The following is a 72089-nucleotide window of genomic DNA, read 5'->3' on the forward strand; positions in this document are numbered from 1 at the left end:
TTTGTACCACCGTACAGCCAATGTGCCTTTTGTGAGTATATATATATATATATATATACATAAGCTTTAAAAGTCCACAGCAAAATATTAGATGCGGGCGATTCCAATTCAAAATTAAAGGCTTTTTTTTTCCTAAAATAATCCAATAGAAACACTTGACACAGATTCGATTTTGAACAATCGTTCAACGTTAACACAGCCATGAACATTTTGTCATTTGCAATAAAAAAAAAACCCATTAAATTGTGTATAATAAAAATGAGGTGATGTGGTATAGTTGCCGTATAGTCGGCCATAAAAGGCTCCGACATGCAAAATTTGAAACATTTCTAACAAGAAAACTAACGGACTAATTTATAACAAAACAATCTACAAAAAACAAATATAACAGTAAAAAATACAACGACAACCACTGACCTACATGCTCCTGATTTGGGGTAGGCATATAAGGAATGTGGCGGGATTTAACATGTTTTTGAGTGTACAACCCTCCCCTAACCTGAGACAGTTGTATAACAGCACAACATAAGAACAGGCTAAAAATCAGTTGCAATTGGCTTAACTCAAATGATAGGTAATAGCACAAAACATAAAAACAATTGACACAAAGCACCAAAATAAGAGTACAGCAGTTGCTCAAAGCCAATTACAACTAATGAGTAAATCATGTTCTCCCAGACTAAAGTATCAGTCAGTATACACCACGAATTTACTGAAAAGACGTCATAAACAGTCTTAGAAATGCACGACCTTGTGCAATGCCAAAATATTAGAACAGTATCGCTTGTATAAGCAAAATCCTTTTTCAGTAAAATGTATTTATACTTGCAGTTTACAAATTTGAAAATAAAATTTGTCTAACAAAAATATAAGAATACTAATTTTATAGTGAAAAAGCTAGGTTCTTACTTCTTACCCCCATGAGAGCGCTAGCCCGATTCTTTTTGAGTTAAATCCTATTTACCCAAATATATTATGGTAAATGCAACTTGATATATTTCAATAATTTAGGGAATCTTTTAGAAATTTGAAATTATTTTATAATAAATAATACACACGGGCATTCTGGCGTTATTTATAATTGCAAGTCAGATTCAAAATTCTGGTGGCATTTGGCCTGGAAAGCTGGAACTGGAACAGACAGTATCGAAAATAAAAAGTATATATAAATGTACGTTATGCTATTATTGTGCATTTTTTAGATTGTAATATAAGAATTTTAGTCAATGAAAATAGAAGTAAGTGTTGCATTTTAATAGTTCTCGAAATATTATCTAGAAACTTTAAAATCTCAAAAAGCTTTAACTTATAATTTATTTTTAAGAATGGGTTACTTAGTAGAGAATTCATAAGAAGAGGGGATTCGGAAACGATAATCAACGAGCGACAAGCAAACAAATTTTAAGGTTACCCAACACAGTTGAAAATTTTAGCAATTATAGTTTTTGAGTGCATTTGTTATCAATTCCTCTGTGTTCTGTATTGTCAACAACATTTGTTAATTAGTAAACATGAGTCACTTCTTCGCATGAAATGTAATCTACTCACTCATCTTTTTAATTCTTTAATTCAGTGAACCGTGGAGAGTAGTGTTACATTACAGATTAGTCACAACAGAACTTCAATTCTTGAAAAATAATCCAGGGCTTCTTCAATAGATGACGTAACAACAATGGTTTAATTACATGTAATTGAATGTGGCACTTTTTGGGATTCTTCATAAAACCTAATAAGTATTGAAATACATTCATAAATTGTTACTGTATATAATGGACTGGAATCTGATGTACAGTAGTTGTCGTCTGTTTATGTAGTTCATACGTGTTTCTCGTTTCTCGTTTTTATATAGATTAGAGACCGTTGGTTTTCCCGTTTGGATGGTTTTACACTAGTAATTATTGGGGCCCTTTATAGCTTGCTGTTCGGTGTGAGCAAATGCTCCGTGTTGAAGGCCGTACCTTGACCTATAATGGTTTACTTTTATAAATTGTTACTTGGATGGAGAGTTGTCTCATTGGCACTCATACCACATCTTCCTATATCTATTGAATATGACCTAAAGTAATAATAGACGGGAAACATAATGCATTGAACTAACTACATTGTTCTGGGAAATTACCAATGGCATCTTTTGCTGCCAAAGAGCTACCTGAAAATGTAAAACCATAATTGCAATTTATATTGTTGGCTACTGGATATCTTGTCTTGATAGTTAATTTGGATATGTTACAGTGAATTTGTATAATCAGGGATTATGTAGAAACCCTAAAATTTTCAGGGATTATGTATAATCACTGGTTAGTTTAGGGATTATATATAATCACTAAAATTTTCAGGGATTATGTATAATCACTAGAAAAAACGTCAGGGATTATACAGAATAACTGAAATGATATTAAAATATATAACATATTGAAATATATTAAAAGTTAACCGTAATATATCAAAATAATAACCTTAATATGTTAAAACGTTAGGCATAATATATTAATATGATAGACACAAAAATACTGAAATGTTATACACAATATAATTAGATGATAAGCACAATATAATTAAATGATAAGCAAAATATATATAGAATAATTGTTTTTTTTTGGTTTTTTTTAATACTGACTTTATCAGTAATAATATCAAGCGAGCCCTTTTTGACACTGACTTTATCAGTATTAATAATATCAAGCAAGCCCACAAGGGCGGGTTGATGAAGTCAGTGTGAAAATATTAAATGGCATAATGATTATTCTTTTTATCTGATTGTTTTAGCAATTGTTTTTAGGTTGAGAATATGAAATAAAATGAAATTGTCATTAAAACTATTTTTATGCGTACAATCGTTTTGATAAATGTTCGTCCATTGTATGAATGAAGTCAAATGTTATGCACAATATTTTAAAAATAAACATTTTATTTTCAAACTAAATTTGGATGGCATCGACTATTACACATGTGCCCTGCTTTTCTACAGGCATATCTATCAAATTCACATCTGTTTTTACCACAATATCAACATTTAAAAACAACCTTGTCCTCCATATTGAATCAGATTTTATGGCACGTCTCAGAGAAATAGAGTTTTCAGCACAAACATCTGAAGGTACCAATGAAGGGAAATCAGCAACCTAAAACTGATTTCTTGTATTAAAGATCCGAGAAGGATTCCATGCTATATGGCAAGGAGATATCCTTCTACAGTCTTTTCGTGAATAATGACCTTTATGTTTTTTGGGATCTCCCTTTCCTGGAACCACTAGTGGAATTGGTATGATCATGGAAGTAATATTGAAAGGAATAACAACAACGCCAGTTAAATATTACTTCCATGGTATGAGATATGCATATGTTGCATTTTGTTTTTCCTCTGCAATTTGCATTAACTTTTGAGCATACGTTTTCTTCAACCCAAGCAACATCTGTGCCTGTGCCGAGCTTATTTGTTAGTGACATAATGAGGTTCAACACTTGAATAAAATGTAAAGGGAAAAACTCATCACTTAAGATTCACATAGTAGATCAGGAATGAAAACTGTTTACTTGAACTTTCAAGGAATAAGAAAAGAAAATGATAATTTGTCTATGTTAATTTGTTTCATCATCTTTGGAGCTTTTAATTATTGATAATCCTTGAAATCATATTAGGGAATTTGTAGAATAATAATTAAAATTATCAGTGATTATATAAAATCACTAGTCATTTTCGGGGAATCTATATAATCACTAGTGATTTTAGTGATTCTACATAATCCCTGAAAATTCAGGGATTCTACATAATCCCTGATTATACAAATTCACTGTAACAGATATACGTTTCAGTATGTTATAAGTCAATTCTTTTTTTTGTTTTTTTTTTTGTTTTGTTTTGTTTTTTTTTATTTTCACTGATTGTTATTCAGAAGACAATTGTTTAGAAATTGTTTAATCATACATTTTCCAGCATGGAGTTTTTAAATGATGATAAAACATATGAACAAAATATTGGTATTGTATTGTATTGTGTATCAGAATTGGTGAAATTATTCATAAAGGCACTACTATATAGCCATTTTGTATTACGGCAACATTTAGAAACCGCCTAGCATTTACCCTTCTAATCGGATAATATAAACAAGATCACGAAGACCAAAATCAGTGAAGTATGTTCTTAAAAAAACCAATACGTGAAGTCTAGAAAGTAGAATATGTGAGATTACCAACACTGCAGTGTATGTAGAAAAGAATGTTTTGGGATACATAAAAATAACAGACGACAAATCAGGGCTTTCTATTTTGTCTCAACTGGATGAAAGGGAGGCGAGACGTTGGTATGAGTTTTCGATGGCGGCGTTAATTTCTACATCTAGTTTTATAGTTAAACGGCTGTATTAAGATTTTTTACACAAAATTTGCTAAAGTGGTCGTGTGTATCCTGTACCTGTCAGTCGGTCACATATCACCTGCCCTTATCCTTAATTATGAGGTACAGTGAGCACATGTCTGATTTATTGGCCAATTCCTTCCTTACTATTTATAGTAAGGACAACAGTATTTTGGTGTTAAAGTTTCCTTTTACATAAAAATATGACATTTGATAATTGACCCTTGACCTTAAATTCACAGACCTGTCTTTAGGTTTTGTGCTGATACTCGTTCATAAGTAGAACAACAGTACAGAAGTGGACCATGGTACAACGGTGGAGGTAGCCATGACCTCTAGTATGCATCGTACTACAGATACCCTAGACATGTATGCTTAAACTCATACAGTATATAAATATATGAAAGGCCCCGGTATGACAAAATGTGAAAAAACAATGACTGTTTTATGTATGTTCTTTTATGAGCCTTTTATTAGCCTTTTGATCGAGATACAAGGAAGACGGTTGAGATCTAAAAACATCTAGTTATATCCTGCCACTTGTTAAGTTCTTGTGCCAATAAAGGAACCTGTGGATACCTTTTGTCACATCTTAGTGATTGTTTGTCATTTTGGGGGATTTTTTATTATGGCAGCTCATTTACAGTCTCTGTTTAATTTAATTTTTAGACCCTAGGCGATTTAGCACTTGAAATATTGAATAGATTCACGTCTACGATTGAATATCTTTTGCTGTTTGTTTTTATGTGTGTGTTGTTGGATTTGTTGTCTCATTGACATCACAATCACTTGTCTTACCTCAGCTAGTACACAATGTCCAGCAATTAAAGCCAACCTGTGTGAATTTCTCCAATTACTTCACAGCTACTGAGTGTGCACATACAGTAAGGTGTGCGCGGGGAAAATTGCATCATCGTATATAATACTGATGCTTTCCGAGTTAAATTATGACTAGTTTATTAACATTAGAACAACCCTGGGGATTTCAGTTTCACGAATATATTCCAAATGGCCCATTGACTATATATTAACTAGCTAGTGTCGAAGCATGGACACGATGAAGGTTCTCACAGCAAAACCTGGTGAAGAGAACCGAGAGAAATAGCTATCACGTTGAAAAAAGGAAATAAATAAATACTGTATTTGAAATCTAGTTCAATAAATGGCAAGTTTATGAATTTGTCCGAATTTTTGACATTTTTCTATCGTTCATGTATTCTGTATGAATTAAGATAAATAATGGCATGGTTAACTGAGACATTGCTTTTGAAGAAAGAAGACAGTAAAAACACATTAATTTTAATTAAAAAAATCATACTGACAATTCTTAATCATAACACAGAGCATGTTAGTTAAGTTGCTGATATATATATATATATATAGATACTGGAGAAATTAATTAAAAGTGCAAAGAAAGAAATGATTGTTAGGTTATTTTGTCAAACAGAAAAATTGTAATCGTTCCGTAGCATGTTTGGTTTACATCTCAGACATTGCATACCACATCCACGGGAACTGACCTTGGTTGTTATTAAATGTTCTTCTTCTGTAATAGCCTGGTAAAAAACAATAGGAAATAGTTGTATAACGGATATATTTGCTATCGACTGAGTTTACTTCCTCAAGAAAAAGATTGTTCTTTCTGAGATATTCATTTCAGATAGTCTTGTGGATTAAAATGGTCTATAAAATAAAAGTTAAGCTTGACATATACAATGTAGGTGAAAGCGTAAAAATAAGGGGAAATAATATGAACAAATATTTCATACTTTATCATTAAACTAAACGCATATTCTAATACGACGCTCTTCATTTGATTTGTTAACAAAGCCACGCTCTAATTCCAATAAAACACGTGCACGTGCGTAAATTTTCAATTATAATTGCAACATCATTTGTATTTTGAATGGCACCCGAGATCAAAATTCTATTTCTATAGTTGTTGCTTGATAAAAAAATTAAAAAACTATTTTACGTGTAGGTGGACATGTCTTGATAATTTGTTATTGTGAACCGTTTTTTTTCTATATTTCTTAAAAAAAACGTTAGTCGCTGTAAATGATTTATACTTACTCCCAGTTGGATATGTAGGGTATGTAGGGTATGCGATGTTTGGCATGCTTGTTCCTGAAAATGATAAAAAAATAATTGAAATCTTATCTTATAACACATGGATAGGTTTAGTTTTAGATCAGTTTTTCACAACTGTATTACTAATATCTGTGAATATTTATCTACATAGATAAAAGATACAGAACAAATCGCCTCATTGTATTTATGTTGTTTGGGTTTTTTAAGTGTGTATTGTTATGTTTTTTTATATGTGTTTGGGTATTTTTCTTTGCCTGAGCAGGGTTCTGTGTTTTCTTTTCTTTTCTTGTATTATTGAAAAATATTTCAGATTTTAATTTAGTGTTGTTTTTTAATTTGATTTTGTGTTAAAGGTCTCCTTTCGCTGTATTTTTGGGCTTTTTGTTCTAGCGTACTGTACTTTTAAAAAGTTCAGAATGCTGACTTCTAAACTCAATATACTCGGTATTTATTTAACAATATGAATATGCAAAATGTATGATAGGTACTCACTGACTCTCCTTGTATATACGTATCCTGAAATAAAAACATGTTATGAATTATGAAGGTAATTTATTGGTCCTAAACAACTTTTACAATCATAAAGTGGTCAGTCAAAATGTATCTACATTTTATTTCAAATATTTGAGGAAGTATAGTTCTACCTGCTGAGAATTAATAAAAATTCAATGAGAAATTATTCTGACAATTTTGAAGAGAGTTTAGAACTTATCCTAACTGTATTAGGAAGAATGATGGCGTATGCACATTTCCCGGCATGCAATAAGATAAGCACAAAGTTAATAATTCAAGAGTTCTTAGAGTTCAACTGCAAGTTTGAAAGAAACATAATGAGTGTTGAAATATATATAAACCGATAGTTTCAAGCAAATCATTTAGGATAGCAGCTAATATTTGAGCCTGTTTTCCTAGCAAGGTATTTACTAGTCCAATTATAATATACTTAATATCTATGATGAGTTTATATACATCCATGAGAGCGTTAGTCCGATTCAGTTTGGGTTGATCTTATTTACACCATGATATCATGGTGAATGCTAATTGATAGATTTTTATAATCAAAGGAATCTTTCAGCAATTTGACATTTTATGATAACGCATAATACGTGCAGGATATCCAATTACATTTCATGGCATCATGGTGTAAATTGTAATTGCATGCAGAGTCAAATTCAAGATTCTAGGGAATTTGTATTCGGAAATTGTTATACCTGGGGGCAATTGGCCTGGGAAGTTGGAGCTGGAAAAAACATTATCTAAAAATAGAAACATACTAATATTGTGCATTCTGTATATTGTAATGGTATACATGAAAAGTTTTGCTGACTGCCGATAAAAATGCACCACTGTCAACAGTAGTTAAAGTAAGTTTTACGTTAAATGAAAATGTTTGTGATACAATTGAAATGTATTAATGAATTGTGTTTAAACATTTATGAATCTTTATACAATCTACGCAATTTTTAATGTAAGTACCAACACTTTTGCTGTCGTTCAAATTTCATATAGTTGTGTTTAACTGATCAAATATTCCAATCGTAAAATCATCAGGCTTCATACCATTTAGATAAAATTCGTTTTTTCTTGCATTGAATATATGCTAGCACAAAGTTAATAATTCTACAGAGAATTTTGGAATCTCCGAGGTAAACTATAGAAATTCTGACCCGTGTGAATATATAAAGGCACCAATTGTATTATTGCACCAGATGCGCATTTTGAACATTAATATTGCTGCCGTGTTGCTCGAGGACAAACTAGATGAAAATCCAAAACCTAATACAAACGCTGAAGAGCTGATAAAACCAAAAGATAACTTCAATATGTTCTGCATTTTCCGAACAAGGAACAAGCCATCAAAGTTGTATCCTCTTGACTTAGGTTTGTGACATTCATTTGTTCATGATGCCGCTCATGGAAGTGAACATTCATATTGCTTAACAATATCATTTGATAAATAAATGAACTTTAAAAAACTAAAGAAGTTATCATTTCTATTGATGAAACGTTTTTAACATAAATATAAATTCCTCATCTGATACTTATGTTTAGAATTTAATATAACTAACAATGAAAATTTGCTTCCTTTCATAAGAAGAATCACTGTAACCTTTTCAAATAACAAATTCCTACATGCAAATCACAAATCTTTACCTACGTTAATAGAATAATTCCAGTCCTAACTGTTATCGCAAGAAAGTGAATCCTTGATATAGATTTTATAGATATAAGAAGATGTGGTATGAGTGCCAATGAGACAACTCTTCATCCAAGTCAAAATTTATAAAATTAAACCATTATAGGTCAAAGTACGGTCTTCAACACGGAGCCTTGGCTCACACCGAACAGCAAGCTATAAAGGGCCCTAAAAATTACAAGTGTAAAACCATTCAAACGGGAAAACCAACGGTCTAATCTATATAAAAACGAGAAACGAGAAACACTTATGAACCACATCAACAAACGACAACTACTGAACATCAGATTCCTGACTTAGGACAGGTGCAAATAAAATTGAGAATGGAAATGGGGAATGTGTCAAAGAGACAACAACCCGACCATAGAGCAGACAACAGCCGAAGGCCACCAATGGGTCTTCAATGCAGCGAGAAAGTCCCGCAACCGGAGGCGTCCTTCAGCTGGCCCCAAAAACAAATATGTATACTAGTTCAGTGATAATGAACGTCATACTAAACTCCAAATTATACACAAGAAACTAAAATTAAAAATGATACAAGACTAACAAAGGCCAGAGGCTCCTGACTTGGGACAGGCGCAAAAATGCGGCGGGGTTAAACATGTTTTGTGAGATTTCAAACCTCCCCCTATACCTCTAGCCAATGTAGAATAAAGAAACACATAGCAATACGCACAGATTTAAACAATTGCAGCGGGTTTAAACGTTTTAATGGTATCAAACCTTCACCTTTTTCTGAAACAATAGTGTAACATCACAACATAGAAACCCACACTATAAAATATCAACTGAAATGTCTTAACTCAATCAAAAGACATATTAACACCAGTGAACATACACTGAACAAATAAATTTGATCTATGATACAATGTAAATACAAAATAAATAAACTAAGGGAAGAATAATAAAAGTAACACGTTATACTGCTATGAAATGTTAACTAATTTAAGAAAAACAATATGCTCGAACAAAAATATCAGCCATTTGCAATTACTTTAAACACAGGTAAATGAAAATAATTTTGTTGTTAGGTATACGTGTACAGTTCAAATAGAGAAAGAAAATATTTTTACAAAATAAATAATTTTGATGTTCATAGTACGAAGTGAAAATTTATAGTAATACCAAACACTTATCAAAGCTGGTATATAGACCAGATATAACCCCGATTAACATTAAATAACAAAAAAGCATTACAATTAGTATCAACAGGTTTATAATTATATATGATATTAAATTCTTTTTTACAGCAAAAATGTTAATGCAGACGCTTCCAATTTGACATTAAAGGTTAAGTTTTTCCATAAAAAGGAATCCAATAGACACATTTGACATAGATAAACCCCAAATATGCAATTTCATTAATAACATTACATTTTGTATTTTTGATTGTTACAGCAAAATCTTGTAACTTTTCAGTACATTGTGTTTATGTATGCAGTTTACCCATTTGAAAACAAAATTTCTCAAAAAAAAACTATAAAATTATTTATTCTGTAGTGAAAAGGCTATGATGTCACTGAGGTGCAGCAGTCATGAGCAGCTGCGAAGGTAAATCGAAAGGAAGTCATACAAATAGGAAGCTTTATAATACAAGAGTTTTACTGCAAGTTTGATAGAAGTGTAATGAGTGTTGTTCAGTCTTTTGTTTTCTATGTTGTGTTTTGTATACTTAGAGTGCATTTCTTTCTAACCAAAATTTTGTAAACGTTGTGTGGCGTTTGTTGTTGCTTTCTAAACGCTACAAAAGTAGAAACAAATACATCGTTAAATCAGTGTTTACTGACCCTGTTTGAAAAGTTTATGTAAACTTTGCAAACGTATGTTAGAAACAAATGATCAAAACATGTGCGCGCTTAGCCGTTTGCATCGTTTGTGTTAGAAAGAAAAGCACTCCAAGTCTATGGTTTGTCTGTTGATCGTTTTTCGTTTTTTACCATGGCGTTGTCAGTTTGTTTTCGACTTATGAGTTTGAATTCACTTTTGATGTATTTCGCCTCTCTTTTTGAAATGCATATTAAACCGATAGTTCCGAGCAAATCAATTAGGAGAGCAGCTAATCTTTGAAACTGTTCTCCTAGTAAGAGAAGTAACTAGTTCCAAGTATAATATACACCCATGAGGGCGTGAGCACGATTCGGTTTGGATTAATCTTATTTGCACCATGATATTATGGTAAATGCAAATTGATTTATTTCAATAATTTAGGGAATCAGCAATTTAACATTATTTAATGGTAAATCATAATAAATGCAGGATACCCATTTACATTTAATGGCATCATGGCGTAAATTATAATTGCAGTCAGATTCAAGATTCTAGGAAATTTGTATCTGAAAATGATTATATACCTGGTGACATTTGGCCTGGAAAGCTTGAACTAGAGTAGACAGTATCTAAAAATAAAAAGAATATGTAAATGTACGTTTTACTATTATTTTGCATTTTTTAGATTGAAATGGTATGAATAAAATTTTTTTTTTGAAAGACTTGTCTTAGATATAATGTTTTCCTGACTGCCGATAAAAACGCACCTCTGTCAATAGAATTAAAGGATGTTTTATGTTAAATGAAAATGTTTGTAATATAATTGCAATGTATAAATAAATCATGTTTAACAATAATTAATCATTTTACAGAATGTAAAATTTTAGGTTAGGTACCAACATTTCTGTTTTCAAGAAATTACGGTTTGTAAAGTTGTGTTTTAAAAATTGTTTTCGGGTCAAATCATACATTTCAATCGAACATTGATGATTATTCATACGATTTTTAATAGAATTCGTTTTATTGAAGAATTTTGTGTTAAATTTGATATAAGTTAAAGGTATATTCATCAGTTGTTTCAATAATATGTGTACACTTGCATTTTTGGCCAAAGATTCAAGGTTCTCATTGGTACATTTCAGTGCTGGAGATAATCAAATACAAATTAAATACATGTAATTGTATAAACCACTTTGTAGAATTTTAGTCAAGGAAACTAAAAATAAGTGTTGCAATGTAATAGTTCCCGAACTATTTTTTTAAAACTTTAAATAGTCAGAAAATTTTAGCTAATGGCTTATTTAAAAAAAAATTTACTGTATTGAATGTGGCAAAGTTTTGTCATCTTACATATAACCCAATAAATGTTGTGAAACATTCACAAATTGTTAATGGATACAATGGCCTGAAATATGACCTAAAGTAATAAAAGACGGGAAACATAATGCATTTAACATACTACTTAGTCCTGGGAATTGACCAATGGTATCTTTTGCTGCTAAAGGGTTACCTGAAAATGTAAAATTATAGTAACTGCTGTAATTTATCTTGTTTGCTACTGGATATCTTGTCCTACTTATCAACTTATTTCATTTATAAAAGTTCGATTTGTATAATTTCATATCTCATTATCGTCTCCTCCTTTCATAATTATAGATTATGGATAGCTTTTTAAACGAGAGAGTATTTCTCGGTTGCAATGTCGAGTAGGATGATATGCAAGATTATCACAAAATAATCAAATAGCGATAACTGATATTTATCAGTCAGTGACTTTATATCAATTTAGGCAGAAAGGTTACACAACTACTACATTTTGGACAATTTTCTTATAGTTTTGTAAAATGACATTTTGTGCATGGATGGAACTGTATAAACAAGTGCATACAACATGTATAGGCATCAAATGTCGTCACGACATGTGCATAAATGCGCGTAAGTGTTTATGAAAGAGGGACGAAAGATACCAGAGGGACAGTCAAACTCATAGATCGAAAACAAACTGACAACGCCATGGCCAAAAATAAAAAGACAAACAGACAAATAATAGTACAGATGACACAACATAGAAAACTAAAGACTAATCAACACGAACCCCACCAAAAACTGGGGGTCATCTCAGGTGCTCCGGAAGGGTAAGCAGATCCTGCTCCACATGTGGCACCCGTCGTGTTGCTTATGTTATTACAAATCCGGTAAATAGTCTAATTCGGTAAGTCACATTCGTGAAAAGGGAAGGGTATTGTAGTTACGACATAAGGAACATATCCGATATCATCTGTGAAACGGTTATTCCATAACGGTCAACCAACTCGTGATGGCGTCCGTAAAATTTACGAAGGGATGATTTCAACTTCACCATTTGGAACTCTTGGTTTAATAGCTTCCTTGTGAGCAGCAATCCTCTATCAAGGAAATCATGATAGGAAATACAAGCCCGGGAATATCGTATCAATTGGGAGATATATACTCCGTATGCAGCCGCTGCTGGAATGTTGCTACATAGAAATGGAAAGTTCACAATTGGGAAGCTGAAATCATCTCTTTTGTCGTAAAGTTTTGTTTTCAACCGACCCTCATTGTCAATTTCTAGATGTAAGTCAAAATATGAGGCAGACTTAACTGTAACTGTAGTATCCTTTATCTCTAGTTCGATTGGGTATATTCGTTCAACATAGTCACCAAATTTTGTATTATTTAGTGAGAGATGAAAGGGACCGAGAATGTATATGCAATATATTTCATACGCCACAATAAGGCAGTTGAAATAGCAGTCAAATAATCTTCAATTTAGTTACAACACAGGAAAGACTATTTTAAATATCTAGTCACACGTTTACGGAACTAGACATTGAAAAAAAATGCTATTTTCCAGAAGGAGATATCTCAATGTAAATCAATATTCATATAATTAAACATGATAATTTAAGAAGTGCAAATATTGCTGGCACGCTTATAAGACACAATGAAAATACCTTGTCCAGGTGGGCTCATTAGAGCATTCATACGTGCAGCATCCAGGCCCGGTACTATAGCTGTCAGCACTCCATTCATAAAGCATAAGCCTAACAGTGCCCAAAGAAAATATTGTGCATACATTTTGTTCCTGAAAAGAAGATAATCATCAATAACTTCATTTCTTTACGACCAAAATAAATAGAATTAAGGGTAGGTTATTTTTTTTTTTTATTGTTTATTATCATATATTTGTATTCTCATTTTGATCTGTATTTCGACGTTGTTCGACATGTATTTGGAGAAGGATTTATTTTTATCCCGTTTACTTAAAGTAGAAGGGTGTTTACATTAAGTCCGATCTACTCAAAACATAAAATTTAATAATAAACAACACTGTGCTGACATTGAACGAAATCTTATGCATCAGAATTATGTGAAGCCTTTGCAGTTATCGCTTGGTGGCGGCAAAAGGGGAAAAACTATATTTCAGAATTTATTTGTTACCATTATGCTTTCTCGGCACTGGTTGGTCAATCACTATTTTTGACTACGGATAAAGAGTTGTGACAAAATTACTTATAAAATAATTCGATTTACAGGACTTGACCGTTAAATCGTTTATCAGAGGAAAGCAAGACTTGCGACAGTTCATACACATGTCAATGTAACGCGCATGTCTTAATTCGATTACACGGCATATCAATTTTAACAGCTATAGCACTCCTCATAATATTCTGAATGCATGATCTGCTAGGAAGTAACTGAATATATCTAAGGTCAGATTGTTGAGTTTATTGTATGCATAAATAATGTAAACACATCCATCCCTCCTCTTTTAGTTTATCGATACTGCTGTTTTATGTTTTATTTTCCAGATTTCTGTGTCCCTAACCTCATTATAGAACTCCTGTCACGGCTTCTGGATTTACAACTTTTCGCCAGTCTATAAACACAATTTACCACAGTACGACGTCCATCGGACGAGTGATAACGGATTAACAGTCATAGTGTTCCGATAAATAATGTTATGACAGTCTTTTAGAAGAGTTCATTACTAGGGAGAACATTATAGGCTGCACCAGTACTGATGAACTTGATGTATTACTATATTATTGTTTAATTTAGAACATTAATTCATGTAATCTTCATTTACACCTCAAACGTAGTTTCTCATGTTGATTGACATCTGTTGCCAGGGTTCAATTCAGCACCCCATTATTTCAAAATTTCATTTCATTTTAGTTTTAACTTGAATTTAGAATTTTATTTATCTATTTTATTTTAATGGTTTGATTTGCATCTTGAATTTACCAAATTAGCTTACATTTACATGACGCATTAAAGTATTCTCCAATTTCGTACATACACGGTCATTAACTTAAACATGTTAGCCTATATGGTCATGACAAACATAAAATATGTAAAAATATGGGATTAAGAATGTTAATTGTTTTTTATTTATTTTTTTTTTTTTGTGTGTTTCCGTGCGACAAACTTTTGTCTATAAATCCTATGCTTTACATATAAATGGATATCAATGCCTCCCGTACACCACTGATTGGACTTTAAGAACATAATTTTCCATAAGAAATAATACCAGTTGTCTCCCTTTTAAGACAGGTTTTGACGTGTTTCAATACATGTGTACGCTAACTTTTCATCGGATAACAGTGTTAAAAGAACCAGTGTCACCGTTTGTCCAAGCAAATACTGCATTTTTTCTTTGTAAATAAATTTAGTTTTGTTGTTTTCTTTGAACATATAGCAAAAATGACGACTATAAAGATAGAAATACGAAGACCTATGGGATATGTTTTGTAAAGAGTCCCGATGTTCCAGTTGTAATAATAACCAAGTGAGGTTTACCAATTTAAAGATCCTTTTAATAAATTCATTGTTACAGTGACTGCCGTTTATTTTTTTTCCCATAAAATATACCTCAATATTCTTTATACCCGTACTCATCCATATGACAAACAAGGGGACTTTTCTTTTCCCTTTTTAAGAAGTTTTGTTCAATGATGTTCCTTCCTTTTATGTAGTTAGATGGTTTTTTGCAGAAGTGCCGTTGATTTAATTGAAAGTGTTGCTTTTATTTCTACAAAAAAAACTTTTAAATCGGTACAATAACTTTACGTACTTTTTTCAGTTAAAATAGACATTGATTATGGGATTGCAAATGTATGATTCCTTATGAACCAATATTTCCCCTCAGTTGTATATAGTTATGTTGTAATCAAAGCTGACAACTTAAAAATTGTCCCTTGGATGATTCTGTTTGTTATTTAGGTTTAACACAATATTATCAACAACTACAAGGCAAGGATTGCAATGTGTGCCTAGTGCAAGGAGTGCACTTTACGACTGATTTCGTTACCTGTCAGCATTATTTTACACGTTAATATCACTTAAATTCTCCCTTGCCATGCTCGTCCGAATTTAAAACATTTCTTTACTAAAATCCTTGGTATAATTAATAAAACAAAACTCTAGGTATAGGTTTAGTTGCTCGCAGTAACTTTTCTCTTTTCTAGCAAACAATGTTTAATAACATTATAAACCAATATATTATAACAACAATATTCAAAATACAAAATACATTTAAATGGACTGAAATCAAACTTGATATTGTTATCATACATTAATATGCAACAATAAACGGCAAGCACCTTTCAAGGAAGTGACAACCAAAAAATTTCTTTACATAATATAACGGAACCTCTAACTTTAAACCGCCAAAGTATTTCACGTGCAAATATATTTATATCCCATACAAGAACCCGTTATACAACTAATCTCACTAACCAGTTTTGAACATAGAAATAGTATAACTATAAGGCAGGGAAAAACCCCAAGTCTCAACGAAAAGAAATCTAAATTGCTTTAATAATATGTCTTTCCCTATCTTGCCTTATGGATATAATAAGTGCTTGTTTAGGTTGGGTTTTTTATTGTACGTTTTTGTCCACGCTCATTATGCGTCCTCTGATCAAACTAATAAGGTGATCATCACTAATATGTAGGTAAACAAGTGACGTGCTTTGTGCTTATCTAAACTTTTGAATCTCATCAATAGTAATTGCTGTTTTTGAAAATATATTGATGTGGATAATTTTGTCACTTCTGATGAGTTAATGAACAAGCGAATGTGAAGACAGATATAAAAAAAATGTTACACTCTTTATTCCTGTAATATTCCCTTCACTGTATTCCAAATTCTACATGCTACCAAATCGTGGTTCCGGGCTGATTCTTAAACTTTCTTTCTCAGTCTCTAATTTTTTATGTTGTGTTTTGTGTACTGTTGTTTGTCTTTTTGTCTTTTTCTTGTCCCTTTGGTATCTTTCTCCTCTCTTTTAAGTCCAATACGCTTCACCTTCAACGCACTTATCGTATAATAAACATTGGATTTAGCCCAATTAATTCAATAAAAGTGAGGATCTGCACATTGTATTTATGATGGCTCAGTCGAGCCTAAAGCGTCATTGAGATTAATAACATTCAGATTTGTATTTTGACAAATGGTTTCAAATATAAAACAATAACTGCTGATGCTTCAAACCGTGTTGTAAATATATTTGACTTTACCAAGTCAGGAATATGACAGTTGTTATTCATTCGTTTGATGTTTTTGAGCTTTTGATTTTACCATTTGATTAGGGACTTTCCTTTTTAAATTTTCCTCGGAGTTCAGTATGTTTGTGATTTTACTTTTTGGTAAATTTAAATCCAAACCAAGAAACGTATGCACCAATACTTAACCTAATGTGCTTTTGAATTCGCAAGCTACATATTCCTTTTACCCAACTTCGATGTTCTACTTCTCTCTTAAATCATGATCTCTATAGAGTCAATATCATTTCTGATCCGTCTTGCCGCTGCGGTGTTAATCGTAAAGATTCGCTTCATTTCTTTTTTAATACATAATTTTAATCCGACATTATAAATAAGCTCATAGAAAAACTTAGCTGTATCCAAAATGACTGTCCATTTGTTTTAGAACTATTAAACTTGCCATTGAAAAATTGATTCATTATTCAACTTATCAAATATAGAAGTATCATTAAAAAAGAGGCGAAAGTCGAAAACAAACTGACAATGCCATGTCAAAAAATGAAAAAATATCAAATGACAAACAGTAATCAAAACACAAAATAGACATCTAAAGACTGAGAAACACGAAACCCACCAAAAACCGTGGGTGATATCAAATGCTCCGAAAGGGTACGCATATCCTGCTCAATTAGTGGTACCCGTCGTGTTGCTATGTAAGTACAAACCGGTCGATAAGTCTTATACGGTCGGTCGTCATCTATGAAACAAATATTCCATAACGGTCATTCAATTCGTGATTGGTATCTGAGCAAATGAAATATGTTCCAACTGAACTAAAATAGAACTTTCGCTGAAATGTTATTTTTAATCCTTCATTGGGAACGGTATAACAATAACAAAACGCAAAGAACAAGGAGCAAAACTAATAGAATAAGTAGACGCATAATATAAAAGATGTATAAAACAGATTGTCAAAATTAAAGAGAAAATATATGTCTTACCTTTACCTTAGCGCTGTAACTTTCAGAATGACGAAGAAGACATTATAACTGTAGATTCATTCCTTTGACGCCCACTAGTAACGTGGATAACCTAAAACCATGTGACACCCATGAAACATCTTCAGTAAGATTTTCAAGGGTCCTAAAGCTGTTTGTTTAATTCGCAGAAACATATAACATGATTAATATGAGTATTTCTCATCATCTGTTACAAGTTTGAATGGTTTGAGGCAGTCAACCTATAAACGAAAGTTTATGTAGAGTTTAGTATTATCTTGCAACCAACTTCAGTGTATTACGTTTCTATTTTGGAGAAAAAATTTCAATTGCTATACAAAGCCTTCAGTCGTATAAAGGTATACCGTGTACTGTTTCTTTTTGTATTTGATAACTATACATACCAAACACTGAAAAAAACTAACAATCACAGCAACTATTGTCTTTAGGACATTTTACTTTATTGATTATTGTAGGGCTCTTGCTCCTTCCAATAGATTTAATATTTCAAGATTTGTTTTCTATGTAGGATAATATAAATTCTTGAATGAAGTAATAAAACATGCAAAAAAGACGCAAATGTATAAATATGTGGATTAAAGGCAACAGTAGTTTACCGATGCTCTAAGAAGATACAAATCAAGGTTACAAAACTCTTAGATAAAATGTCACATACGGCAATAAGACATAACTGCTTTATCTACAGGTCAGACAACTATTTTGGTATTTAAATTCCAAGACCGCTAAAGCGTGTCGTTAATCATTTGAGACACAGACATAATATATCGATCAATTCGTGATGATGACCTTAAACCATGTAGTGTCGTTTTCAGTCTTTACCGTAAATTTGTTGGAACCGATTTTGTTTCAGATGCACAACCCTGTTAATTTGAAAAGTTATTTGATAAGTTAATCATCGGTCTGGCTCTTCACAAAGTATATAATTTTTTCATGATCTAAAAAAACAGAATTTGATTGGCAACACTTGTTTGATATACTTCAGTAACATATTCCTGAGCGCTTACTTTTACTGTAGAAAAAAAGGTAGTTAGAACGTTCAATAGTTCTATAGTGGGACATCTTGATTTTTGAGCACTTTCGGTATCCACTATAAAGACGAGATTTTCATCGCCCTCTGTATGTCAATACCAAAGGAGAGAATGACCGATTTGAGATTTTCTAAAATCTCCTCTTTCGAAAATGATGTAGGGGTAAATGTTGAATTCCCAGATTTGCTGTAAAACTCAAGTTCTTTAGTTAGACATTCCAAATAATGATTTTTGCATATTAAACAATGAGAGTTTGAGACTTTGTCTGTTGGAATATGAAATGTTGTGTGTAAATGTTTTTTACACAAATACTTATAATAGTTTTTTGCTAATTGGTACCAGGCATTGGGTAATCGTAATCAATAATCGTAATCAGCTGTAATCGATTACATTTTGCAATATTATAAAATGTAATCAGTAATCTTGTTATTTCGGATTACAAGTATTCGTAATCAAATCGATTACAATGTAAAAAAAAAACAGGTGTAATCATGATTATTTTTAGATTACTTTTAGATCACATTCATACGATTACTTGTTGATTACAAATTGTGTATATGACAAAATATCAAACTAGCATTCACTATGATTGATCATATCTTCTATAAAGTTTAGTATAACCAAGTTGGGCATATAGTATGAAAATTTGTGATTTATTTTGTTAACAGTTCACTAAATGAATTTTCCTTTCCAAATGTTACATTGTGAGATTGAGTCCTTCTGATACAATAATATGCTTTGAAATCATTTTATGTTTCCTGATGGTCAATGCTGATATGAACTAAATTTTAGTTTTACACTATATTTTGTTATAACTACAAGGAAATTCGATAACATAGAACATTGATTTGGGGATTTAATTCCAATTTTGACTTTGATGATCGACATAAATGAGCCCAATTAAATAATAATGGAGATTAGAACCAAATTATTTCGTTTTTTTTTTACAATTTGTAAATATTGTGTTTTCCATAAATATTTTAAGCTTCCTGACTACATTGTATATCAAGTATCCAAAATGAAAATAAACTACTTATAACTTTATTGATATTGCAATTAAGATAATTATTTTTTTATTCTCAAAGTCACCTATTATTTGTCTAAAACATGATGTAGTGATTTACACCTGTAAAACATATGTATGTGTCAATTATATCCCCGGAGACATTAAAACTACTTAATTAATTTTTCATTATTTGTTCAGGTCTTTTATGTTTTATTTTTTTTGTTAATTATAAAAATTTCTTTAATATCACAGTATACAATATGAACATTAGTACTAGTAATCCAAAGTAATCATGATTACTGTAAAGAAAAATATTCTAATGCAATCGATTACAATTGAATGTATGTGTTATTGAAATGTAATCGATTACATTAAATACCCAAAGTAATTGCAATTTGATCAATTACATTTTAAAGTAATCGACCACATCCCTGCTTGGTACTAACATGCATCATTGTAAGTTGTTTTAATAGTTCAAACCGATTCCATGCTTGTAGGCCACTCAAATTTTTTTGAATCAGTCCATGGCAGCATAAATCATATCCGTACTTGGCATAACCAAACTTAAAGCAAACCGTACTTCTATTGCTGTTATGCATTTAAAACAAGAGGGCTTAAGATACTAAGGGAAGATACTAAGGGGACATTCATAAGTTGAAGAGAAAATGACAACCGTATGGCAAAAGAAAAACGAAAAATATTACATAAAAACACAAACAAACATTTTAACATCACCGGGTACATCAACATATTTTTAAGATAATATTGGCGGAAATAATGTATACATAAAGCTTATCATTTGGAGGGACTGCACACCAATTTCAATAAACATACCAACCGAAAGATTAAAGTGTAGTAGTATGCCTACGGGAAGCTATCTCAAAAATGAATAAGCAATGACGGTAAACCTATAAGAGCATACATGGACACTTTTTATTGTCTCCGCACAGCATAAACGACAACCTATGGCAATTTAATGTCAAAGAAGGGATACGAAAAAAAATATTCTTTAAACACGCCTTACATTGGTTATTAATGTATATAGATTTAACGTCGATTATTTATGCAACAAAGCAGTGTGTATGTACTGTCACTTTAATATGACATTTCTTTTCTTACTTTGAAATTTTATGCACATGACTTTTAACGTAGGATAAAAATCCGAAGTTATGCTATCGGCCAATTCTTTTATACACTCAAAGACAGTTTTGCAACACTTCATCTGAGACTTATGAGTGTCAAACTTTGAGGGCTGATATCGTTGTAGAAAATGCTAAAAGTGATCTGAAATTAACAGCATTCCGGTTTCAAAGTCAGTTGTGAACGTTGTATGCATTTTTTCAACTAGACCGTGTGCAAAATGTTTTTTTATTTCTAATTGGGAATATTAACTTTGACCCCTTCCCTCAAAGTTTGTAAATAGTGTAGCTGTCTGAATTATGACCAACATAACTGTAGTACTTTTGAACAAATAAATGATTGAAGAATAAATAAACACAAACTTAACAGATAAATCGAGATTTTCTTTTACTTCATTTTCAGTCAGAAGTTGAGTTGCTTAACTACTTTTGAGTTGTTCACTTGGAACTCTATTTTACCTTTAACATGTCGTTATGGAAAAGATAAGGTTGAGATTGTTCCGATAAATTGTAATTAAAAACATTTTTACCTTTACCAAAGTCACAAACACGATAGTTCTGACAGTATTAATAACACTACCCTCATGTTAAAATAAATCTTGTTTTAGATTCTCAATGACAAATTATCAGAAATTATGAAATTCGTTTATTTTTGGAAATTCTTGTAAATGCCCTTAAATATCAACTATTACACTGAAAATAAATTATTTTTTTCAAATATCTAGAAAGAAGATTCACTTTCAAAAGTTATCTTAAATATTTGTATATCTTATCTGTAATACAATGCACGTAAAATATAACAAAAACACTAATTAGACAAATTTCACAAATACATGAGGTACCATTACTCATGTGTAACACCAGGTCATATTACATGTTATGAAAATTTTAAACTAGATTTACTTTCTTATTCCTTGAAATATTACACTGAAATAAAATGTTTAGCGAAGTTTTCCTTTTCGTTCATTTTATCATTGATTAGATTTTAAAGAAAAGCCGAATGAGCACAATACCTGGAGAGAACTAAACAAGAAGCATGATTACTGCAGTAAGGGACAAGTATATCAAAGAGCCTTACAGTTTCATGACAGTTACAACAAATAAAAAAACTACCAAGATCAGCTTTTAATTGAGAGACCAGACCACAAATATACTAGATCATAAACTTTTCAAGGTGACAAATTTTTTTTTTAAATTGTCTAATTTGTTGTACATCAGTCCTGAAATTTCCATTCTGTTCTTTTCTTCTTTTTTTTCCATATTCTGATCATCCACCATTGTCAACGTTAATTATTTTGCAGACAAGTGTGTTGGAATTATCACAAAACAAAAAGTGGTGCACCATATTTATAAAAAAATCTGAAACAGGGTTCAAATTGCTCTCAATGCCAAAAGATGCCATATTTTCACAGATTTGTCAACATTACTGAATAAAAGTTCAATAAACCAGCATAATTTACATATAGATATCACTTTCTGTCAAGAAAGATGGTCCAGACTTTACTTTCGGGAATTTGGGAATCAGCCTCTTAGGTCATAGACCATCACTATTTTTTCCTATTTGTTCATCATAATGTTTTGTCACATTAAAATAATCAGAATCTGCAGTTTCTGCAAAATATTTGGTGTGGGCATTTTTCTGTTCAATTCCCAACATATATCCAAAATTTAGTCAAAATGACACTGACGCTGTTTACAAATTAAGCCAGTATACATCCCTACTGCTAAGGACTAGACAAGCCAGTATACATCCCTACTGCTAAGGACTAGACAAGCCAGTATACATCCCTACTGCTAAGGACTAGACAAGCCAGCATACATCCCTACTGCTAAGGACTAGACAAGCCAGTATACATCCCTACTGCTAAGGACTAGACAATCCAGTATACATAATAAAATTGAGAATGGAAATGGGGAATGTGTCAAAGAGACAACAACCCGACCATAGAACAGACAACAGCAGAAGGTCACCAACAGGTCTTCAATGCAGCGAGAAATTCCCGCACCCGTAGGCGTCCTTCAGCTGGCCCCTAAACAAATATATATACTAGTTCAGTGATAATGAACGCCATACTAAACTCCAAATTGTACACAAGAAACTAAAATTAAAAATAATACAAGACTAACAAAGGCTAGAGGCTCCTGACTTGGGACAGGCGCAAAAATGCGGCGGGGTACCCTACATCCCGACTGCTAAGCCAGTATACATCCCTACTGCTAAGGACTAGACAAGCCAGTATATATCCCTACTGCTAAGGACTAGACAAGCCAGTATACATCCCTACATCCCGACTGCTAAGCCAGTATACATCCCTACTGCTAAGGACTAGACAAGAGATGTTCCTAAAACTGTAAATATTACATTTTTGTATTTGGCCTAATCATTCCTTCTATCTGCTGAATAATTAAAATAAAACACCCAAAAGTATATTTCAATTCTCTTCTTTCATTTCCGTCCCATGAAAAACTAAATGAGAAAGAGGAAAAAAGGAAGAAAAAATACACTGTATCTAGAGGGAACAATAACCGTGGTGGACAACGAAAATAGGTCATTAATTGTGGTCATAGTCTTGAGAAATGAAAAAAAAACTGATTCGCGCACACTTGCACATCTTTCACTTATGATGAATACCAAACTGGGAGAAGAGAGTCAGTCAGCTGTATGAAGAGCGATAACTCAAAACTTGATCCTAATATCTATACACTTGAAAAACATAATGTTCTATTAAATAATATAAACAAGTGAAACTGTGAGCTACTGCTCACTGATGACATCCCCGCCCAAATACTTGACGGTAAACAGAAAGTTGTTGAGTGACAAATCTGTAAACGCATCACACGGTATAGCTGACTTATATAAGTACTCAATTACAGAAGTGTGGATTGCATTGGAAATAATGAATTTACTATGAATCTTATACGATTTCCAACTGCAAAATGAAAGTTTAAGAATCAACAAGTGAAACTGTGAGCTACTTCTCACTGATGATACCCCCGCCCAAATACTTGACGGTAAACAGGAAGTTTTTGAGTGACGAATCTGAAAACGCATCACACGGTGACTTATATAAACCCAGAAACCAAATTTCAGAAATCCTTGTTATGTAGTTCCTGATAAAGATGCGACGAAAAATATTCATGGGACGGACGGACGGACTGACGGACGGATGGATGGACAGACGGACGGACGGACGGATGGATGGATGGATGGATGGACGGACAGACAGAGGTAAAACAGTATACCCCCACTATTTTAAAGCGGGGGTATAACTATGAGCATAAAAATAAAAGCAGATACATGATACATGTTACAACTATTTGACTCCTTTATTTAAGTGTCTTTGCTTTACAATAGAGTTACAGTAGTCACCCAAATTTAGGATATAAACAGCTGGTCTTCAATGGACATAATCCTTATTAATAAATGTATTTCACTTGATTTTTTTCAAGAAAGGGAATTTCGATCAAAAATATTCCTTAGAAATTTATGTTTCGTATGGATGTAAAAAAAGACAAGATAAAATGAACCCCATCCTCTCGCTACCGAGATAATGGAACATAATTTACAACGTTTTCTCTGATCTTGGTAAAATAATTTTCCATGTTCATCATTCTTCCTTTCTTATCGGCTTCTGTCACTGCGAAGTCTGGTTACTTTATCTTAATCTGTTAAGCATCGAGCGTTTATCTCGATTTTTTATAGTACGATTATTCAATCAAAGAGCTGAAAGCTCTGAGGAAAAATGACGCAATTGTCTCTAATATTGGGATATTTTTGATGCAAGTCTTGATTTTCACATAATTTATCTACTGAATCTTAAGAGACTTTTCAGTTCATGGTAGGTAGGCTGACTGACAATAGAATAGAAATGAATTGTTTTCAATGTCTAAGGCTTTTTTATTTGTTTGTCAAGATATATGTATATGTATATATATATATACAAGTCTAAATGGAAAACAACGTTCAAACCTATGATTGCGTTGGATAAAAACCGCAATTTTTATACGTGTGCATGCAAAACAAATTTCTTAGTAGAGGGGTCTAAATACAGCACAAACAACATTTTCCAAAAGACCAATAAAGTGAAAAAGTATATTTTAACAAAACGCATTTGACTAGCAGCTCGAACAATTGATGTTCTTAAACCCTGCTGACTGCCATTAGCGATTGCCAAATACACGGATCACAAGATGTAACAAAATGGATCTTATAATTAATTTATTACCAAACAGAAAACAATAAATTGGCGGAAAAGATGGTATACCGCACACATGAGGTGCAAAATTTTGTACACCATATCCAGATTTCGACAATTAATGTCTCTTCAGTGATGTTAGGAATCGAAACGGTATTTGGAAGGCCATATAATTTACCTCAATTTAGGATAGACTCTTTAATTTTGAAAGAGTCGAAATAGGTTGAACGGATTATATAAACCCGAAGGCAAATACAATACAAACCCAAACGAAAAATATAAACAAGTCTAAATTGAAAACAACGTTCAATCATATGATTGCGTTGGATAAAAACCGCTATTTTTATACGTGTGCATGCAAAACAAATTTCTTAGTAGAGGGGCTCAAATACAGCACAAACAACATTTTCTAAAAGACCAAAAAAGTGAAAAAGTATATTTTAACAAAACGCATTTGACTAGCAGGTCGAACAACTGATGTTCTTAAACCCTGCTGACTGCCATTGGCGATTGCCAAATATACGGATCACAAGATGTAACAAAATGGATCTTATAATTAATTTATTACCAAAAAGAAAACAATAAATTTGCGGAAAAGATGGTATACCGCAAACATGAGGTGCAAAATTTGGTACACCATATCCGGATTTCGACAATTAATGTCTCTTCAGTGATGTTAGGAATCGAAACGGTATTTGGAAGGCCATATAATTTACCTCAATTTAGGATAGACTCTTGAATTTTGAAAGAGTCGAAATAGGTTGAACGGATCATATAAACCCGAAGGCAAATATAATACAAGCCCAAACGAAAAAATAAAAACAAGTCTAAATTGAAAACAACGTTCAAACATATGATTGCGTTGGATAAAAACCGCTATTTTTATACGTGTGCATGCAAAACAAATTTCTTAGTAGAGGGGTCTAAATACAGCACAAACAACATTTTCCAAAAGACCAAAAAAGTGAAAAAGTATATTTCAACAAAACGCATTTGACTAGCAGGTCGAACAACTGATGTTCTTAAACCCTGCTGACTGGCATTGGCGATTGCCAAATATATATATATATATACAAGTCTAAATTGAAAACAACGTTGAAACCTATGTTTGCGTTGGATAAAAACCTCAATTTTTATACGAGTACATGCAAAACAAATTTCTTGGTAGAGGGGTCTAAATACTGCACAAACAGCATTTTCAAAAAGACCAAAAAGTGAAAAGAATATTTCAACAAAACGCATTTGACTAACAGGTCGAACAACTGATGTTCTTAAACCCTGCTGACTGCCATATATATATATATATATATATATATATATATATATATATATATGTGTGAAGTGAATATAAAAAAGAAGATGTGGTATGATTGCCAATGAGACAAATCTCCACAAGAGACCAAATGACACAGAAATTAACAACTAAAGGTCATCGTACGGCCTTCAACAATGAGCAAAGCCCATACCGCATAGTCAGCTATAAAAGGCCCCGAAATGACAAATGTAAAACAATTCAAACGAGAAAACTAACGGCTTAATTTACGTACAAAATAATGAACGAAAAACAAATATGTAACACATCAACAAACGACTACCACTGAATTACAGGCTCCTGACTTGGGACAGGCACATACATACAGAATGTGGCTGGGTTAAACATGTTGGCGGGATCCCAATCCTCCCCCCTAACCTGGGACAGTGGTGTAACATGACTATATTTATATACTGGTTGTTTCTTTTGTATAAAGAAATGGCTCAAGACTACCTGAACGATCTACAATATTCAAAGTTATATGTGAATTTGTTTCTTGCAATTTCATTATTCTTAGTCAATGATACATTAACAGACTATCCCCTTCTTTGTAGAATTATTTAACAAAATGATGATGAAGAGCCCGTAGTAAGCAAGCTCTGATACCCCACATAGTCCTTATTTAAGAGATAAGTTATAAATGACTTAGTGACATTGTTATTTCTGTTACTTAAAGGATGATCAAATTCTGTAGATTTGGACAATAGTATTGTTATACTAGCTTGACAATTACAAATATAGTGAAACCATTTATACAACCAAATTTCATTGTTGATATTTATATATATATAAACTGAAATCTTTAAATGACAACATAAATTATTGCAGAATTATCTTTTTTCAAATGATTTAATGTTTGTGAGTCATTTATTTCAAATAATTAACCCGTACTAAAATAAGGAGATGTGGTTAGATGATTGCCAATGAAATAACAGTCTGATAACTATCCACCAGAGTCTAAATAATGTGGCTGTTGGCAGTTATAAGTCACTTTACATCATTATAGCCTCATTATTTTAAAATGACCTAGCTAGACCTTTTTCTTAGGCAAGGTGTTTTATATAACTCTGAAAGCAATACAATCCAGTGTTCTCCCCAGGATTTTTTATAGCGCTGTGGTATTAGCGCCCGATTTAAGATTGATTCACCTTAAGTTTCATGTTTGTGACTTGGTGTTACATTTATTTATTACTACCATGTTAGTTTTATTTTATTGAATAGACAAAAACCTGGATTTTTTATACATGTGCCATGTGCATTAACTGAAATGCAAATAAGTGACATTTCAATTATTAATTAAACTTTAAAAATTAAAATGCCTAGATAACTTAAATAATTTGATATTATTACCACCCGTCCCCAAATGTAGCACAGTAGGTATATATTTTTTTCTCACTTTCGGTTGTTTGACTTTAATAAACTAGTTATATATCCTTTACAGCTTCATAATTTACTTACACATATTTAGGAAGGTTTACAATGACAAAATTGGAATTTCTGCATTAATTTTTATTTACATTTATCAAATTACAATTTTGCAATTACAATTGGTTTATCCTTTAATATCAAAGGAAGAAATGGAATAACTCTTTCCATAAGTACTGAAATGTTATTAAAGGCATGTTTAAAATATGCTAACATATTTTGATCATATTCCAAGATGAATATGATAGAAATCTTTTTTTTTAAAGAAGTTTTTTTTATTATTAAAGGTGGATTATCAATAAATAAATGTTTGTCAATTGAAACATTACAACCACCTTTAAAAGTTGTGTTTGGTTATTTTATGAATATGTGAATTATTGCCACCAGAAATATTTTACAAGATTTGACAATACTTGTTTTGCACTTTAAATTTTGCCCAATGAAATTGTCTCCCTTCACAACTTCCTGTTAACACATTTTGTTGTATCTCTAGGAATCATTAAATTCCATTCCTTATCCAAGTCATCCACAGTTAACATTGATTTTAAATTAATATTTAATTAATAGTTATTGAAAACTGGATGGCAAATCTGAATATTTTTTTTTTATTTTCAAGAAATTTTCGTATCCGATTTTGAAAATAGCAATGCAAGTAAATCGTAAAATACGGGCTTGTAATGAACACCTGGACAACGGGAATGCTTTGCTCAAAACAATACAGGTTCAAGGAATGCTTTTCTCAAAACAATACAGGTTCAATAGTTTAGTTGATAACTCGAAAAAAGTAAAGAAATAATCGTAATGTTTCAAAAAATGGACGAGACCACGTTGTCAGAGAAAGGGTAAAACCTTCCTTAAATACTTTTGGTATGATTCAATGAGCACTGCCTACTCCTTTCATAAAGTTTCTGCATCTTATAATTATTTTTAAAGTGAAGAAATCCAGAAAGCAATAAAGTCTTTTTAACAGAAAAACTTCTGCAATTATCGCCATTTTATTCTTTAATAGAACTGGCCCTTGCGATATTTGACCTATATTATATCTGCAGCAGTAACTTTGTAAACAAATCCATACGCACCGCGTAAATATAACCGTATCATTCTTAAAAACTTCTTAAATCTTAATAAAGACCATTATCTTTCGTATGATTTCAAGATGATTCCGATTATTATTTTTTGAATGGTTTCAAAGTTCAGCTGACAAGAAAGGTAAACATTCTTTCAAGAACTATTTTCTAGCGATAGCGATTTGTTATCATTGGTATGTAAAAAGTCCAAAACCATAACAATACGGATCTATTTATATTCTTAACGGATTGTAAAGTCATGCACATAAAAGCGAAAGCTCATATAAATATGAAAAAAATACCAAAGGGATAGCTCAAAATACCCTTTAATAACAATAAACATATGGAAAGGTTAAGAATGAAATTCTGTACAGGACATAGGTATGTAAATTACGGAACCGAGTTCGAAAGGCGGCTTGGAAGCGACCGGAAGCGATACAGTGAAATCTGGTCAATAGTATAGTAAAATTGACGCTTTGACAGCGTCATTTTCCAAAAATTGACTTGAATGTAAAATATGTTTTGAGTTAACAGTAATCATCTTGATTCGAAGAAATTTTAACCCTGTTCCAGTATTTTAGAAAGACTTGTGTTATGCGCCTTATTAGCAGCATTTTAATTTTGGTTTTTTTTACAAATTAGTAGGTCTAAATTAACCAGTGTACTACAACAAGGCGATGCCAGTACAATATATTTGAGTGATAATATATGAAGGAGTCCTTCTAACTAATGATAAACTCCAATATTTGTACAATGTTTTGTTATCCCAAGAATGTATTTTACAGAATTTCACATTTAGTTTTCCTGCTTCTTGTCTTTTTATTTCTTATAAATGACATATATGTTCTTTTAGGAGTCAGGTGTATAATACCCCTATGTCACATCCATATATAAAACAAGGGTTTTTATAGTATGATCAAAAGTTGCAGCAATATTTTTAAAGAACATGAGACTGACTTGATATTTTTTGTAAAAAATGAATCTAGCCTTAATTCCTTTGCCAAAATGATTTTGCTTAAGCTTCATAAAATCTACCAGTGTTGCTAAAAACTACACCCAAATATTTATATATTTAATACATGCTATATTACTGTGGTCAATGGTAATATTTCAATCATTAGACGACCATTCTTATTAAAAAAAAACTATTCCTTTTTTTATTCGTATTTATTGCAATACATATCTTGACAATATAATTATAAGGTGTGAAGCTGCTATTGGAGACTGGTCTTGAATTTGACAATAGAACTATGTTATCGGCATAGAACAAACATGGAAATGTCACAATGTGCACATATCCAGCTCAGAAGAAATTAGAATATTTGAAAGAGGCCTCTTCTTTCCATTACAATATCATCTGAATATAATATCGGCATGCACTGGATGAGTATTTGCCTTTTTGATAATTAAGATGATCTGATACACTAATGTTATAAAGATATTGATATGATTCTAATCTACATTATGTTATAATAGGATGATATAAAGAAGTGTTGTACCAATTCAGTTTTGCAGTGAGGTTTGAAATCCCTATCATTAATGAATTATTCATCAGCCATCAGATATTGCGTTTATCCGAGTAGGCAGTACTTCAGTGCTTTGATTTACTATAGTTTGCCATATTACTCATTTTTATTAAAGAAAGTTTGTTTTCGAAAATTTATTATCACTATAGAAAAAGAGATTTATTTTAAATAAACAATAATTTTTCCATCATAATGTGTGTGAATAAAAGATTAAAATTCTACAATACAATCACAATGTGAATTAAATATTTAAAAAATACTTTTGATAAGATCTTTTTCCAGAGTAATTGGGCATTAAATGGACAATTAATGTGTATAATTATATATATATATGGAATTTACACCTGAAAATATAGCCTTTGACATTATATTTACAGTTGATGATTAAATTCATATGTTCGTTCAAATTTAACAAAATAAATTAATACGTTTTATATACTTGAATGGCTACATTTTAATATAAAACACGGTTACAAAGAATTTCTTTTAAAAGAAACTCAATTATTTTTTCTCAAAATCTTCCGAAATGTCCTGCTATTGAATGATTGTCTTCCCGTTCTCTAATTCGCCGACAACTTTTCCGTATACAGTGACCTTAACCATGACACTATTTGTTAAAATTCTGACAATCCCACAGCGCAAGTGCGAAGGGAAAGTTAATGATTACAGAAAAAGTAAACCAACATTCGAGGAATATAGTATATTAAACAGAATCTGAAAGAAATCTTTAAAAAAACATGAACTCATTTATCAATTGTTATGACACAGTTTAAAAAAACAAATGGGAACGCATGGATTTTATTTTTCGAGAGCCCCATGCTTCGGTGTTGATTGTTTGTCAAGGTCACGTTTCGGTAACCTTAAGACAACAAAACCCAAAAGGTAATTACCAGCCAAACGTTCAGATCTACAACCTCCGAAAAAAATGATTGTTGTCGATTAAACATTATGGATTCGAAATACAAAAGTGTTCATATGACTAAGTTTAGTATAGGTGCAAGCATTGGTTCAATAATTTCGTTAACATAATATGCAAGCATTGGTTCAATAATTATCTTAGCATATGTGCATGCATTGGTTCAATTCTGACAATCCCACAGCGCAAGTGCGAAGGGAAGATAATGATGACATAAAAAGTAAACCAACATTAGAGGAATATAGTATAAACCGAATCTGAAAGAAATCTTTAAAAAACATGAACTCATTTATCAACTGTTATGACACAGTTTAAAAAAACAAATGGGAACGCATGGAAAATATATCAAAAATAACAACAAAACATAGCTATATCATCTCATTTATTTTTCGAGAGCCCCATGCTTCTGTGTTGATTGTTTGTCAAGGTCACGTTTCGGTAAACTTAGACAACAAAACCCAAAAGGTAATTACCAGCCAAACTTTCAGATCTACAACCTCCGAAAAAAATAATTGTTGTCGATTAAACATTATGTATTCGGAATACAAAAGTGTTCATATGACTAAGTTTAGTATAGGTGCAACCATTGGTTCAATAATTTCGTTAATATAATATGTGCATGCATTTGATAAATAATTTCCTAACATATATGCAAGCATTGGTTCAATAATTATCTTAGCATATGTGCATGCATTGGTTCAATAATTTCCTTTACATTTGTGTATGCATTGGTTCAATAATTTTCTAAACATTTGTGCATGCATTCGTTCAATAATTATCTTAGCATATATGCATGCATTGGTTCAAAATTTCCTCAAAATATGTGCATGCATTGCTTTAATGACTTCCTTAACATTATAATCACCACAAACTCGTTTCATATGACTTTAAGAACGTTTATATTGTGTGAAAATCGTAAAAATACAGACATATCATGACGACCAACAGTATCACCTCTGTCTGACATAAAATATACATTCCTCGATGACAATTAATCTACCATGAGCATGTTTTCCGGACAAAATTTGGTAATTAAATCTCGTCAATGATGTATTTGTGTAAAAAATATGGTCAAAGCTAAATAATTATAACTATTTTATCAAGGTGCAAATACTATGTAAGCAATTCATCACACATGACAGTTAACCAGAAGTGTTATTTTTACTAATGAGTCCGCACTCTGAAAACAGTTGATAGGTCATTATCAAAGGTTCATTATTTAACTGGACGACTTCAATTTGTAAAGGTAAGACGAAAGTTTCCATTTGATCATTAAATTCTGTTAACCTTTTCAACCTCACAACCTCACACTCATGTTAGTCATTAACGACATATAAAATTTAATAGATTGTTTACAACAAGGATGTCAGCTGTAACCAAATAATTAATAATTGTAAACACATTTATCAAAGTGCGGATTTTCAGAGATAAAAAAATAGTAAATAAACAAAACAAATGATTTTTTTTTTCTTTTATTCCTATGTATTAATTATATACTTGTATTAAAACAAAGGTTGCATTCCTTTTGCAAAGCTGACCATATTCGTTTTTGACCGGGGTTTTGACACTCTTTTTGAGTTATTTGTTTTCTTACGAACGTTTCATGTATATGTGGTTCTATTCTTTTGGAGTCGATCGCGCCTGGTTTCGGTTTCTAGGAACACGTGTCTTGCGCACTAAACTCACTATCATATTACGTTTATACCTAATCAGATAAGGCTTGTTTAACCTGGTTTTATTTGAATTGCGATATATATATATATATTACATATACACAATTAAGTCTAAATTGAAAACAACGTTCAAACCTATGACTGCGTTGGATAAAAACCGCAATTTTATACGTGTGCATGCAAAACAAATTTCTTAGTAGAGGGGTCTAAATACAGCACAAACAACATTTTCCAAAAGACCAAAAAAGTGAAAAAGTATATTTGAACAAAACGCATTTGACTAACAGGTCGAACAACTGATGTTCTTAAACCCTGCCGACTGCCATTGGCGATTGCCAGCATATACATATAGTTTGCACAATTTTACAGGAGTCCGCATATTATATACATTAAAGATTGAATAATTAATTATCTTCACGTTGGTTTACAATACCGTTCTTGAATTCATGTTGCTTATTATATATTAATGTACATATTTAACTTCATTATTATAATACGACACACATACACACGTAAATATACATGTAAATAAATTATTCTATAAAATATAACCCATCCGAGCTAGTTTATTACTATGTGCAATTTTAGTGACTTTTGTTCATGAATAAAATATAAGAATGCATTAAAACATAGACAAAGGATACTCATGTTCTATTGTGTTTAAAACAACAACACATCCGACTGGATACTGTGTGCATTATCGTTGGATATAACGCCTATTAAAGGTAAAAGTTTTTAGCACGTCTCTCTGTTTCACCGGTATGTGAAGAGTTTGTCCTTTCTTGGTTTATTGTTCTATATTTTCCATAACAGATTATTGTGTGTTCATAAATTACCTTTCAACTACTAGTAAACCAATGTAAACAGTCATTTTGATCTGAACATCTCTTAAATGACTGAACAATAAATTATTACGTTATTTTCAGTTTTTCAGTCAATATTTGTATTTATCCATTGCGGTAAATTCAGCACTGTTCAGACTCTTCGCTTGTAGTCAATTAATATCTGTTCAGTCTATAGTCAGACTGTTCAGTAGCTTCTATTTACCTGTACACACCAACATCATACTGAATTGTCTGAAATGCTACTGAACAGTATTGAATTAACTACAAGTGAACTGTCTGAACAATACTGAACTTACCGCAGTGGCTAAGTTCGAAAATTGACTGAAAAACTGAACATGACTGAATGATTTATTGTCCAGACTTTTCAGATCCTGTTAGAGAGAGACGAAAGATACCAAAGAATCATTCAAACTTATAATTAAAAAAAAAAAAGAAAAAGCCCAAAAGACAAACAACAGTACACTAAATACAACATAGAAAACTAAAAAATGAGCAACAGGAACCCATCCAAAAACCAGGAAGATCAAAATGACCGTTTCAGACTGAAAATCTTTTATTAGTGAACGTCTATGGAAAGCCAACGGGGTCAAAATTCAAAATTCGTAAATTGTAAATTTATAACTTGTAACTATGTAATTTGAACATTTGTAATTCTTGAATTCGTGATTTGTAAATTCCACATTTGTATATTGATCATTAGGTGCTACATTTGTGATATGTTTATTTGTAATTTGTAAAGTGCTAAATTCTACATTTGAATTTTTTGTAAATTTGTAGATGTCAATTAGCATCTTTGCTTTTATGTTATTTGTGAAAAAAAGTGTATTATACTTGTAAATCGACACTTTTCTAACGCGATGATTGCAAAGTGGGTGATTTGTTCATTCGACATTTGTACATTCATATTATGCTACGTTTCGTATTATGATACAAATGTACAAATTACACAGTTACAAGTTAAAAATTGACAATTCACGAATTTAGAATTTTGACCCCGTTGGCTTTCCATAAAACGTCCAATAATACATGACTTTATGGTGACCATCCAACAATATCTTTGGCTGTCAGGAAATTAAAATTGGAACTATTTGTTTTTACTTTTCATTCTTAATAACTTATTTATTACATTTTAACGTGTTTTGATATAGTTCAACCTTCAAAACCCACAATCATTATACTAACAAAAAGTAACACAAAGAACTTAATGTCGTAAAACGCCAACAATAATATAAACAAACAAACAACATGAAATAAAGCACATTGAGATTTTACGTCAATATGCTTTTTTTTTTCTAAATTAATATTGTAAATGTTTTAGATGCGAACAACAGTAACTTCGGTGTTGGTGTTATTTTTGTGTATTTTTGGTGTTAAATCACAATGGAGGAAAAGTCAAAGGAAAAATGAATGGAATTCAAATTCCATATCCAGTGAGTACGATTATTAATAAGACGATTTTATTTATGATATCGTGTTCATAACTGGGAAGTTTTTTTTCTTTACTTTGCACCATAAAACACAATTTGATCAATTGAAATTGGAATATGTATAGTGCATAGATATAAAAAACAAAAAAACCCATTTCATGACATTCCTTGAAGATAATTCTACGAATGTCCATTGTCATATACAGCATTACAACAATAATTTCGAACGACAAATATACATGACATAGCACATTCCTTTCTTCCTATCCCAATCCTTGGTTAAACGTATATATAAAGGGATCCTGTCGTCCGCCGCTTGTCTTTCTAAACGTCGGTTTCCACACAGTGAGTGAAGAATTGCTTTTTAAAATAGTAACTTCTGAAATTTGACGAAATCAGAAATATCATACAACCCAGACTGAGTTCTGATTTGCAAATACAAATGTTCTGTGTGTGATATATACCATTCACAACATTTTGAATCAAAAGTTAAACGCAGTAATTACCCAATGCTATGAACATCAGTTCTGATTAAGCGAATATTATAAAGTTAACGTCCTTTTTGCAATATTGGTGACTGTAACTGTCAGTCCTTGCAATAGTGGTGAGTGTAACTGTCAGTCCTTGCAATATTGGTGAGTGTAACTGTCAGTCCTTGCAATATTGTAGAGTGTAACTGTCAGTCCCAGTCTGCTTTTCAAAGTATTGCTTACTCATTTCAGGAAACCTTTATGATTTAAATATTTAATTTTTTGTGTTATCAATGTTTTATAAAATAGAAATTACAATTTGAATTCGATTTTGATAGTTCACAATCCTCGTTCCAGGTATTTTCCGGCTTTTTTTTTTTTGCACTTTTCGGATGATTACTTCTGATATTTGAACATGTTAATTTGCTGTTGCTATTATAAAAGCTTAATTGCATGGGTATCTGTAATAAGTATTAAACTAAATAGTGTTACACTTTATTTTATCATATTTTGATTATATCTATTTCATATCTTAACTGTGCTAAGGGGTAGTTTAAGCTCTGTGTTGTGTAAAGATTAAATCTAACCTAAAATTGAATGATAGACAGACATACTTAATCGGAAACTGAATCGAATCCAATTAACTATAAAAAGGCTAAAATAAATAGAAACCTTTATATATATATATATATATATATAACAAGGGTGCCTCGGTAGCCGAGTTGTCTAAGTAGTCAAAAGAGAAAAAAAGAAAAAAGTATAGTCGAATTATTGTATCACTAGCCTGTTAACACTGAGGTTGTGAGTTAGAATCCCGCACGTGGCAGGTGAGCTCGACTCCAATCTAAATTGACTAGGATTGTCAGTTTTCCTACCAAAGGTCGGTTGTTCTCTCCCGGGCACTCTGGCTACCACCACCAATAAAAACTGACCGTTACGAAATACCAAAATAGTGTTGAAAGTGGTGTTCAACACCAATCAATCAATCAATTAAGTATATACATGTATACATATACAACTCTAAATTGAAAACAACGTTCAAACCTATGATTGCGTTGGGTAAAAACCGCAATTCTTATACGTGTGCATGCAAAACAAATTTCTTGGTAGAGGTGTCTAAATACAGCACAAACAACATTTTCCAAAAGACCAAAACGTGAAAAAGTATATTTTAACAAAACGCATTTGACTAACAGCTCGAACAACTGATGTTCTTAAACCCTGCTGACTGCCATGGCGATTGCCAAATAAACGTATCACAAGATGTAACAAAATGGATCTTCATTATTAATTTAATACCAAACAGAAAACAATAAACTTGCAGAAAAGATGATATACCGCAAACATGAGGTGCAAACATTTGTACACCATATCCGGATTTCGACAATTAATGTCTCTTCAGCGATGTTAGGAATATATATATACATATTGAAAAGTTATAAAATTTGTACACGCTGTGCATAATATAGGAAAAAAATAAGGCTGAAAATGCACTAAATATTTATATGCAATATGAATAATCACATTTTGTCTATGAAGACATCAAATTGTTCTAAAATGTTCTCCATAATTTCCTACCGATTTCGCTGTTTCACTGTTTCACAGATATAGATAATATATATATATATCACGAAACATTCTAACGAATCAGATACACATTTATACAGATTGTCCACTACAAACCCACAGAAATCCAGAGAGTTATTGGCATGTTGACAACTTTGGTAGACGCTACCTTCGACGTTGTCCTCATGGACAAGCATTCTTCGCACATAAGTGTGCATGCGACCATACCCCACCACGTAAGTATTGTTTATTGTTGTTAGTTATAGTTTCGGATTTATATTGCGTTAATGAACACCACTTACACTATTGGAAGATTTAAATGCAGCTTCTTGTAAAATCAGTTACACATATTATACATCCCTGTAACGTGTTGCTGACTAACTTAATATTCATCTGTTCAATATCAACTCAGTGTACTACAACTAAATCAAGTAATCATAGAAACCTTGGCAGTCTCAATTAAGCAAGAAATCTATCCTCGCTCAAAAATTTGTATTTTTCGATTAATTCTTCTTTACTGGCTTGTAACTGCTTGAAGTTGTTAGTCAGATATATACACAACTAAACAAACCAATGCAACAAAACCAAAAGAGCAACAAAAAACCATCAGTGTTTGTATTCTTGTATTTACCTCTATGAAGCCATTTTGGTTTGACGACGGTAGTCATCAAACATAATTTGAAAAGTAAATCCCCGCTGATGATGATGCATTGGTTCCAAGTGGCTCGGTAGTTTTGGATGATAGATGTTAAGCAATGGCAATAGCTCACATTGGATCTGTGTTCCAGGTGATCCAAATATGGGATATACTTAAACATTCCTTTCAAGTAATCACTTATGTATATTTTTGAATGTGTACATTTCGAACAAAAATATTAAATAACAAAAATACCGAAGTCCTAGGTAAATTTAAAGAGGGGACAGTCCATAAGAACTGACAGATTCAAACGTGAGACTTTATCAACCAAGGGAACGAACGGAAAACAACCGTCATATTTTTATTAAATAATTTGTTAACTAAATATAAACAATTAACAGTACTAAAGCACAGGCTACTGGACAGACGATGCGTAGAGGACTAATAATCCACCAGCATCAGTTCCGTCCCAGGTGAAATTAAAAAATTATATAATATCGATAATCGGACGTACGATAGATTTTTCTTGAATGAAAATCATCAGGTACACTTGAAATCAACTTTTTGCCAGAAATGTAAAAAGTTGTAGAGCATAAAATGTCAAAAATCCGAAACAGAAGAGCAAGAACTGTTTTATGTCGTCATATTTGTTGCGTGCTTTAAATTTTCCATTGTGTGTCAATTAAAAGAGAAAACAAGACATAAAGGATTTTTTTTCCGATTTTGAATTAATATCTGAATAGATGTAGTATTAATTTATAAAATATTATTTTTTTCAGCCTGTGACCTCAGAGCTACAGACAAGAGCCCTAGACACTATGAACAATATAGTAATGGTTATTGGATTGAAATGATGTGCGCTGATGGAACCGCTTTTAATCCCAATACATGCTTATGTTCAACTTTTATTTAAATGGTAGGGTTTATACTTTTTGTATTTGTATAAAAAAATGAAACACATATTCAGAAACAGCTGATTTGTTTGTTATTTAAAAAAAACCCTTTATATTCCAATCGAAGAAACAAAGTAGAGTTTGTACAGCCCTATACCAAATCAATATATTTATTATTTTCACATCTCCAAATGTTTATATCATGTCTTAATAGTAACGTTTTATAGACGCCATACCATTATGGGATATTTGTGTCACATGTTCTACTTGTAGTAATCACTGTCCCGCTCTTTTTGTTTACGTTTGTGACATCACCGAAATATACTTTACTATAACACATTCAACCCCTTTCGTCACAGTTTCATATAATTACTAGCCAAAATGTAATACTAAAAATATATTAAGGAATGAGTCTATAAACATAATATATATGTTATATGAATTCAAGGCGCAATTACTATATAAGTCAGCCGAAAGATATTATCATTGGATTTTTACTTCCTATGAGCAATACAACTGAATCTACACGTGGACCATAACTGCGTACTCTTAGTTTATAAAGAGAGTTTCTGTTGATTTTGCTCTGTATTTGTCCATTTTGTATTTACGTCTGAAAGCAATCTCTATTTTTTTCGTGTTGTCCATTATTTAGTTTTCTGTGTAGTGTTTTGTAGATTCTTTTGTAGTTCCTCTTTTTTCTTAATTATATTATCTGTTTGTCGTCGACTTTTAGCTTTTGAATGTCCCCTTAATATCTTCTGCCCTTTTTGTTCCTATCGACAACGGATTTTTTCTATTCTTTGTCATAAAAACTGTGTTACAGTTATACACTTATTTGTTCATGTATTTGGGTTCGACAATTCCATGTTCCGATGGTTTGTAAATTTGGTTTTCTCTTATTATAAGGTTTATACAAGAGGTATTTACCAATCCGTTATAATAAGATGCCTAATCAGCAGATTTTTTTTCCTCGATATATTTTAACAGTAGTAACACTACGGGTGTCACGAGTAACGCAGTAAGGTAGGTTAAACCATGTTTTATGGTTCGCTAAACCTCCACTTGTATCACAGTTGTTAATAGTTCCGTGATATTAACAAAATTGGATGAGCAACCCAAACAGACATAATTGGTCTAAGTGACAATAATTTGGATCCAGCAGGCACAATTGTGTAAACATTCATTCTTTGTACAACACAACTGACAAAATAATTCAAACAAACATACAAATTATTCTGACAAAGACGCCAACAACAAAAATGATAGTCGATAGTACATACAGTATAACAAATGAATCTGAGAAAGACGCCACCAAAAATGTGTTTGTAGTTGATAATATAGTAAATTAAAATAGTATCAATAGTCAAGGCTCAGAGTCAAGGATGTTAATAAATATAAATACAAGGGTAAACAAAATGAAAACAAAAGGAACATATACAAGATTTATACTAGAGGCATTTACCAATCTGTTATAATAAGATGCTTAATCACCAATTTTTTTCCTTCATGGATATAAAGATTGGTAACACTACGGGTGTCACTAGAAACGTATGATGGTAGGTCTTATAGCTCGCTAAACCTCCCACTTGTATGACAGTTATCTATAATTCCGTTATATTAACAAAATTGGATGAGCAACCCAAACAGACATAATTGGTTTATGTGACAATAATTGGGATACAGTAGCCAAAAATGTGTAAACATACATCGCAGTCATACATTGTACAACCCAAATTACTAAAACATACAACCAACAAAATCTGACAAAGACACCAGCAAAAAGTTGTTGTATTTGATAGTATATACAGTAAATTAAAACATGATGCCAAACTAGTATACACTTTTCCTATAATGTATAATTTAAGTAAAATATAAATACAAGAGTAAACAAAATGAAAACACTATAAAATCTGCACGCATCCGAATCACACTTCTGGGCCCACATGCACCAGGAACACTCAAAGCCAGCAACCCGAAAGCTGGATGTACAAATACCGACCCACGTCAAGAGTCATCAGACCAAAAGAAGGATCATAAAAGTACAATGACAAATACAGGGAAAACTTTAAAGTACATAAAATGATATACAACTTCAGCACATAGAATCTATGACTCAATACCATCTTGTATTATTTGTGAAGTAGAAACTGAATATTCATCTATTAGGGCTTGGTACTTTCCGATGGAAATTTTGAAAAAAAGGGCGAGACGTTATTAACAAAACCCTGGCTGAAAATCGTTTTGCTCAGACAACGATGACGTTGTGGCAGCTGCAAGCTCTTGAATATCGTATGAGTTGAGAAATGTTTACTTCATACGCGGGTGAAGTTTGTATATTGCTGCTAAGGTGAGGACAAATGATAATTTCAAAATTGAAATCGTCTCGTTTGTCTCTAGATTTTGGTACTGAAATGAATGTTGAAGTCAAATTCGAGGTATATGTCTAGAAATGAGGCGGAGGAAACTTTAACTGTGGGTTAATTAATCTCTAGTTCGGCCAGTAGAGGCACACAGCTGGTTCCAAAAGGATGCCGACAACATGCTGAAAACATCGACCTCCAAATTCAACAATTATGTTGTCGATGAGAAACTCAAGCTACTACAAAATATGCCGAATCATATCCCAAAACAATAAACTTATAGCGTATATATGAAAATAAGAAGATGTGGTATGATTCCAAATGAGACAACTCTCCACAAAAGACCAAATGATACAGAAATTAACAACTATAGGTCACCGTATGGCCTTCAACAATGAGTAAAACCCATACCGCATAGTCAGCTATAAAAGGCCCCGAAATGACAAATGTAATACAATTCCAACGAGAAAACTAACGGCCTGATTTATGTACAAAATAATGAACGAAAAACAAATATGATATACAGCAACAAACGACAACCGCTTAATTACAGGCAGCGCTTTTAATGGATGAAAGCATTGTGTATTTTTTCTTTTAATTTTTTTCATGTGGCATGGTAGGGTAGAAAAATCGAAGGTTTTGATAGTCTTAAAACAAACCTAGAAATCAAATATTTGGAAAGCAAATCACTTGACTTTTATTAAAGAAAGAAAATATTTTCGTCGGAATTCATATCAATAAGCCTCAAACAAGAAGAAATTAGCAATATATTTTTTTCAAAGGATAGAATTTGTTTTTAAGCAATCACCTACTCATTAAATTAAAGAACAGTACAACAGCTTACTCGACAATTGCATTAGAATTTAGATGTAAATGATTAAAATATCAATACAAATAAAATAATTGATCTGGTAATGAAAATGATTATGGTTTGTCGAATGTAAACCTAAATAAACACGCCAAACAATCTCGTATATGGTCAACCTATCATACATGTTTGCACCTGTCCTAAGTCAGGAATCTGATGTTCAGTAGTTGTCGTTTGTTGATGTGGTTCATAAGTGTTTCTCGTTTCTCGTTTTTTATGTAGATTAGACCGTTGGTTTTCCCGTTTGAATGGTTTTACACTAGTCATTTTTGGGGCCCTGTATAGCTTGCTGTTCGGTGTGATCCAAGGCTCCGTGTTGAAGACCGTACTTTGACCTATAATGGTTTACTTTTATAAATTAATACTTGATTGGAGAGTTGTCTCATTGGCACTCGTACCACATCTTCTTATATCTATGTAATTGCTTCAAAGCATCGAAAAACTAGAACTTGTATTTATATAGATTTCAGTGTAAATACGGAATTATTAGGGTACAGCATGTTTCATAACATTTTTTTTGTCAAATTGTGTACATTTATACACATTTTACTGTGATAGATTAAACAATATTATGGTAGAAAGATACTTCTATATTTGTTATTACCGATTTTGACCTTTTGGGTCATCATACTCACCATGCTAGCAAACTTATATACAATTCAATATCAAAATGAAATTATGCCTCGTCAGAAGTATTGTAAAAACTCGTCATCAAAGATATATGGCTTATAATTTAGATTTTTATTGTAAATTGCGAAAAGACATGATTTTAGAATTTTCCAAACAAAATTAAGGATCGCAGTTTTTCAATCCGCTATGACCAAGCGCATAGTAGACACTACCAGGATTTTATTGCCGTTATGAAATGTCTGTTGCAGATGACCACTGGTATATGATATTTGACTTGACTATAGTCGTAGCCTCCTTAGGTATATAAATTATCACCACAGTTTTACTTGTCATGAGCAACACGACGGATGCCACTTTTGGAACAGAAACTACTTTACCTTCCGGAGAACCTGATTTTTTCTGAGTTTTCGTGTTGCCAACTCTTTCAAAGTTTCCTTTGTAGTTCAGTTTGTATCATATGTAATATGCATTTAAAAAATGGAACGTATTTTCAAACGCCTCAAAAGTTACGCCGGTCCTTTAAAACACTTCGTCTCAAGTACTCTTTCTACATGATCATAACATGAAGATAAGAAGAGCTTTAAATTTTATTATCCACTTTTTTCAGAACATTTGCTACTGGTGTTGAACAGAAATGTCTATAATTGTGATGGACAAGTATCACGCATGTTGTGAACTTTTCTGATAAACTTGCACACATCTTTAAGGACTTCTGTTTGAAACACAGAAAAATATTCTAATACACTTCGAATATTTTATAAACGAACTATAGTGAAGCCGGTCTTCAAATTCTAGACTCGAGTAGTCTGTTTTTACTTTATTACATATTCTTCACTAGACCACTTTCGAATTCGTTGAATTTCCGTAAAAAAACTTTGGTTTTAGTGAACTTCCAGGTTAGGGGAGGGTTGAGCGCTCACAAACATGTTTAACCCCGCCCCATTCTTTATGTGCCTGTCCCAAGCCAAGTTCAGTGGTAGTCGTTGGTTCATGTCTGTCATATTTGTTTTTCGTAAATTGTTTTGTTATAAATTAGGCCATTAGTTTTCTCAATTGAATTGTTTCATATTTTTCTTGTTGGGGCCTTTTATAGCCGACTATGCGGTATGAGTTTTTCTCGTTGTTGAAGGCCTTACAGTTGCCTATAATTGCTTATATCCACTTTATTTGAACTACGTTGGATATTTGTCTCATTGGGAATCATACCATATCTCCTTATTTTTATATCATTCGTGCGTTTAGGCCATCGTCACTTCCTACCCACGTTGAGCGAGCAGTTGAAGAAAAAATATGATGCTATGTTGCACGAATTATTCGGCAAATTAAATTCTTATAATTGATCATCTGTACTGCTGTCATTAGGGAATTGTGATTAAGTACGTACGGAACAAACATTATTTCTAGTTTATCCTGCATAATGACGATCCCGAAGACGCTTGCTGAACTTTAATAGTGCAGGGATACTGGCGGGTCCTTCTATCTGGAAAATGGCGTCATGAAAGCGCGCATAATTGATGAACTTTTCCGGTGAAGGACATTACGCGAAAGGAGTCTATAATAGGATCTGGTTTCAATATTACACTATTACACGGGAAATCAATTGCCCTGTCGCTGTCGATTACCCGTGCGAGTCTTGTTGATATTTGATTGCTTGACAATTCCTCAAATTTCGTTTTAACACTTATAAATCTGTGTCCAATCACTCACAGCACTGTCTTTTTCTTTTTCAGTAATCTTTTTACTTATTCGTATAGTTTAATGTAACGATGTCACAGAACAAGGCTTCGAATTCCGCTGAGAAAAAAAAAATTTGCTTGCGCAAACTTGCAGAACGAATATTGTTAGGTTCAATTTCAGACGAAGTGTAAATAGATTATGATGTGAGCTTGTATAACAATATAGGTTATCCAATGGAGAACGTCTGTCGGAACGTTGTCTATTATTGTCATTCATGACTAAAAAATGAAAATAAAGTTTACAAGTTTTATAAAAAGCCGAATATTTGAAAGTAAAGGATGTATAAATACCGAAACCGGTGAAGAGCTATAATACCAAAAAGAACCTTATATCAACAGCCAAATCCATCTAAGGTCAACTTTATCTGATGGAATTTGAACACTAGTTTCTTAATACTTTTTTAATCTATAAAAATACAATTTAAAATGGTATGTTATTAATCATGGCAATACCGAAGCATTACAGAATATTTTAAAATCAAAGATGCATAAATACCGAAACAGTTGAAGAGCTATATGACCAAAAAGAACCTAAAATTAATAGCCAAATCCATTTAAGATCAACTACTGAGTTTATGATAGCCGGAAAGTGATAGTCTACCAGCAGTGTTATCGACCCAGTGCTATAAATTGTACAAAAAATGAAAATAACACTTTATAATTGTTATGTATCGGAAGTGCTTTTCTAGATTAACCTTTATCAAGAACGTCATTGTTTGTGGTATTATTTTTTTAGCATATAGGGACAACCGTAGTAAAATTAATTTAAATTCCAGACTGGTGAATTATTTCTTATTTTTACTGAGTTTTTCTATCATCTACAGTCTTTTTTAAATGGAAAATTCAGTAAAGTTGTCACTGAAGATCACTTGTTCCTAAAACAACACGATTAAGGAGTTGACTAACAATTTTAGCAACATGACTTATTTGTAGATCATGCCTCGCTGGTGATTTTTTTTATCAACTACTTTACTTTGGCCAAAAATTGGTAAACATCTTGATTAAAGGGCAATAACTCAACTGACAATTTTGGTTATGTTGACTAAATTACAATAGCTCGTGTTTTGCGGATCATTTTTACTTTTATAGTTTCTAAATATCTACTATAAAGTTAGTTCCAAAATTCCAAAATATTCCACTTCGGAGCAAAAACGCATAAAACTTGCCTTTATGACCCTCAGTTTCTCTCTGTCTATTATAGTATTCAAAATAACAGTTAAAAAAAGCTAAAAATCGTCATGTTTTTCTCTCTTTGTTAGTTTTTAAGATTAAAGGCAATATTAAACATGACAAATATCGTCATTTAGGGACAATAACGTTTATAAGGGTCGAGTAATTCTTTTTATTTTAAAATGTTTCTCGGTTTTCAAGATAAGAGGCAACACAAAAATGATAAAAATCGTCGTTTTGAGGCAATTACTCCCGTAAGGAGTCGACTGATGACTCCGGCCATGTGACTTATTTGTAGAATTTGTCTTGCTTGTTGTTTTGCAATTCAAAGTCTCATTCTATCTCCAACAAAACTTGTAAAAAGGTTTCTCTGTATCTAGTATAGTTTTTAAGATAAGAGGCAATCACAAAAATGATAAAAATCGTCATTTAGGGCAATTACTCCTACAAGTAGTCGACTGATGATTAAGGCCATATTGACTTTAATGTAGATCTTGACTTACTCATCATGTTTGTGTCAAAGGCTTGCCAAAAGGCGTTGAAGAATCTGATTTTGAAAATACGTTTGTTATGAATGTGGTGAGACAAGAGGTGATGGTTAATAAAATCTAACGTAATTAACATGAAATGAAAGGTAAAAGACATGTAGAAGTTGAGGTTTCAGAAAAGGAACAAAAGTTGGTTGTTTTAGAAGACTAGAAACTATAGTTAATGAAGAGCACGAGGTAGCTTAAGACGACCAAGTATTTGAACAGAATAAAACTAGTAATTGGGGAAAGAGTAAGAGTGGAATACAAAGAAAAAATTCAAATACAAGAGAATTAATCCTAGAACAAGACCAAGAGCTGCACAATCAACCTGAACTTGAGGAAATAAGAGTAAAGTAGTTAAAAAAAGTATCCAAAAGAATGGGGGGAAATGTACAAAGGTATGAATAAAGATAAGACAAGGCATAACAATTTCAAATGAGACAGAGTTGAGAGATTTCTAACGGAAGCATAGTGCACAAAGAGAGCAAAGCATTGTACACAGTTTATATTATTGACAACGATGGGGAAACAATGTTTGACAAGTTTTTGGAAGATATGGACTTGAACCAGAGAAAAGTGTATGTTACAGGCATGGTTGATAAGCAAAAGGTGTAGGTCGGATCCCAATGCAAGAGCACGTTTTTCTTTACACTTTGAATTGGTGAATATAACTGAGAAAAGAGGATGAAAGACATAGCACAAGATTTAAAAACAAAGTACGAAGAAAAAACATTATTAGATAAACCTGAAATTATAACTCTCTATTTGCAGGCTATTCTATTAACCCCTCTTTTGAAAGCAAGTTCAATTTACCTAAAAACTAAACTACCATGTCACAATTTCAAAATATTTGGTCTTGGGTCTAAAGCTGAATTGTCTCGTGTTACTTTTGTATTTGTGGCATGAAAGCGAAGATGAATTTCCGCTAGCTCATTTTCCTCATGTGTAGTGGATTTTCTTAAAAATTTTGATTATGTAATTAAATAGTTAATATATACAGTGATGACTCGACCTACCAAAACTGTAATGACATACTGTCAACTGCTCTAGTCAAAGTGGCAAATAAAAGAAATATTACAGCGACTAAATCAATTAAAGATAAAGGCTATTCCTAAATGAAGTGTGACCGTGATCATAGTGTCGTGAAGAAAACGATTCACAATTAACCTATTTACAGTTCCCAAACTTATTTAGATTTACTCTAATCAGTAAAGCCCTCTCAGCATTGTGCTTGTAAAAGAGAGGAAAAAGATACCATTGGGACATTAAAACTCACAAGTCGAAAATAAACTGACAACACCATCGCTAAAAAAGAAAAAGACCAACAGACAAACAATAGTAAACAAAACACAACATAGAAAACTAAAGACTGAGCAACACGAACCCCATAAAAAAATGGGGGTGATCTCAGGTGCTCCGGATAGGAAGGATAAGCAGATCCTGCATCCGTCGTGTTGTTCAAGTTAGTACAAACCCGGTAAAAAGTCTAATTCGGTAGGTCACTTTCGTGAAAAGGTGACGGGATTGTGGTTACGACATTAGGAACATATCCGCTATCATCTGTGAAACGGATATTTGATAACGGTCAACCAACTCGTGATGGCGTCCGTAAAACTTACGAAGGGATGATTTCAACTTCACCACTTGGAACTCTTGATTTAATAGCTTACTTGTGAGCAGCAACCCTCTATCAAGGAAATCATGATAGGAAACACGAGCCCTAGAATATCGTATCAACTGGGAGATATATACTCCGTATGCAGGCGTTTCTGGAACGTTGCTACATAGAAATGGAAAGTTCACAATTGGGAAGCTGAAATCATCTCTTTTGTCGTAAAGTTTTGTTTTCAACCGACCCTCACTGTCAATTTCTAGATGTAAGTCAAGATATGAGACAGACTTAACTTAAAACATATGTAGCATAATTACTTTCATCACGTCACTGAAATATTACAGTTCAATTCTTCCTGGTTGTCGCTTTGGTGATCCCGTCTTACTAATCTTCGTGTGTTAAAATACTAACCTGAATGCAATATTTTACAAAAGCTTAAGAATGACGATGATGCATTCAGTGAGCTTCATTTGCGTGCTTAAGTATCAAGTCCTTCAATAAATGACACTGTGAACAAACTTTATAGTGCTCCTATCCTAATAAAAGAAGACAAATGGGCACATCTCCAGGAATTGAAACACGTTATCCCCGATGATTTTCATGCATTTTGCGATTATTCGTCCCATTACTAATTTAGATTGTTGACCTTGTTAAATTATAATTATAGAATGTGTTGCTCTATAAACAGATTGGAGTATTGTTGATTAATAACCAAGTTGAACTGGTTAGAATGTTCTCTTATTTTGTGTTATTTTATTGTTAGTATTTTACACGAAGAATATAAGACTACTTTATTAAAGAGTGTGTATGAATTTCAAGGCTTTACTTTTTATATGATCCACCAACTAAATTACAAAAACACCAACACACTATTCTTATCATAATCAAAATTGAATTTGAAAGCCCTGTATAGAAAAAGAAATACACATCCTGGATGAAGCAAAAAAGTATAGCATTCTGTTGATACAAGGTTCTTGATAACAAAGAACAACTGGGGTTAACTCGTGTGCTTTGAAAGGGTAAACAGTTTCTGTCTCATACCATATCATCTTTTTGAAATTACAAGTTTTCCAAGGCATTTTCATTTCATTTTGGGAATTTGATGCGAGTTCAAAATCTCGTAAATGCTCCTTTAGGTTGTTCCAAAATGCCATATGTATTTTCAGTAGGCTATATCTATTTATTTATTTTTTTTTTACAAGGTTTGGTGAATGGGGACACAAAGAAAAATGCATTAAAATAGAATTGATAAAAAAAAATACTTCACAATTTTCTAACATCTTTACTGCGCCTTTAAAACAGGTTTCCTGAAAAATAGGGTACAATGACATACATATTTTTTGAAACCCAACGACGCGATGTGTTTGGTTCATTTTACGTCACATTTGTCTTCGTATCTAGCTATATAATAGAAAATGAAGCATTTAATATGGTTGATGACGTTCTCTCTACGGTATTACATTTCTCTCAGCATAAAATATGAATAAATTTCAAATGAATATGGAATTTTTTCCAATAAACCCTGGCATTTTTATTCCCTTTGTGGAAAATAGGACACACGGTATTTGTAACGTTTCTAGTGCATGTAATGACAACATCTTAAATTTAACTATAATAATGGGAATCAAGCAGGCATATATGTAACAAAAAAAATACACTAAAATGATCACCCGATTTAAAAATGTCTGACCAAATTACGTTCGAAAACTTTAAGCAGTATGAAGACTATGATCTAACACATATACGACTGTGACCCAACACAATACAAGACAATCTCTTAAGACATGTTCCCGGGGTTATGATTCGTTTAAATCTAATTCTCTCCAATTAAGACCTGATCCGAATTATTATGGACATATATTATATAGGAACAATTTGTCTAAAGAAATGGATTATGATCCTTTTTATTGGGAAGATTTGGAAGAAGCATGTCAAATGATAAATTGACAAGAGTGATAAGTTTATTTTAACACCTGCAAATGACAACCTGCAGTAAATAAAATGTACAAATCATATAGATGTTCAGGTTACGTCATGGATCTTGTTAACTATTTGCATGCTACATTTTTGATACGTGTCTTTGTGATAACCTCGAGCATTTATTTGTCTTGGTTTTATGTTTAAAAATAATTATTAATTAATGATTGTTAAGTATCATCAACGCAGATGTCGTAAACAAACGAAGTAAACAACAGATTAAAAACATAACACACAACCTATACTACACGACTGCCTTCCAGTCACTAATGATTTAAATTTAAAGAAATAAATGACAGTAATTTAAAAGCTGTTATTTTAGATAAAAAAAGAATATAAGGCTGTCGAATATCATCACCATACAGAAAAGGTAAGAAAATTCACATTATAAATAAATAAAATTAGATCTGATTTACAATTAAAGATTAATAAAACTAAGAACTAGAAAATGACTTTCGGATTCATAAATACTTGTAAATCATCTATTCAGGGTTTGAACTATCATCTTTGCTTAAAATAAAAATTCTGAAATATCTTTCCACATTCACAGAAAATGTTCACATGAAAAATATTTACATTTATTATACAAAGAACTCTGCCGGGAAATAATAAAAATTCCATCCAAAAGAAAATCAGACGGAAATTAAATGTAAGTATTAGGATTATATTTACAAATATATTCATAACCAGTCTTGTATCTAACTGTCGCCTGAATCAAGAGATAGTGTTTTATCATGTAAAAAATGGACAAAAAAAAGTGTGTTTTTTTTTATCCAACGAATGTTTACACTAGTGTTTTTGATGCATATTTTAATACTATATCATAAAACGCTGGATTGATTCAGATGAATTAAATTAATTCCCTGAAAATTATCTCTTTTTAACCCATTAATTTATGTAAATTTAAAACACTATATATCAGTCTACCATAAACATAAACAACGGTATCAAGTTCGATGTTTTCACACTATTTACATACAATAGTCTCTAGTATATAGTTTCTAGTAAATAATAGTTGGCCAGAATAAAAACACGATGGAATGAAAGAATGCTTAGTACATATAACCACTCGATAGATTGAAATAAGACTTAACATGCATCATTCTATGTGTGTCTCAATATAGTATATGGTAATGTTTCCGTCCAATCTATAAAAATGGAATGTATTGGGAACTCAAATTGCGATCATTTCTCTCCAGTTCTGTAACTTCTGCATGGAAGACAACTAGCCCAATTCGAATGAACCAAGTCAGCCAAAAGAAAAGAAAATAATTACACGAATATATATATACAAAACTTTAGGATTATATATTTTCGTACATCTCATTTTATTCTCCTTTACATATATTTCTTAATAAAAAAAATAAGTTATGGTCTATGGTTTATATAACCGGGTGTTTTCCTTGTTATAGTAATTCAAAGACGGAATACCAATACTTTAAACTTTATTAGCAAGGTCCGGACAGTACCAGACCTAAGACCTAAACTGACTACAAAATAACATACAAAAGCATATATAGAAAACAGTTACTATAGCAAAGGATTAGTGTCCAAAGGATTAACTTGTCATCGTCAGAGTGATTTCCATTACGACAAACATATACTTAACAAAAGAATTAATTAAACACAAAGAAATGTAAAAGGTTTGATAAACGGATTAATAAATTGTCACTATAGCACTTAAAATATATTGTCGGAATAAGCTTTATTTCTATTTCACATTTGTCCAAATCTTCCTGGTTATATTCGCCACTACTCCACCTAAACTCGGTCTCCGAGTTTGCCGAATGAATTTTGTTATCGTCGTGGGTATCCTCCTCCTCGCCGATGACGTTGCTGCGAATTGCCACGCGAGCAAATTGCAAGGGTCGAACGCACATCTCGGTTTGAATGTTTTATATCTAGATGTTGAATCTCGTGTCTACTGTTTACGTTCTCTTCCTTAAGTCTCTGAATTTCGTCTTCCATATCATTTAAGATGCGATTGTACTGCATGTCAGAATTTTTGAACTCCATTGTTAAGCGTTGTCTGGTGTTCGTCAAATTTAGGTTTTCCTCTTTCAGTTGAACTATTACTCTTTCCAAATGTTTATTTCTATCTGTATAACCACTTATTTCTTTTTCAAACTTTTTAGTTCGACTTGTATGTTCGGCTAATTCATGTTCGATCTTTTGAATTATCCGGCCATGTTCTAAACGTTCCAAATTTAATTTGTCCAAACTGTCACTCAACATTACATTATCTTTCACTACGGTATCCAATTTAGAATTTTCACACTTCAGCACAGCGATTTCTTTGATGAAGTTTCGGTTAGACACTTTCAACTTGTTAATGCGGATTAGTTTCGCGGATTCGTCCTGTATGGAGCACGTAAAAGCGGAGAGTTCCTTGTCCTCGAGTTCTTGAAACGGAAATTGAGACATTTGTTTCTTCTCAATAAACGTTTTCATTCGGTCGCTGTCTCTTTGAATTTTTGACTTTGATTTCTTCTTCGGTTTTGGGTTTTCACACGACTTAACGTGAAAACTACACATACGGGCAAAATGTCCATGATGTCTGCACTTGTAACAATAAGCGTTAGCTGCATAACACCGATGGTAGGTGAAAACGTTCAATGTCTTACCGCAATATTTGCACAGAAAGTCTAAACAGGTATCTGCTTTTCTCATCGGAAACGGATGTCCATTTCTGCAAGGCTGGTAATTCCAGGTTCCTTCCATTCTGTTGCTTCTGAAGGTATTCATTACTAGTTTGGGGAAACTAGCTCAAGATCGTGCCGCGGGTACCTCAACCAATATATACTTAACAAAAGAATTAATTAAACACAAAGAAATGTAAAAGGTTTGATAAACGGATTAATAAATTGTCACTATAGCACTTAAAATATATTGTCGGAATTAGCTTTATTTCTATTTCACATTTGTCCAAATCTTCCTGGTTATATTTATATAATGTAATTTTGGCAGGAAGGTTGTTTGAAAGGTTTAATTGGTTGATTTTCAAATTAAAATCTGATGACCTCGCTTCGCAATATATCTGTTTCATTGAATTTGTACGTCATCCTCTCGTCTGCACCAAATAGGTCACGCTTCCGTCATGATAATTTTCGTCGATTAATTGGTACACGTAAATGAGACAGCAAGAACACAAAAAAGCAACGACATTTTAAATCCAATTTACGGTTTAGCAATAGGCAGGTGTGTATACAATATGTCTAGCTTTAATGAACGAAATTTTAAAATTGTGAATAAATTTAATAAAGACTATCAAAGATCTGCTATTAACAGAAAATTCGACAAATGACACCAAAAAATATTAAGATATATACTAGCAACTAAAGAAAACCACTGGCGATGTTCCTGAATTGGGACAGGTACCGACATATGTAGCGGAGTTAAACTAGTTTTCTGACAACTCAATCCTCCCCTTTTGTTTTGATTCCAATTCGTCATGGACATGAATCATCCTCAAGGTGTCTAATTTCAAAAGTGCTTTCTGGAATTAACCAATATTGTTTCTGCTGTTATATTTATTACATTGAAGAAAACACGGATTATTTGTCATTTTAAGAAATTTTAAAGTTTATAGCGGGAAATTTTTGTTATAATATGGTCATTTCTGGAAACTTATCTTTCAAGCATGAAAACAATCAACCTATTTATTGAGCGCTCAAAGATATGTTCTACCCAGCTACATTCTTAATGTGCTTGTCCCAAGTCAGGCGTCTGTAGCACGTGGTTGTCGTTTGTTCATGTCTGTCATATTTGCTTTTCGTAAATTGTTTTGTTATAAATAAGGCTGTTCGTTTTCTCTTTTGAAGTTGTTTTACATTTTTCATGTCGGGGCCTTTTATAGCCGACTATACGGTACAGTTTTTGGAAAGTTTCCTATAATATCTTGCTATAGCAATATACTTTCCTAAGGCATCGGCCTCAAACCGGAAGTTGGACAGACTATCTTACTATAGGATGTGTGTTCTACTCCTAGATAATGTAGTACTAGTGTTTGAATACTAAATCTAGGAAGATGCTTTTGAAATTTTGAGTTACTTCTATTTTGATTAGCTTACAGCTTGAATTAAAATGTACTGAATGTTCATCGATAATTCAAATGAATTCAACTTCATTTTGAAAATGGCTATCACAAACACTACTTCGCGGATCTGCGCTGCGCGGAAAAACAATCAATACACATCTACATGATACAGCAGTTTCTACGTTATGCTTTTATCGGTATTCCCCAGACATGCGTGAGATCCATATGTGTGTGCCTCCCGACGGGAGTACAATAATCCCAGTTTCAGGGGTTTCCTCCCGTCCTCCGGTTGAAGAGAAAATAAATACCGTGTTTAAAATATTTCATGAATCACAATTTTCGACGCTATTTTTACTACGATTTTTACAAATGTTTATTAAAGACGTAAAAGCCCGAGTGTATCGAAAGTATCCTGGTATCTCATCTCAGCCCACAACACACTCGGACTATAACAAACTCGGCCTATTACATAATCTGCCTCACAAAATCGGACTATAACAAAATTCGTATATATACTTTTTGTTAATAAGTCTCTAAAACAAAGTTTGGAGACTAATTGTTTTTGCTCAGTTCTAATTATTTTTCTTCTTGGGGTCTATTTAGGGGTATTTTGAGGGGCCCACAGAATTTAACAGGGATTTATTTTTTTTTTTAATTTCCAAATGACGATAACCTGAAAACAGTAAGTGATAGACACACGCTGTCTCAAGTAATGACCATAGGACAATAAAACAAATCAAATCAAATATAGGTTGAGTCTCTGGGGTCACCCCACCCCGTTCTGTTTGAGAACTTGTAAACGGTCGAGATCCCCACCCCTAAACCATATATATTCTTGTATGGGACAATAACAAATCAAATGAAATATAGGGGAAGTCCACGGGGGTCACCCCCACCCCCCTTCTTTTTGAAAACTTGTAAACGGTCGAGATCCCCACCCGAAACCATATATATTCTTGTGTGGGACAATAAAACAAATCATATGAAATATAGGGGAAGTCCCTGGGGGACTCCCCACCCCCTCCTGTTTGAGAACTTGTTAACGGTTGAGATCCCAACCCCTAAACCATATATATTATTGTATGGTACAATAAAACAAATCAAATGAAATATAGGGGAAGTCCACGGGGGTCACCCCATCCCCCCCCCCCCTTTTCTTTGAAAACTTGTAAACGGTCGAGATCCCCACCCCGAAACCATATATATTCTTGTATAGGACAATAAAACAAATCAAATGAAATAAAAGGCGAGTCCCCTGGGGTCACTCCCAGCCCCGTCCTGTTTGAGAACTTGTAAACGGTCGAGATCCCCACCCCTAAACCATATAAACTCTTGTATGGGTATGGGACAAAAAAAAATCAAATGAAAGGGCAAGTCCCCTGAGAATCACCCCCACCCCCACCCTTTTTGAGAACTTGTAAACGGTCGAGATCCCCACCCCTAAACCATATATATTCCTATTCATGATTTCAAGAAGATTTGAATGACATACAGGGGTTAATCCCTAGGCGTCACTTATGCATATCACTTTACTTGACAATACCAATTTGTACTGGACTTTGCCCAATGTAAGGCGACCATGGGAATGACTAAATATGGGAGCTTTATTTGGGAGACTTCGTAACAGCATCCTGTTACAATTATTTCTTGTATTTAGTAAATTTTTTTTAAAAGTCGGAAAAAACGTTAACCACACAATCTACACATCTACAACCTATTTGAAATAATACACGTCTACCGTTGCAAACTTTCCACAGGTGCTATCCAGCACTTTGATTTTCATTGTTCAAGACCGTTCGTACGGATGGCCTATAATTGCTTACTACCACTTCATTTTTACTCTGGTGGACAGTTGTCTCATTGGCAATCATATCACATCTCCTCGTTTTATATATATTCGGTATGGAGATAAATTTAACCTTTCTCGCATACGGACCACTACGGAAAGTAATACCTGCCGACTGGATAAGTCCAGTTGTCTTAACATTGAAAATAGAACAAAACTCAGTTGTGCATCTGCAGCATTAACATTAAGTTTGTAATTGTCATTAGCTTATTTTTGATTGATGAAAGTGGGCATATCAACTTATTTATTACAAATATTTTCATTTTTGAAAATTTACTATTTGAAATCATTGATAATAACTAAGAAGTATAAACTTGACACTTTAGTGGTATTCTTGCACATTATTTTGGGGTACTGCGGCAGCTGAGCAGCTTCATAGATCTTCTTATGCATAAAATACTAATATACATTCGGCCATACAACATGAGTCGAGATGACATTAAACATAACACAACCATCAAAATCGTTATGGAAACTTCCTCAAAGTACGTTTACGATGACAAATAACAGAAATGGAAAAGTTATGTAAAATGTTTAGAAATGTGTGAAATTAGAAATCAATCAAATTCATATAGACGTATATTTTTGTTGTGGTTTATAAGAAACATTTCCCGACAAATATTTACCCTGTTATTCACATATTTTTTGTCAAAGTGTTAATTTTTTCAGGAGTTACATCTAGTAAAATAGAACTAGTCCCATACTTGCTTGCACCTGTAGGAGGTAAGTCTGTTGATTTAGAGAATTCTATAAAAAATTAGGAAATGTGGTACGAGTGCCAATGAGACAAATATCCAAAAGAATTCAAATTGCATGGATGTAGATAAGACAAGACAAGACAAGACAAGACAAGGTCACATACAAAATATACAGCATAGTAAAACACAAGTTAACAACAATTAAGAGCCACTCTATAAAGAGTTATGAGAGACTTTAAAACAATGTTTTTTAAAATATAATACAAATACAAGTCAACTATCAGGAGTATAAAATACATTTTTGCTTTAATAAAATTTCATTGCAGATTTAAGCATTTATATAGGTTCCCTTACGTTCTTCAACAATGAGCAAGCTCATACAGTATAGTCAGCTTTAAAAGGTTCCAACGTGATAAAATGTGAAACAATTCAAGCGAGAAAAACCAACGGCATGATTCATTACAAAACAATAAACGAAAAAATGATATGACAGACAGCAACCAATGACAACCACTGAATTGCAGGCTCCTGACCTGGGACAGGCACATTAAGATTGTGGTGGGGTTAAACATGTTTGGAAACGCCTTACATGCGACAGTAGCGTAACAGCACAACCACAACATGAGAACAAAATGTAAAATCAGTTGGAAATGGCTTTACTTATCAGATTGGCACGAATAACTACGAAAAATCAAGAATATATATTAATATGAATGTGTATAGTAATTATCTGATAGATAGAATATATATTAATATGAATGTGTATAGTAATTATCTTATAGAATATATATTAATATGAATGTGTATAGTGTAGAATATTTCCCTTCAGGTAGATTATGGTATAAAATAGTTAATGAAGTAAAACCAATTTAGTAGGCCAAATATAAGTTTTCCACTACAAATATTTATATGTACATATATTTGAAATGCATATGTCTGTATGTATGATTTTTCTGTTTGATAGTGTATTTTTCGAGCAACTGAAGATTAACAGAAAGCCTTGGCCTGCTAATTGATTACTCTCGTATAAAAGTAAGTATTTTCAACAATACTTTTCAAGAACATAATAGCCGTTAACAACGAATATCAAAGAGCACCACCTATGACGATGCCATCGCAGTTTTTAGACCTAACAAAACGACTTAACAACTTTTGATCTATTATTATTTCGAAGTAATTGTAAGATTTCTCATATCCTATTTTTTTCGATATTATATATATATATATATAAATGCCAAAGAATGTAACTTTAACACGCTAATGAATGTACAAAAAATTATATTAACCTATTCATTTATCAATAAAATTGACATAAATTTGAAAGTCTGGATTCATTTTACTGTTGTTTTTTTTTTTTTGAAATTTGATGTGCCAAATAATAGTTGTTATCATACCTCCTCCCTATAGTATCCATCATTATCAGATTAAAAGTAGATAGTATTATGGTGATCATATTCAAATTAAGTATCTTTCAAGTTAAAAATAACTTAATGCGATGTGCTAAAAATCATACACTGAAAAAACTCGGTGTCAATTTTTAAATGATTACATCATATGACCTTAACAGAATTGTGGATGCATTGAATTAGATGTAAATTGATTCTTGTTTGTTCAACGTCCAGTGGCCAATTTATCATGTATATTCACGACAAGTAAATTGTATGTAAAGTGAACAAAGTTTTGTTATAGTTCTACAGTTCTCGGGTATAATTGAGTTGACTAAAACATAATCATAAAATGTCATTGCATTGATTACATATTACGGTATTCTAGGTTTTATAAATCGTTATTTCTAATTTACAGGTTTTCGTACTGTCTGATATTTCAAATTATTAAATATGAGGTTATTATGGATAGTCATAAGTATTCAGTTAGTTGTTGCAGAACCCGGTAAGAATATATCTATATAAAAATAAGGAGATGTGGTATGATTCCCAATGAGACAACTATCTACCAAAGTTCAAATAAGCAATTATAATAGGCAACTGTACGATCTTCAACAATGAGAAAAACCCATACCGTATAGTCGCCTTTAAAAGGCCCCGACATGCAAAATATGAAACAATTCAATTAAAAAAACTAACGGCCTAATTTATAACAAAACATTTTACGAAAAACAAATATAACAGACATGAAACAACGACAACCACTGAACTACAAGCTCCTGACTTGGGACAGGCACAAACAGGTTAAACATGTTTGTGAGCGCTCAACCCTCCCCTTACCTGAGACAGTGGTGTTACAGCACAACATACGAACAAACTATTAAAATCAGTTGAAAATGGCTTAACTCGTCAGATCGACACAAAGAAGAAAAACATCTAACAAAAACACAGACCGGACGTGGCAGGGTATTTATATATCCCCAACAACCATAAAGACACAAAGTACAGATCTGAGAGTACTCGCAGTTACTGACAGCTAGTTCCAAGCCAATAACATATGTTTATATACTGACGGACTTCAAACGCAACACACATTTTGGTGATTTTCAAAGCATGATTAATCTTCATATAATTACTATTTATGCTCAATCATACTTCTTTCTGTTTAGTAAAATTAAATGCCTGACTTACATGAGGTAATTGAACATACCGAACTATTGACGTCGCACGAATTTCTTAAAGCGAGATTTGAAACCCATGAAGGATTTTTTTATGTTATTTTTCTACGTGAAACATTTTCTTGAATCCATACCCCCACTTAAATTAGTAAAACATTTTGCATTTTAATATTGCCGAGACTGAGCAATGAAAATCTTAATCAGGCCAGAAGAATATTTCCGGCAAGAATACGTGAACATATTGTTGCTAGGCAAATTCACGTCAGAAACTCCTCTGAATTACTGTCCTTACAACAACGGTACAAACAGACGGGATTGGTAGATGACCACTCATGACCTGATCAATATGTAGTGACAACTTTTAACGTCAATAAAATTTGATTACGCAACGTCATTAGCGAGACACATAGGCCTCTGCAACGTCAACTGCTAACAAAGTCGTCGTATATCATGGCAGACAGATTCACGCATTAAAAATGTTTTCCGTATACTGAATTGCGAAAGAATTGACTGCAGTTTAAATTGCCAAACCAGACTGTAATGGGTGAGACAAAGGCCAAATCAGAAGGGACAACACAGAACTCAAAACATGCCCAACAGAATTGGTTGGCTTTTCTGTCAATCATTTAGACGTTGATTACAGGCAGTTATTGTCTGGGCATATCACGTGATTTGAACGTTAAACATGACTTAATCAATTCGACTTTCGAACTGCAAACTTTTTTAAACAATGTAGTATTGCATGGAATTTATTTTCATCAATTTATATAACAGGAATTGCATATTTGAATATGAGAAATCAAAAGAATAACCTAGTGTTTGCCTTTTAAAGTCCGTCAGTATATATATATATATATAAGATGGACTGCGTTGTACCTTATCACATTACTAATTAAGAAAAACGATTAGGGAAATGCATTCATTAAATTATTTGTCAGGATATCTTAGGTTATTTTTGTTTTACATCTAACGTAAATTATAAAAACATGATAAACACTTGTCTACACATATATTTAAATAAACTTTTCCCTTATATGTACATGCATCACTAGAGGCGAGAGCTGAACTTGTAACCGCTTTACTCCGTCCATCCGCCTGAATCACAAAGAAGGTACCTAGTTTGTGTTAGCCGTAACTCCTACAATTTTCCTTCAACATTATTTAAGTTTTTCACAGTGATTACACACAAATTAAATATATTTTGAATACATTTGGATATTTTTTCTTATCTTTCATATATATTAATAGAAGTAAGTCTTTTCTGTAATTGAATGTCCGTCCGTCCGCGACATATTGATGGTACTTATTTCCTTCAACATTTAGCTATCCTTGAACAGTGAACGCATTGACTGAATAATTCGTTTTTCTTCAGGTTTCCCATTTGTTGAACTTTGTTGAATAATTTTTATTATTGAATGTTCGTCCAAACAATAAATATTGTAACCGATTAGTTTATCTGTAACTCTTTCATGTTTCCTTTGACATTTTTCAAGCTTTACATTTTAAAACATGTCAATTGTGCAATATGTATCAAAATTGTTTTCAACAGCAATGTATGGCATTGAACCTTCGTTTTATGATATATGTAAAATTCTCTATTTTATTCATAGTACATTATTTAGGCTATTTGAAATTTAAATACAAAAATTCATAAACTTTCGGATTTTTATTCCGTTAGTTAAACAAAATCATGGGAAATTGGCCATCTCTCTTTAAATTACGAAAATTCAATAATTATTGTTTGAATATTTTAAACTATTCTACACTCAGAAGACAAACTATTGTATATGTACTTATATGCTAATATCCTCTATCAACTGTTAAAGATTTTTAAAATTCTCTAGCCTTCATGTGGATGATTCAGTAGGATCAAAACATTTGTAATCATAATCAAAAATAGTTTGAATGATTTTTTTTTATTATCTACTAATTTCATTGTATTTTTTTTATAAAAATAAGAAGATGGTATGACTGCCAATGAAACAACCAATCCACCAAACTTCAAATGAAGTGGATGTAGGCTATTATAGGCAACCATACCATATAGTCGGCTATAAAAGGCCCCGACAAGAAAAATATGAAACAATTCAAATGAGAAAACTAACGGCCTATGTTAATATAACAAAACAATTTAGCGAAAAACAAATATGACAGATATGAACCAATAACAATCACTGAACTACAGGCTCATGACTTGGGGCAGGCACATAAAGAATGTGCCGAGGTGAAACATTTTTGAAGGCGTCAATCCTCCCCATGACCTGGGACAGTGGTGTAATAGTACAACATAGGAACAAACTATGACAATCAGTTGAAAAGGGCTTAACTCATCAGAACAATACAAAGCAGAATAACATCTAACAAAAACACAGACCGGACGTAGCAGGGAATGTTTACATATATATTTTATGTTATTACTAAGAAAGACATGGATAAAAAGAAACGTAGAATTGATATTGTATAATATTAAATAATTTTGTTGAAGTCTGTAAGCTGTCCTGTCGATGTCTTTTGTTATGTTTGGTGTTTGGTTGCTGTCTCATTGGCGTAAATCCCAAATCTACCTTTATTCACATTTTTAAGTTGATCTTAGATGGATTTGGTTGTTTTTTAGGTTATTTTTGGTCATATTGTTCTTCAACTGTTTTGGTTCGTTTACAAATGTACATCTTTGCCTTTCAAATATTCGGCTTGAGCGTTCCGGATGAAGGTAAATTCATAAAGCACTTCGGACGCTTGAAATTTATAACGTGTTTTTTTTTTTTCATTTTTTAAAGAAAGACAGATGTTAGTATAAATGTAATTTTTTTTTCTGTTTGCAGGAATTGTTGGAGCACCGTCGTATCCATTTACTGATCCATTATTTTGGAAGTATTACTTCATGTTCACAAATACCGATGCATTTTCTAATAATCCCTTGCAAAATTCTACAATAACTAAGCAGACTGGTGAATCAATCCCAGCAAACATGCCATTGTATAATTCTGTATCTGAATCGATACCAGCAAACATGCCATTGTATAATTCTGTATCTGAATCGATACCAGCAAACATGCCATTATATAATTCTGTATCTGAATCGATACCAACAAACATGCCATTATATAATTCTGTATCTGAATCGATACCAGTAAACATGCCATTGTATAATTCTGTATCTGAATCGAATAATGATATAATAAAGTTATCAGAAATCAATGTACCTTTTGATGCAACCACAAATGTTCTTTCAACCAATACAAACAGTTTGATAAATAAAAGAGGACAGAAAACAAAGGAAGAAAGTATAGGTTTTAAAATGCCTAGTCAAACGTTACCAACTAGAATAAATTCTCAATCATTGTCTCCGTCGCCTTCTTTACCATTACCAAAACAAGGAATTGTTAGTGATTCGCCAAAGCAAAAATTCCTAAAAAAATTAAAACTACTTCAGACAATTTATGGAAGCACTGAAAACATATCTCAAAGCCCAAAAGCAATGTCATACCTTTTCAGTCGCCAGTCCCAAACAGAAGGATCAACTGGCGGTAACCTACAACCTAGTCAGGATCTTACAGGTGGTATAAAAGGACTGTCACAAAATCCTTTATTATTACCAAAAGTGTTTCAGACAGGAGGTGGAAATGGCCAAACTCAGTCAAACTTGCTACCAATATTAGCGTTAAGTGGTGGGGGCGAGGGTATAATGAACAACCCGTTAGTGTTATCTCAACTTATGCAACCTAATCAGAATCAGGATAAATTATTACAGACTCTGGCCATGACAGGTGGTTTGGAAGGCGTTAATCCTGCATTACTTTATCATATCACACAAAAAAATCAGCCACTAGGATCGACAACGGATATTCTTCCATTACTAGCTTTATCTGGAGGAGAAAACATGAATCCACTTCTGTTACAGCATCTCTTATCTAAACAACAACCTACAACGCAAGGAGCCGGCAATTTACAAGGTCCAACGGATATTCTTCCTTTACTAGCTCTATCAGGAGGAGAAAACATGAATCCACTTATGTTGCAGCATCTCTTATCTAAACAACAACAACCTACAACGCAAGGAGCCGGCAGTTTACAAGGTTCAACGGATATTCTTCCTTTACTAGCTCTATCAGGAGGAGAAAACATGAATCCACTTATGTTGCAGCATCTCTTATCTAAACAACAACCTACAACGCAAGGAGCCGGCAATTTACAAGGTTCAACAGATATTCTTCCATTGCTAGCTCTATCAGGGGGAGAAAACATGAATCCACTTATGTTGCAGCATCTCTTATCTAAACAACAACAACCTACAACGCAAGGAGCCGGCAGTTTACAAGGTTCAACAGATATTCTTCCGTTGCTAGCATTGTCAGGGGGAGAAAACATGAATCCACTTATGTTGCAGCATCTCTTATCTAAACAACAACAACCTACAACGCAAGGAACTGGTAGTTTACAAGCTTTATCTTCACGTCAGAATCCTCCAGATATTACAACATTATTAGCTCTTTCGGGAGGGGAAAATGCCAATCCTCTTTTACTTTCTAACATCTTATCAGGGGCTAAACCTAAACATAAGACATCTAACATACTTAATATGATGGCATTGACTGGTGGCGCGGAATCTCCGTTAATGCAGAACCCAATGTTAATGCAATACATGAACCAAGGTGCATCACGAGGTGGAAGATCACAAGCAAGTAGTCTACTTCCACTATTAATGGGGAATGAGGCCCTAAGTGAAAATCCGTTAATGATGATGCAAATTTTGAAAGGTGGTTTAGGTGGCGGATCAAGACGGACATAATGAGCTTATAGTTAGATTCGTAAAATTCTTTACTTTAATTTGATATACTATTTGTAAGTCGTAAATTCTATCAAAAAGACTGTATAAATTTCCATAAGAAACATGGATTTTGTCTTCAATTTAAAGACAATGTGAAGTTTGAAATCATTCTTTGATTTAAGAGTACATATTTTAAAAGCGGTACCTGAAAGATTCAAAAAATCAATCTATGGTTTCAAGTGTGTCATTCGGTTAATCGAAGACTCAGTCCGTTGATCTTCGTTTTGATGAAGTTACATAGGTGAAAAGTTCGTTGCTTGAGTAGGCTACGGGTTCATGGAGAGGAATTTGAAAAAAAGGTGCTACAAATTTTGAAGAACTTTACAATTTTCATGTATTCATGTTTATCCAAATTGTGATATGTATCTAGCAAAATGGTCCGACATTACAAACTAAACAACATTATTTCAATCTAGAGTCAATTCTGGGAAATCTCTAGCGACTAGAGACTCCTTCAAATCTTCATAAGAGTCTTTTAAAATTTTACGATAAAAAATCAAAGGTGTAATTTTTATTAAAAAAACCAAGATCAATAAGAAACTCAATGGAATGCCTATTAATTATTTCCATTGATGAGTAATATAACCCAGTCCGTTAACAATTTGTAACCGCCAACCTTTGCTTGTTTGAGATACCCATTTCTTTCCTACGTGTATTTAATTGTTTTAATCAGTTAATATTAAAAGAGAACATTTATGAACAGCAGTAAATACTCTGTAAGTTTCATTTTCATGTCGATGTAACGTCTATTGTTTGTCGTTTGTACGTCTGTTTGTTGTATAATTTATTAGAAATACTGAAGTCCTGTACCCCGGTCTTCTTTCTCATCTTTCTAACCTTCCAGAAACGAAAAGAACAGCAATCTATTACAGTAACACAAGAAGAAGAAACTGTTGTGTGATGTTTTTTTATTCGCACCATTATTCTCTTTGAAATTAGTGTATATACTATACAAAATGAACTAATGGAATATTGAAGTGTATTGCACTTGTTAAGTTATAAGAATATGTATAAGTAGAACAGGCAGTTTGCTGATAAAGGTAAACAAATAAGAGCCAAGCTTAAAATATCTTGTTTTATTTCATATTAATAAGATTTTTGAACTAAATTCTTGTTTTTATCATCTTTTTTTTTTATTTCCATCTCCCTGAATAAAAGGATAAGTGGGATAAATGCCAACGAGAAAGCGATAACGCAACCTAAATTAACAACAAAAGAAATATGGACAAGCGCCTTATACTCACAATTTTAACATGATATAAAAATAAGTCACCAAAGACGACTACATATCTCGCATTATCACAAATTCTAAAAAAATAGATACCCCGGAAATTATACAAACTGAACATCGTTTAATGAAAGATAGACTTGAAAGTTATATAAATTCAGTATTAACAGTTGATGAGAGGAACTTGAAATACCGTCACTACAATGACTATTGAGACGTTGTTAAATGATGGCTTACCAGATTTACAAGCAGTGTTTGTAGTTTTACAAGTTACATTGCAGACAAGGGTGTAAATCGTTCTGTTGGGCTGTTGAAATGCTGGGTATACAATATGTGTTTGCAATTTAGACATCTTTTGTCCCCCAACCCTTGAAAAAGCATGCTGAATGGGATGGTAGTTTTAAAGGCAAATCAGCTCTGACTAGCCTATAAGACTCTAGGTTCTACATGAAGCCAGTACGGATGGATTGGGGAAGTTGTCGGATAATTGAAGATTTGAACACATTGTTTTGTGATGATGATGATTTACACAAACCTTTTTAACATTTACATTATTATGTGAATTGTACAATTGAAAAACTATACGATTTTAAATTTTTATAACGTTTCGTCGATAAATCCGGACAGAGACGTATATTTGATCCGAGGGCCTTGGTGGCCGAGTGGTCTAAGTATTTCCTCATCAGCTCTTACTAGCATGTTTCATACTTTCCGAAATGACAGCGAGACCAACAAAACTAACGTTGTGATTCCGAAACCCGCTAGTGACAGGGTGCGTTTAACTCCGATCTTAATTGACTAGGATTGCCTGTTTTCTTACCAAAGATCGGGTGTTCTATCCGGGTACTCCTGCTTCCCCCACCAATAAAAACTTTCCACCGTGATATTAATTATAGTCAAGTTTTCTGAAAGTGGCGCTATACACCAATAATCAACGAACCCATATTACTCAGATCAACGGACATTTCGACAGGTACGATTAAAGGAATCAGTTAGGAATTAGACGATCCCCATTGGTATAGGTGAGTTGTTTAATAGTTGTTGCTTTAGGATAAATGCATGTTTTAGATTAATTCATAATCAGGAATAGCTGGAAGGGAAAGAAACGTGTTGCTACGAGAACCCGGAAACCGATGGTAGAAAATTTTTTAAAAATCTAGAGACGATCGTTCTGAGTGTGCCACCTACACATTCAAACATGTACACAACCACAGTATCCCCTATCTATCTAATGTGTTTTCATAATTATGTGATATAGGGGAAAAAAGGTAGCAGTTTTTTGTGTCTTGTTGTTAAGCATTTCAAGGGAAGATAATGTTATTTTTTACGGGTGTGTTTGATAGGTTTGTTACACTGTAACATTATATAATACACACTCATAAAGTTGCTAGAAAGCGCCTCTCACACATAATTAACTCAATTTCAATTATTCTATTTACCGGGTTATTGTAGTCCTATAATATAAGACTTCGGAGGTTCATATCATTAACATTCAACGTTTTTTATCGGATTTTTTTTACTTTCAATGTTGCACGGTTTATAGTAAAAATAAATCCGATAAAAACGTTGAATGTAAATGATATGAACCTCGGAAGTCTTATATAATAGTCCTATAATATAAGACCTCTGAGGTTCATATCATTTACATTCAACGTTTTTATCGGATTTTTGTTACTATCAATGTTGAACGGTTCAACATTGATGGTAAAAAAAATCCGATAAAAAACGTTGAATGTAAATGATATGAAATTCAACATTGATAGTAAAAAAAAAATCCGATAAAAACGTTGAATGTAAATGATATGAACCTCCGAAGTCTATATTCAACATTGATAGTAAAAACAAATCCGATAAAAAACGTTGAATGTAAATGAAATGAACCTCCGAAGTCTTATATTATAGGACTACTGGTTATTGGTTCTTTATCCTAACTAAATGTTTTTGTGGTGTATATTACAAAAAGGGGGGGGGGGGGTGCTTTAAAAACACCGAAATACCTTAACAATCCTACAATACCTGTTTACAGAATAAGAGAGATATTTCGTATTCTAAACCTAACTTTTCTCACATATTTGTTAAATATGTTTAAAATATAGCCAAATGTTAAATACGTATATCCATCCCCTCTTTTTCAATTCATTAGTTAAACAGACAGCTCTAAAGAAAAGGCAATAACCGAACATTGATAATTTAGCTAACAATAAATTCAGTACATTTATCCAACAAGTAAAGACCAATGGAAACATTTGATATGATTTGAAAACATGGTCAATTAAGTAGGATCTGGTGGTTTCGTAGACATTAATGATAATTCAACATTTTCTTTTTATATTTTTCTTTATTTCATATACTAGTATATATCATAACATGTATATATTTTGTGATGCATCTGATGTATAAATCCAGTGGCAGATCCGGGGAAGAGTCCTGTGTTCAGATCCGTTTGTATGGGGAACATGTGGTTGGAACCCCCACTTTAATTGCTTGTTTGATTTTTTTTTTTGCAGTGTCGAAAAGGATGATAGACAGTAGTTTTATCAAGAAGTTATGGAGATTGTTCCCGAATAGATTCCTTAACATCACAGTGTATAAGAGACTAAAGAGCCTCGTCTAGTGCAAGCAACTGACATGCCCTACCTGTTACACTGACAGAAAAGCCCCCACTTTGAAAGCACGTTTAAATGTTGTGTGGACGTTCTGCTATACATCTGACAGTCAGATGTCTTGGAATTATTCTGAAGTACATATGTCGACCAAAGGCATGGAACAGAGGGGAGAGGTTTTAAAGTGATGCTAATCTGAGATTCCAATTTGAACTATAGAAAGCAATATATAAAGATATGAAGGAGAAATAATCTATATGAATAAAATTATCCCACAATAGGAACTGTCTTTTTTTTTCTATACAGAATTTGTCAAATTTATCCATAAGGGAGCTACCATTTGATTTTTAGGGGGGGGGGGGGGGGGGGGGGGGGGGGGGGGGGGGGCTAGGATGAAAAATTTTGTCCTGCATCTTTTTTTAGTTGTAATCTCTGTCCTTCCTTTTTATTTTTTTCTCTATTCGGTCCTGCCTTTTTTTTTTAATAGTTTATCCTGACTTTTTTTTGCCAAGTTGCTCATCCTGCCTTTTTTTTAATCAAAACTCCTGTCCTGCCTTTTTTTTTTAAATTTCTTCCTAACCCCCATACAAATCAAATGGTGGCTCCCTAACGGAAGGGATGTTAATGTATCCTTCATATATTTGTAATACTGATGGTAATTCAGATGCACAGTTGTTTTTCTTCTGCTTCATATATTTACTAACACAAGCTGTATTTTTTGTGATATAATTGCTGAGATGATATAGCAGTGCCCTATCTCTTTGTTAAAAGAACTTGATCATCTGAACTCTTTTTTTTTAGATTGGAGTTCTGTTCAAGAACAGTTAAAAGAACATATGCTTAATTTTCGTTATCTTTTTAAGACCAGCATCATGATGAAAATAAATTTAAATAAAACAGGCTGTACATTCTATAAAATATGCCAGTCAACCGGAAATGTTAACACACAAAAAAGGTCTCCAGTATATTCATTTTTAAACTTACAAAATATGTTGAAGGTTTTAGCATCCCCAACAATTACCATGTGACTTGAATTTTTGATTTGTCAATATCAAGCAAATTGTCGATATTTTCCAAAACATGATAATAGTTCCGTTTTTATTATTAACAACAAAGGACTTACTCTTGTATAAAACTGTAACAGATTATCAAAGACTGTCTACAAGTACAATTTTAATCCAAGCCGCTGTTCTTTTAAGCACCGTGTTAGCGACGGCTTGGTTGATTGTAAGTGTTGAGTGCAGAGACTGAAATATTTGTCTTTAAATAATCAGACTTGAGACAATAACATGGAGGTAATTATGTGTAAGAACAACGTTTTCAAGGTTGGTTTGAACAGTGCGAAGGTCGTCTTGGAATGTAGAAAAAAGATAATGAAAGTCTTTGTGCTGGTTATTTACATAAGGGAACGACCATTTAACTTCAAAAGGTGAAAAAGGGGGAGGAGTAAGATTTATTCCAAAAAAAATATCGTCTGATCCCCAATTCGATGGAAAAAATATTGTTGTCAGGCAAAATTTATAACCAAAAAATATTATGAATTCTGATTTCCCCATACCTTATAGTGTTAAATTTTGAAAAAAAAATTATTTGATTGATGGAGGCGGATAAAAAATGTTCGAGCTCAGACAAGAAAACCATACCCCCCTTTGAAGTTAAATGGTTGCTTTCTTGTTGAGGGATTGTTTCCTGGCTTGCTTTGATAGAGTATTGTTGCATGTTTCACAGATGTTGCTTTCTTTTGATAATTAAAGATATTCTTCCTCTTGATTGCAAGCAAATAATTAGTATAACGTCAAAGTCGGGAATTTGACAAAGATCGCGTTGGTGGGCGATTTTCTCAGACCAATGTGGCATACTATATGTTATTGACAAGAAATGTATCGTGTCCCGCGATCGTTTACAACGCGATTCGCAAAGAAAAACTTTGGTGGGATTAGTTGGCGACTCAATAATATGTTCCTCCATAACTTCCAAAAACTTTGACATGTAAAGTATTTAAAGGTTATGTTGTCCGATGTTTACACATTACTGATGGATGTCTGTTTTTTTTTTGTTCTTTACATGGTGGCTTTCCTGAAATAATTTCGCCATTTTTATATTGCATACATTGCAGATACAATCATCCGACCGTATGTTAAACATACTGTTAGACCAAATTGAAGATAATCTGAGAGTTTGCATGAGTTATAAAAACACCGCCAATAATTGGTTGACTAACATTTCACGCACAATAGGCATTTGTGTTTAGATTTGAAGTTCATCACACTTTGGGTTAATACGTAAAAGATTTTTGTTGACTACTTCATGAAACACAAATGCAATTTCAAGACTTAATTTTTAAATTATCCTTAAAATAATCTTTTCAAAAACAATACTAATTATGGGGCACTAGTAGCGACATTGTTAGCTCTAAATAGGACCCCAAAAGTTTGAACAAGAATGAATACACGCTAGAGTAATATATACGTATGTGTAGTACATGAAATATGAAGACACTCGTGTACTACTAGTAGTTGTAATAGTGAACATGTATGAGAAAAACTGAAATTATATCGAGCCATCGTATAAGGTAAAAACTAAATTAAATATTAGTGAGGTCTTATGCAAAGAACTTTAATATTCTTGAATCTGTTTCTGAGTTGTGAAGAACTAACATACAACTAACAGTAGAACAGTTATTTAAGTAAAGTACTATAATACAATCGAGTCTATAATAAAATTTAGTCTAATGTAAAACAGTTAACTAAGTCAAAATCTCGTATGCACGACTCTTAATGTCTAACAAATTTTCGACTGTGGGTAAACTATTAAGAAAAGAAAAAAAATTAAATAATATTAAATCAAATCTTATGAATAATATTAGCGATCAAAGAAAAAATATCACATTATGTCGACGGACAATTGTAAGATGCTATAAGATCGAATAAAAATGTATCGAAAATATAACACAAAAGAAATCGGATGAAACAACTGCAATCCCAATTTAAGATGCAAACTCATCAAAAGAAAAAAAACATCACACCATGTCGGCGGGCAACTGTTGATTTTTAAAACGTTGTACGATCGAAACATGACAACAAAAAAAAAAACCCAACTGCAATCAACAAATAAGACGCAAAGAGTACAAGAAATAACAAGATTGGCGACTTGTCAATACTGTATGATCGAACACAAACATAGCCAAAACATGACACCAAAGAAATAAGACGCAAACTAAATTACAAGATCAATATAAGATGTATAAAAAATAAATTGCGAAAGTACAATTGTTTAACACAAACAAGAGGAATACAACGATATAAATCTATGCTACCCCAAAAACTCAACTTGACAATGGCCAACCAATCCGGGTTACCGCATAACTAAGGTGTAACAAAATGTGTAACAAAACTTTTTAAATAATACAGAAATTATGACTGTCGGAGTAATTGTTATTGTTTAAGAAAAAAACATGTCAAACATGCAAATATAACTTTTAAATAATAGTTTTAATCACTAAAAAGTCATGTGATGTTACATATATAGGACGGGGTGTGTTCGATGCGTTAATCAATGAGGAAAACCCCGCCATATAACACCCAACTTTGAAATTGCGTACAAATGTAAAATTTAGGTGTGCCACTTTGGGAATGGTCTTAACCGATTGATAATTCATTTCTCAATATTCGTAATTTTTCTTAGATTTTTTCTATGTCGGGCAAAAAAAAGTAGCAGTTTATAAGGAGACCCCTAATTGACGTAACAACTTGTAGGTACGAAAAGTGATTTTTTAAAAATCAACTGATCCAAGAAAACTTTACCTCATTTTAAAGGCATTGTGAAGACATTTTCAAAACAGTTTCACTTTTATCAATACACATAATAACAACGAAGAAATAGCAAATTTTCAAAATGGTAATTTTTCACTAATCTAGAAAAACTGTTTCCTCTCTTTAAAAAATAATAAAATGTGTATTTCTAATCATTTGGGTTATAGTTTTGTTTATGTTGCTTCTTTTACATCTTGTTAGTCAATTTCAATCCTCCATGTTCAGTTTTTTGGTCAAAATAGAAGCATAAAGCATGAAAATGTCAACCACTCTCATGAAATTCTATCGTCCAAAGTCACATAACATTAATTATGACGATACCTTTATATATTGCACCAAATTCCTGTCTTCAGAACATCAATTGGTATACTGAAAATGAAAAATAAAGCTATATAAACATTTAAATGTAAAGAAACAAAATATAAATATGAAAATTACTCTTTATATACAAATGTATATGTGTGTGTGTACCATGAGACACCAGACAAGTTTCGAAATATGTCATCTGTCTTTATATAGTCATTC

General features: G+C 32.5%; 3 protein-coding genes across 4 annotated transcripts in view; 1 reads left to right on the forward strand and 2 right to left on the reverse strand.

The window, feature by feature from the left end:
- Positions 1–5681: 5681 nt before the first annotated feature.
- LOC127730532 (uncharacterized) lies at positions 5682–18008 on the reverse strand. Of its 2 annotated transcripts, XM_052238965.1 has the most exons (8): positions 17924–18008; positions 13385–13515; positions 11869–11919; positions 10994–11038; positions 7657–7701; positions 6938–6961; positions 6428–6481; positions 5682–5910 (listed from the first exon to the last, which is right to left on the reverse strand). In XM_052238965.1, the coding sequence occupies exons 2-8, from the start codon at positions 13506–13508 to the stop codon at positions 5834–5836; spliced, it is 420 nt and encodes a 139-aa protein (XP_052094925.1). In that variant the 5' UTR covers positions 13509–13515; positions 17924–18008; the 3' UTR covers positions 5682–5833. The 2 variants fall into 2 exon arrangements, with proteins under 2 accessions (XP_052094925.1, XP_052094926.1); XM_052238966.1 differs by lacking the exon at positions 7657–7701.
- Positions 18009–32692: 14684 nt separating this feature from the next.
- LOC127730533 (uncharacterized) lies at positions 32693–39147 on the forward strand. Its single transcript, XM_052238967.1, has 4 exons — positions 32693–32802; positions 35393–35504; positions 37639–37773; positions 38954–39147. The coding sequence occupies exons 2-4, from the start codon at positions 35393–35395 to the stop codon at positions 39085–39087; spliced, it is 381 nt and encodes a 126-aa protein (XP_052094927.1). The 5' UTR covers positions 32693–32802; the 3' UTR covers positions 39088–39147.
- A 31351-nt stretch (positions 39148–70498) lies between these two features.
- The window catches only part of LOC127727734 (structural maintenance of chromosomes protein 3 homolog), a 5159-nt gene continuing 3568 nt past the window's right edge, over positions 70499–72089 (reverse strand). The window contains exon 4 of the mRNA XM_052234848.1: positions 70499–70559. Within this exon, the coding sequence (XP_052090808.1) occupies positions 70499–70559 (61 nt within the window). The remainder of the gene's footprint in view (positions 70560–72089) is intronic.

The sequence above is a fragment of the Mytilus californianus genome, unplaced genomic scaffold, assembly GCF_021869535.1.
Source record: "Mytilus californianus isolate M0D057914Y unplaced genomic scaffold, xbMytCali1.0.p SCAF_2, whole genome shotgun sequence".
NCBI lineage: Eukaryota > Metazoa > Mollusca > Bivalvia > Mytilida > Mytilidae > Mytilus > Mytilus californianus.

What these genes read in the sequence shown, in the direction of transcription:
- LOC127730533 (XM_052238967.1), top strand. Translation starts at nt 35,393, where the DNA reads ATGCGAACAACAGTAACTTCGGTGTTGGTGTTATTTTTGTGTATTTTT. An exon ending in GAATTCAAATTCCATATCCA is followed by an intron (nt 35,505 to 37,638) that starts GTGAGTACGATT and finishes ACATTTATACAG; the next exon opens with ATTGTCCACTACAAACCCAC. An exon ending in ATGCGACCATACCCCACCAC is followed by an intron (nt 37,774 to 38,953) that starts GTAAGTATTGTT and finishes TATTTTTTTCAG; the next exon opens with CCTGTGACCTCAGAGCTACA.
- LOC127730532 (XM_052238965.1), bottom strand. Translation starts at nt 13,508, where the DNA reads ATGTATGCACAATATTTTCTTTGGGCACTGTTAGGCTTATGCTTTATG. An exon ending in CGTATATACAAGGAGAGTCA is followed by an intron (nt 6,482 to 6,937) that starts GTGAGTACCTAT and finishes TATCATTTTCAG; the next exon opens with GAACAAGCATGCCAAACATC. An exon ending in CCCTACATATCCAACTGGGA is followed by an intron (nt 5,911 to 6,427) that starts GTAAGTATAAAT and finishes GTTTTTTACCAG; the next exon opens with GCTATTACAGAAGAAGAACA.